General features: G+C 45.4%; 7 protein-coding genes across 8 annotated transcripts; 3 read left to right on the top strand and 4 right to left on the bottom strand.

Moving 5' to 3' along the window:
• Positions 1–4,956: 4,956 nt before the first annotated feature.
• Positions 4,957–6,658, top strand: LOC100842124 (uncharacterized protein DDB_G0271670). The gene is made up of 3 exons (XM_003566404.4): positions 4,957–5,236; positions 5,372–6,151; positions 6,251–6,658. Exons 2-3 carry the CDS (start codon positions 5,493–5,495, stop codon positions 6,387–6,389), a joined length of 798 nt encoding a protein of 265 aa, XP_003566452.1. The 5' UTR covers positions 4,957–5,236; positions 5,372–5,492; the 3' UTR covers positions 6,390–6,658.
• A 3,279-nt stretch (positions 6,659–9,937) lies between these two features.
• LOC100827885 (diacylglycerol O-acyltransferase 1-1) lies at positions 9,938–15,908 on the top strand. The gene is made up of 16 exons (XM_003568721.4): positions 9,938–10,497; positions 11,049–11,129; positions 11,236–11,309; positions 11,407–11,482; positions 11,905–11,972; positions 12,228–12,351; positions 12,770–12,868; positions 13,553–13,654; positions 13,739–13,875; positions 13,994–14,075; positions 14,202–14,222; positions 14,568–14,630; positions 14,714–14,761; positions 15,153–15,215; positions 15,431–15,484; positions 15,565–15,908. Exons 1-16 carry the CDS (start codon positions 10,132–10,134, stop codon positions 15,667–15,669), a joined length of 1,563 nt encoding a protein of 520 aa, XP_003568769.1. The 5' UTR covers positions 9,938–10,131; the 3' UTR covers positions 15,670–15,908.
• A 1,444-nt stretch (positions 15,909–17,352) lies between these two features.
• LOC100827577 (11 kDa late embryogenesis abundant protein) lies at positions 17,353–18,109 on the bottom strand. Its single transcript, XM_003568720.4, has one exon. It carries the CDS (start codon positions 18,013–18,015, stop codon positions 17,572–17,574), a length of 444 nt encoding a protein of 147 aa, XP_003568768.1. The 5' UTR covers positions 18,016–18,109; the 3' UTR covers positions 17,353–17,571.
• A 5,933-nt stretch (positions 18,110–24,042) lies between these two features.
• Positions 24,043–26,963, top strand: LOC100841828 (probable glycerol-3-phosphate acyltransferase 3). Its single transcript, XM_010235007.3, has 2 exons — positions 24,043–24,783; positions 25,828–26,963. Exons 1-2 carry the CDS (start codon positions 24,100–24,102, stop codon positions 26,740–26,742), a joined length of 1,599 nt encoding a protein of 532 aa, XP_010233309.1. The 5' UTR covers positions 24,043–24,099; the 3' UTR covers positions 26,743–26,963.
• A 2,966-nt stretch (positions 26,964–29,929) lies between these two features.
• LOC100841521 (germin-like protein 5-1) lies at positions 29,930–30,950 on the bottom strand. The gene is made up of 2 exons (XM_010233316.3): positions 30,715–30,950; positions 29,930–30,615 (listed from the first exon to the last, which is right to left on the bottom strand). The coding sequence occupies exons 1-2, from the start codon at positions 30,836–30,838 to the stop codon at positions 30,083–30,085; spliced, it is 657 nt and encodes a 218-aa protein (XP_010231618.1). The 5' UTR covers positions 30,839–30,950; the 3' UTR covers positions 29,930–30,082.
• A 1,979-nt stretch (positions 30,951–32,929) lies between these two features.
• Positions 32,930–36,804, bottom strand: LOC100841215 (IQ domain-containing protein IQM1). The gene is made up of 10 exons (XM_010233315.3): positions 36,503–36,804; positions 35,393–35,834; positions 35,182–35,296; positions 35,018–35,083; positions 34,819–34,907; positions 34,624–34,711; positions 34,377–34,514; positions 34,126–34,218; positions 33,899–34,000; positions 32,930–33,772 (listed from the first exon to the last, which is right to left on the bottom strand). The coding sequence occupies exons 2-10, from the start codon at positions 35,818–35,820 to the stop codon at positions 33,206–33,208; spliced, it is 1,686 nt and encodes a 561-aa protein (XP_010231617.1). The 5' UTR covers positions 35,821–35,834; positions 36,503–36,804; the 3' UTR covers positions 32,930–33,205.
• A 7,260-nt stretch (positions 36,805–44,064) lies between these two features.
• LOC106866059 lies at positions 44,065–45,683 on the bottom strand. Of its 2 annotated transcripts, XM_024459957.1 has the most exons (3): positions 45,248–45,683; positions 44,779–45,167; positions 44,065–44,633 (listed from the first exon to the last, which is right to left on the bottom strand). In XM_024459957.1, the coding sequence occupies exons 1-3, from the start codon at positions 45,613–45,615 to the stop codon at positions 44,629–44,631; spliced, it is 762 nt and encodes a 253-aa protein (XP_024315725.1). In that variant the 5' UTR covers positions 45,616–45,683; the 3' UTR covers positions 44,065–44,628. The 2 variants fall into 2 exon arrangements, with proteins under 2 accessions (XP_024315725.1, XP_024315726.1); XM_024459958.1 differs by having other exon boundaries at positions 44,065–45,167.
• Between the last annotated feature and the right edge of the window lie 7,928 nt (positions 45,684–53,611).

Here is a 53,611-nt window from a genome sequence, read left to right as displayed (position 1 = left end):
TGCAGTGGCAGGTCAACAGCTATAAGCTTTAGGTCGACTATTCTAAACCCGACTTGAATCTCGGGGAATAAATGTTTGAAGTTTTTAAGCTTCAGGCCGACTATTCAAAACCCGGCCTGAATCTCGGGGAATGGTGTTTGAAGTTTTTAAGTCTTGCAGAGTGTTTGGAATTTTCTGAGATAAGCTTCAGACCGACTAATTCTTACTCGCCCTAAACCTCGGGGACTAGGAGTATGCATACTGGAGATAGAGTAAAAAACTTCAAAGGAATTTTTCGTACCTCGGCAGCACGGCTGGACTCAAACAAAGCGACCCTCGCGTGGAACATCCGGGCCAACACCGACTCCGGAGTCGCCGCCACAGGTGCTGGCCCCACCAGAGCGTTCTGCCACGTCGACTCGATGGTGCCGGAGTTCACCTCGTAGCTGTCGGCGCTATTCCAGTCCATCACATACTGGCCAAGCAACCCCCAGGTTGCCCGCTTGCTTTCCTAAGGGGAACTCCCTGAGTACTCCGGACATACGGTGAGCTGGAAGAACTCGGAGGCTCTTGTCCCGTCGGGATGGCAGAGCTCCTAGTCTTCTTGGCTCGTGCAGCCGCTAATTGAGTCGCTTGTGGCTGCTGCGGCGGCGATGGTGGCGTCGTTGTTTCTTGGGGTCCTTGGGGTCCTTGGGACTGTGAGGCCGGCTGTTGAGGAGTTTCAGTGGCCAGCGGCTTGGATTGCGTGTCAGGCACTGCCGACGAAGGAGCAGCCCTGGCCGCCGAAGTTCCGGCCTCAGATGTCCCGGCTTGTGCGACGCTCGAGGCGTCGATGCCAAGGCCGACATCCCGGACGGGGGGTCCGGGATGTCGGATCTGCGGCGGTCTCGGTTTCACCCGTGGCCTGAGCTGAAGGCTCTGCACGCGGAGATGAGGCTGCGTAGCCGTCAAAGCCTCCCTGCAGAAAATGAGAGCTTGTTACCTTCATGACGATTAAGAAAAATACCGACATTGGAAGACCGAGATGCTATAAATCTTACCCGGTGACCATGGGCTTCGGTTTTGGTTGCCGCCCGGCGGTTTTCTTTCACTTTATGGTCCTGCGAAGGTCGGTCTCGGCGATGCGCATCTCGCCGGCCGACACCGTAGCAGCAGCTGGACTCGGCGCCACAACAGGGGCAGGATCGTCCGAGTCAGTTGTTCCCGGATCAATGCACGCATGAATAGTTTTGGTGATAAGTATTTTGATATCTATGAGAAGATGTCGGAAATCATTACCTACGGCGCAACGGTGGCCGGCATGAGCGATTGGCATATGATCCTCCGAGTCCGGGTCCTCCTGGTCAGCTGCCAAGCGCTCACTTCCGAAGCGCTTATCCCAAGAATGCCCATCCTCATTACGCTGAAGAGTAAACCTCTGCACAAAAGTATAAGGTTGCGCCGGAATAAGTTATTGTCAGATGGAAGTCGGCATAATGATCATGTCGGATGAAAACGGAAGGCATACACAAATAAAGACTTACCAGAGGCGCACGGTTCTTCCGACTGAACGGGATCATGCCCAAGACCCAGTGCTCGGACAGGTTCGTGTTGGCAATCGCTTTAACTCGGCGCCGGACTTCGAGTTTGTCCAGCCGGACGGTTGAAACCCGGTTCGGGTCGAACTGGCCGCTATAAAAACACATCTTATGTGTCCGGCGTTGGAGCAGGCATACCCGCCGGAACACGAATGTCGCCGGCAAGTCGTCGGCCGTCATCCCGTTCTCCTTGAGTTCGATGATGCCGGCATGAACCTCGTTGATCTCTGGAAGAGAGTCTTGGGGTCATGCTTCCAGTTCTTTTTTTTCCACCGGTGGGCCGACTACGAATCTCGGAAGATTGATCTTGTCGGTGTCGGAGGAGTTCTTGACGTAGAAGAAGGTCTTGAGCCATTTCTTGCAGGACTCAAGACCTTGGATGCGAGGGAAGATGGAACCCCGGCGGGGTATGACGGTGGTGGCGCCGCATTGGGTCATAGGCTTAGCGGCGCCGGGATTGTCTTTGTCGGGAAAGACTCTGGGCCGGAACATAAAATATTTGGCCCACAAGTCAATAGAGGGCCAGAGGCCGAGATAACTCTCACAGCAGGTAACAAATGCCGAGAGAGTTAGAATGGTGTTAGCCGGAAGGTGGTGTGGCTAGAGGCCAAAAAAGTCTAGGTACTGCCTAGTGAAGTCGCTAGCCGGAAGTGCGAATCCGCGTTCGAAATGAGCAACGAAGACGACACACTCACCAGGTTCGGGTGTCGGCACACAACCTCATCGCCGGGGATCCGGCACTCCACCTCCTCCGGGATCAGCCGGGTGCGGCGGAGCCAGTCGATGTCCGCCGGCGACACATCGGAACGTTCCCATCCGGCGCGCTTCGAGCCAGTGTCCTCCTCGACGTGCTGAACGGCGGGGTCAACGGCGGCAGCATCGCAGGAAGAAGACGCCATTGCTCGAAAACAGATCTAGGTTTGGAGGTCCGGCGAGGAGATGGCGGCGCAAGAGGCAAGCGAGCAACGAAACGGCAGCGGAGAACTAGGCAAGCGCACGCAAGGGTGTGACAGCGAGCTTGGCTACTGGAGGCTAGGAAGCACGGCGGGAGAGGAGCTCCGAGCTCGCAGCAATGGCGGGGCGCGCAAGAGCAGAGGAGAGCAAGGGCTTGGGGTAAAGTGAAGGGTTTTCACCCCGCCCCCCTTATTTATAACCGCGGCACACTAATGGGGCGCGGATCTTCCGCGCCCACGATCTCCGTGGCCAACGGTAAGGCCACGCATGATAATGGGGGCGTTTAACCCCATAAACGGCGCACGCGCGCGGTTACTACGCGACGTGGCGCAATAAATCCCGCCGAATCCGGGGAGATAAGGATCCGCGTGGGAACCGAAATTCCCCCTCTTAATGGCCTGCCGGTTTTCTTGTCCGATGGGACGACACGCTCGCCTCAAAAGGCGCGCCGGCAGTACTTCGGGTCTTATCTTCCCGTTATTTAAGCAGAGCGCAAAGTGAGAGCGACAGGTGGCATTAGTGTCGGCAGAAACGGGCTTTCTACTGCCGGCCGTGAGGGAGAAAGGAATCTCGGCTCAGGGCTGAATAAGCACGCTGACTAGATATGTCAAAATTGCCGGATCTCGGCTAAGAAAGCTCGGGATTGTCTCGGCATCTTCCTTGGCTCAGCCCTACTAGGCTTTGGTGGCTTGAGTTGAGGGAAACTGTCGTGGCCTGACATCTTTTCCTGCCGGACTGCAACAACTTCGGGGACTAGTGTCAGGGGAATGACCCCGGGTAGGGTCATGACGACACACATTAGTCGAGATAACGGAGGTAAAGCCGGCACAGGCACGTACGCCGGCATCCTTAAGCCACATTGCTAACAGGCCGGCATACCAAGGATATGCCGGCATATCTATCTTATCTTATGTGGTTGTAGGATAAACACAAGCCGTCTGATCTCGGCCAGCGCCGAGATGCGTCAACGGTCTTATCTTGAGCATATGGCGCAAAGTAAAGCAGCGCCCCCTTAACAAAGAAAAGCAGTCGTTGCTCACGTCACGGTGCCAGACGGCTGCACAGTAAAGCACCGAAGAAGGACTGATGACGGAAGCCGGCGCGTGGCTACAGTGCGCGTCGCTTGACGACAGGAAAAGTAAAGTTGTTTTCTCCTCTGCCGTGCCACCTGGAGGGAACCGAGGGGCGTGCCCGTAGAAGATAAGGTTAGCCTTTGGACGACATGTCAGTGTGACATTGGCGGCCAATAAATAGGAGCACCACCCCTCCCAGGAGAGGGATCCTTCACTTAGACATTTAGGGTTTTCGCCTTCTTCTTCTTCTTCTTCTTCCTCAAGAAACAGCTCAAGGAGCTTCGTTGTAATCACCGGTATCTCGGGAAATACCACAAAGTAGGAGTAGGAGTTTTACCTGAACAATAGGGCTCCGAACCTGGGTAAACCGTGTGTGTGTTCTTGTGTTGTGCGTGGTTCTAATCACGTCCTCCCTCCTTCGATTCCTCCTTCGTCCATCGGCCCCAACATAAGCCATCCTATGACATCTGCCGTGACACCATCATGACACGCACAAAAAAGATCAAGAGAGAGACTAGCATGTGGCTTTATTAGTGGACCTGATGTTGCCACATCGGCCTCCGGCCATGTGGCCTTTTTATGTGCAGTCAGCCTAACAAGTGGATATGGCTAGTTTTTAGAAACGACATCGGCAAAATCCCGAGATGTGGAATTAAGCTTGTTGTTCAAAAACTCAGAAATTAATGCTAAATGTAATAAGGTACTTCCTCCCTTTCAGATTGTAAGACACATCTCCTAATTCACATTAATCAATGAATGATAGTTAGGCATTAGAATAATCATTAAAAAAGCATATAAGCACACATGCGTTCTTCAAATATTGGTTGATTTCATATTGGAACTAGAGTTATTACCAAGACAAATGGGCCTTACAAAGTGAAAAGAAGGAAATACTCGAAGGCTTTGTTTGGCATCGTGTATTTTTTACTCACTAGTGTTTTTTGGTTTTTCAGGGGTTTGAGTGTTGACCCAAAACTCCCCAAAACCCAAAACACTAGTAGTGTTTTGTAAAAAACACTAGTATGAGCAGTGTTTTAATTGGCACTTCTACAAAAGTGGGGTGTTTTGTGGAGGAGAAACTAGGGATAATCCACTTTAATCCCTTCCCACCAAACAATCAATTGGGTTTTCTAATGTTTATCAATTTGGAGTGAATAATCCCTAGAAAATATTTAAAAAACCCTAGTGCCAAACAAAACCTAACGTGAATTGAGTAATTATCTTTTCAAGCATTCAATCCGCCGCGGAGTTATGTACAGTTATACACACTCGTAATGATTACACGCGAGACCAGCATGATATCACCACTGCCGGTGAATCCCTCCTTATTTAGGCCGTACGCATATGTCACTCTAGGATGGCTCGAACGCGCTGTGGATCTGGTTGCTTGTTTGCGTCTCTTTTTCATGCTAAAAGTAGGTTCGGTTCAAATCGGCAGCACCTACTTTGCCCTGCAATTAACGGCCCCGTGTGTCCTGTTCCCCGTTCATCCATCCATCCATGATCCATCCCAGGAGTATATAAAAGCGAGCCCGGCCATTCATGTTTCCTGTCGGAGCTCCATTTCTTGAATTCCCCTTGCCGGCTTCTCGCCGCCGAGCTCCGATCGACCGCTGCGCCATATGTTGCCCGCCACCTCGTTCTTTGCATCAGGTAGGAATTAACCGTAGGATCGGAGCAATGTATGGTTTACTTTACGTTTCCCCAATTTGATTCGATCTCTCTCTTCAATTTCCCCTTCCCCTTGCAATTTTTCTTTACAACATTGCTGATCCCTCTTGTGTGCAGATCCGCGGCGTTGTGGCTCCGCGTTCTGCATTGTGAACCAGAAACGGAGGGGGGGGCGACGAACCGATCGAGTAATCGCGGTTCACGAGACATCTTCACGACGTCCTCGTGAGACGCACCCATGGCGGCCGCCGATCAGGACAGCAGTTCTGCGGTTCCGCCATCGATGAGGAGGCAGATGTCGGACTCCGGCGGCCACAAACTCTCCGAATCGAACTCCTTCTCGACGGCCCCGGCCGCGTCGCCATCGACGGCATCGTCGTCCGGACAGGCGGGCGAGCTCGACGACAGGCGGTCGTCCTCGTCCTCCACGTCCTCCTACGGGAGCTTCTACCAGATCGACTCCTCTTCCACGTCCTCTTCTTCCTTCCACGACTTCGGCGACCCGTCGACAGAGGCGCCGCCCGTCCAGGCCATGACGGCGCAGCCTGCCGGATACGACCCGAAGCGGCTCCCTTCGTCCATGTTCCGCACGCAGTGGAGCGCCACGTCCAACGAGTCGCTCTTCAGCATCCAGCTCGACCGGTTGCCCTCCGGCGCGGCAGAGGCTGGCGCGGTCTACGGCGACCTCTACTACGATACCGCGGGGGTCTTCCACCGGCTCTCCTCCGCGGGGCGCGACCCCGCGTGGAAGCTGTCTGCCGCGGCAGAGGCCGAGGCTCCGCCTGGCGTCCCCAGCGGGGGTTTGTGCGTGAAGGATGACTGCGCGAGGTGCGGCAGCATGACCAGGAAGCCCGTCCGGTTCGCCAACGCCGCCGGCTCGGCCAAGCACGTACCGACGTGCGTCATCTGATCTCATCGTTTGCACAAAATTTTATCGCATAAGCTCGATCTGCGAGTTGACAATGCGAATGAATATGTACTGGTTTGATTTTGCAGCCTTCCGGCTGCGATGGAAGAGGAGCCGGAGGAGCCGGCGCCGGCGGCGGAGGGTTGGAGCTTGTTCGGCGGCTGGTGCTGTCCGTCGATGCGGTGGCCAAGCTGCGCATGCTGGGGCTGCGACACCTGCCGCTGCTGACGTCGGTGTTCATGCATGGATTTGGATGCTAGGGAAATTTGGAATTCATTGAACTCGATCTTGTTGCTCTGTCGTGGGAGGGTGTGCATAGAGCGGGTAGCTTGTATTCCCTCCGTTCCTATATACTTGTTGCTCTTTTAGTTCAAGTATGTACTAAAACAACGATAAGTATTTAGGAACGGACAGAGATTATTTGGGAGTTGCTTCCGGCAAGGAGAATACGATTGCTGCCTCCTAATAATAATAACAACAGTTTTGCTACTAGCTCATCGTCATGAACCCATTTAGATATGAGGTGATCGTGCAATCAGGTCCATGCCGCACTTAGATTTTCTTTCCTATGAACACCCCGCAACCTCCTCTCATCTTCTTCCCCAGGAGTTTTGCCTCTGCATCGATCGTCCCAGGGCTGCGCCTCGCTGCTGATGCCGACCTGCCGGCCACGCTGAATTCTTCCGTATGCTCTAAATGATCCATCTACACTACACGGGAGGAACCCCATGAATTTGATTTGTTCTGCTAACGGGTCCATTTGGTGAATTATTCCGTACGCCACTGCTCTAAATGATCCATGTATCCTACAGGGGAGAAATAAACAATTATTTCTGCTTCTCTGACTAGTCTGGGATAGTTTAATTAGTGAGCTAGACCATGTCAATTCAGATCGCTGCAAGGTCTCCTTCAGTATTTCTCCTGTCCGAGACATGTTCAAGTCTGCACGCAGTTACTGTAAAAAATTTTTTATCACTGCTACTCGTAGTTATGTAAAAAGCGAGAGATAAGGGAAATGCAGGGACGGGGGCATGAAAAGGAAGAGCGCAGAGGTCGCCGTCGACCAGGAAGAGCTCGGGATAGACGGAACGTTTCAGAGCAGAGGCGCGCAGAGCGTAGCTGGCTGTCCAGCAGCAGCAGTAAGGCGTAGCCCTGGCAGGGACGGAACCAAGAATTTGATATGGGGGCGAGTTAGGATCGGGGGGTGCGAAATTAGAGTTTTTGCCTATTTTAAAGTGATTTTTAATGAGCAGATTAGTAAAATGAAATTTCTTAGGGACCCCCCCCCCCCCCCGCCCTCCTTGGATCTGTCCCTGAGCCCTGGGACGATCGGTGCAGACGCAAAACTGTCGGGGAAGAAGATCAGGGGAGGTTGCGGGGTGTTCACAAGGAAACCTGAGTGCGGGATGTTTCTTGTAAAGATTGAGAAAACTGTAGGCAGTGCTCCACGCGTGGTTCAGTGCCACCTGATGCAGATCGAAAGGTTCGCATGAACCTGATCGCACGATTGCATTATTTGCGTGTGTCTATTTGTTAGTTGATATAGAAATAGTTATTACTTGGTCGACAACCATAGCCATCTGATTTAGATTTTCTAATTTTTTTTTTTGCATTATCTGTGTGATTGCAATTAGATGCAATTCATTAAACAAGTGGTGGATGCGGCCGCGGAGGCGGAGAAAGGAGCAATTCAAATAACTTTATCCAAATTGATATATTTTAAATGACTAATTTAGATTGAATAATTCTGTTTTGTTCATTATATTATTTTCGTAATCAAAACATTGCTAAATGAAGAAGCCGGAAGAGCAACTCATAATAATAAGGGGCATAATTAGAATCATGATCAATTGTTACATCACCATTTTATTGTTCAATTGCTTAGAGTATACACACTAGCAATCAACTCTATAAGGTCCTCAAATAATTCCGATCGTTTCGCTGACTTGCATACACACTTGAACGTTTCAGACTGTCCAATGCATGTAAGTAGCAACAATGAGATATATTTTTTTCCTTTCTCGAGCCTTCCCTTCCACTCTCGATTTCGTTTGTTGAGATATCTTATAGAATATATCATTTTACTTCATTAGTTGCCACAAACTTTGTCTTTGCTAAAATTTAGCATCTTGGTTTTCTTCTTTGACAAAATCCTATGGTTTACCGTGGGCACGCCAACAGCAATGTTAGGCAAACATGTAGTGTTATCAAATTATTTGCAAACATATAACTTGAAAATATTTTACCTCTCAAACCGCCTGCCTAATTGACAAACCGTTTGGCTTTGTTTCGTGGAGAGGATCAAATCTAGAGTCTCATATGGATCTGATACACGTGTATCTCGTATCGTGTCATGCCAGTGCCATGGTTCAGAAAAGAGCCACGTCGCTGCACCCGCTAGCTCTTTACTGTGGCTTCAGGTTGCCGTCGAGGCCTCCAGGTGCTCCTCCGCAGCGACAAAGAGTGCGTACTAATAGTTGTGGTTTCAAACTTACAAGCTACATATAAATGGTAATTGTTGATCAAAACATCGCATTAACAAAACTTTATACTGAATATGATTTGTATTATGAAACGGAGTGAGGCGGATCCTGATCGCCCCTATTGTCGGGGTATTATGTACCGGCACCGCTTATTTATGTTTTATTCATACAAACTGATTACTCGTACATGTACCTACGCTCATTTCCTTCTTTCATTTGTCTCCTCTCTAGAGTTTCACTTCTTGCATTACCGCCGCACTAGAAATGAGTCAAATATTTTCTGTTGAAATAATACTCCCTCTAGAGGAAATTGCACATTCCACTCATCTTTAGGAGGATCGTTGCGGAAAACACCCACTTGATGACTTTTTTTCGGAAAACACCCACTCGACGTCTAATCCGTTGCGCAAAGATCCTAATCATCGTTTAGTCGTTAACTAGCTTTTTGACCGGTGGGGCACACAAATCAAAGCCAAGCTGGCCAGGCCAGGTTGCCATGCTGGAGCAGGTCGGGTTTGTAATAAGTCAGATAAGCCATCGAAGATTATCACATTGCTTAAACCAGGAATTTTCACATACTTGAAGAATAATCAAGAGAGACTGGTTGTTTGTCGCAGCTCAAATGTCTCCAGCATATATGTCAAAATACAAGATTAACTAGTTACAAACCCAACCCGTTTAAGCGTGGCTCTGATTGGTGGACCCCACTGGTTACAAAGCTACTCCCTCTGTACATAATTAATTGGTGCCGGCCTTTTTCAAAGAAACCCCTATAAATTTCTGAAATAAACCTGCAGTCCACATCTTCAATTTAACGTGGACTGTGCGTTAATTTCGAAAATTTACAGGTTTTTTTTGCAAAAAAGCCGGCACCAATTAATTTGGGACGGAGGGAGTAGTTAACAAGCCCAAACGAGGATTATAACCTTTGGACAAGGGATTAGACGTCGAGTGGGTGTTTTCCGCACCAACCCTCCCAAAGATGAGTGGAATGTGCAATTTCCTCGCTCCCTCCATTCCATATTAAACTTTCTATTACATGTATTAGACGTTTTTTAGACCTAAATACATTCATATTTATATAAATATAAATTTGAGTCAACTTGATACGGGACGGAAGCAGCAGTAAAATTCAACTTAAGAGAGACCGTTCGTCTGTTCCATTTCCCTTCTACAGCTGGCCAGGATGGACCGTTAAAAGAAAGAAGCTGGCCAGGACTGATGAAACGAGACCTCCGTTATAAAAAGAAGCCGGCCAGGACTGATGTATCGAGACCTTTTCCCGCCGCACATGGAGTCGCACCAACCAGCACGTGGGCCCTACGCCACCCCCTCCCGGTCCGACGTGTCATCGTAGCGGACCTTGCTGATTACGTCATCACCGCGGAGAGCTGTCTGTCCTTCTTTCTCGTCTCGCCTCGACGTCTCCTCTCCTCCAAATCGATCGACAGAGAGAGCTTGAACCGGAGGTACGAACCCTAGCCTGAATGGAGGACTCCACCGGCGGCGAGATCAACGCGCCGCCGCCGGTCCAACGGCGTCCGCCGCGCCCGCGAGGAGGCGGCGCCACCGCCACCGCCCAGGGCTTCGTGGCCGCGCTGCGCCGCCGGGTGAGCTCCGGCGCCGCGGTGGCCGCACGCGCCAGCTTCGCGGCGGACTCCGGAGACGAGTCCGGCCCAGCCGAGCCGTCCTCGTCGCACCGCCGCGAGTCAAGCGGGGACGTCCCGTCCAACGCCGGCGGCGGCGGCGGAGGCGGAGGCCCGGACTTCTCCGCGTTCAGTTTCCGCGCAGCTGCCCCGGTTCATCGGAAGGCGAAGGAAAGCCCACTGAGCTCCGACGCCATCTTCAAGCAGGTGAGCGCAGTCCTCGCCTCATTTCGTTCACACGCTGTTCGTTGAAATGCTTAGCGCACTATCGACAGTTCAATTTTTTGTGTATTATGTTTTGTACTTATGTAACGATAATTCAGCCGTTTCCATGTTTCTGTTGTGGTAAAATATTTTACCTTTTTCGGCGTGAATCTGAGAGGAGAAAGCACGTACCTTTCTTGTTGGTGATGTGTGTGAGGATCGCAAAATCAAGTACAGTGTGCTAGGATTGTCGGACACTAGCTCGTAGGTCACGTGATTACTTTGGTTAAGTTGTGTTGCATGATTAGTGTGGAAATGGGCTTGCGGGTCGGTGGTGTAAAAGTTTATTGAGATGGACACGGGTGGTTGCTGGTTTGGATCACGTGGCTTCTTTTGAAGAGCCATATGTAGCGACAAAACCTTGCAAATGCACGATGCATATTTGTATATTTCTTGCACTGTTTTTATCAGAGCATCATTTTGTGGATGGCATAGCTTCCTGCTGCTGGATCTTTGTCCCTCCCTTGTTCCTTGATACTTTCTCTTTGTAACAGAGTCACGCAGGCCTTTTCAACCTATGCATTGTTGTTCTGGTGTCAGTGAACGGCAGGCTTATTATTGAAAACTTAATGAAGGTTCTTATCTTTCTTTTTCTCATCTACGAAATATATACTGTTTCTTAACTTCTTGATTGACATAAGATATTTGTTTTGATTCTTTTGCTCCTGATGTTGTTTGCAGTATGGCTTATTAATAAGAACTGGCTTTTGGTTTAACTCTAGATCATTCCGAGACTGGCCACTTCTAATGTGCTGGTAATGTTCAATGCGGCTATCCATAATGTGTGCTACTGTGCTTCTCTAATGTCTTGTTATTCTGAAACTGATCGTGTTTATGCCTTTTATGTTCCAGCCTTAGTCTGCCTGCTTTCCCCCTCGCCGCATATTCGGTTGAAAAATTGGCATTCCGTAATCTTATTACTGATGCTGTAAGCCAAGACCTTCTTCACTATGTATTATGTATCGAACAGTACTGATACTGTATTCTGATTAACAGTTTATGGAGTTGTCCATATTATGTACTCCCTCCGTTCCAAAACACAACTCATATAGATTTGTGCACTTGGACCAAGGCAACTCTCGTTTCTAATGCCTGACCACTCATATTGGATTAATAGTAAATGGATGTGAGTAGTTATTGGCCGGGTGCGGGTACCAAGAGAAAAATGAGGTGTGTTGTGGAACAAATGAAAAAAATCTATATGAGTTGTGTTTTGGAATGGAGGGAGTATGGAACTTCATATTTGACTTTGATAATTTGGTTGCAACTGTCGTGTGTTCCATTGTTCTATCTTTCAAAAGTTTCTACTCTTGCATCAACTGATACCGATATTATTTTCATGTTGTGCAGGTCGCTACCTGTCTTCATGTCATTCTTACAACAGCTGAAATCGTATATCCAGTGCTTGTCATTCTTATGTGAGGACATGTAACTTTCCAATATGTGGTGGATTATGCATGTTGTGGTAAAAGAGAGCTTCATCTAACTTGTCAAGAATGACACATAAACGCAGAAGAAATTGCATGTGCAGATATACCATATACAATTTTGAATGCTATTCCAAGCTTCATTGTAGAATTCATTTGCATTGTTAATTCTCAAACTTAAAGCTTTTGCAGTAATATTATATACTCCCACATTTTACTAATAGCAAATCCTGTCACTTGGTTCAGGTGTGATTCTGCAGTTGTTTCTGGTTTTTTGTTGATGTTTATTGCTTGCATTGTTTGGCTGAAACTTGTATCATTTGCGCATACAAACCATGACATAAGACAGTTAACTATGGGTGGCAAGAAGGTACGTTTCCATCAATTTCTCTCCTTTTGGTTTATGTGCTTTAACAGCCTGTTTGGACAAAGGGAGATTGGGCGCGACAAGGATAGCAGATAGTGTCATTTCTCCTTTAATTCATATGATTACACTCTTATTGACTTAATGAACTTTTGTTTTAGTTGTGTCACAACAAATTCATGACCTACTTCAGTAATGCTTCTGCAGTAGTCTGAAAAGGCTTTAGGATATAAGTTTTGCCACAGGTTTCTAGCATAAATGATTACTTTAATCAGTTTGGTTGATCTGTTCCCTGATTGTTTATGACATGCTGCTTCTGCCCCCTTGTTTTATTTCTTTGTTTCCCTCTGCAGCCATTTCACCTTGTTACTGTTTCTATCTTGTTTATCTTTGTTCAGCTTGGAACTAACATGTCCTCTATTAGGTTGATAATGCACCCAGCACAGCTGACATGGAGGATTTACAAGCTCCAACTTTAGGTACTCTAATATACTTCATGATGGCTCCAACACTGTGTTATCAGGTATTTATCTGATCATCTGCATTTTGGTAATTCCAAATGAATCATTGAAACCCGAAATCCTGAAGGGCGCTTATCATGATTTGGATATTTTTATGATTCCACCCCCATACCATACCATATTTGGTGGAGGAACCACCAAGAATCGCTTGTTATGCATTTTACGGCCTAATATACCATATTTGTTTCCTATTGTTAAAACGAATTTATAGGGAACTGTTTCTGTATATAGATTATGCTGTAAAATTTGAAGTTCATATGCTGCAACACCCCTTTTGGCCGGTTCTGATTTGAACTTTCTGTATTTACATGTTTGTGATTTATACATTTTACTTAGTCATCAGAAACAGGTCTTGCTGGTATTCTTCCTATACAACATGGACCTAGAAGGCTTAGAATGAAGTATCCTAAGTGATTCCTTTTGGATACGTTTGCCGAATATATGTCAGTCAATGTCATTGCCATTGTCTTTGTCCTCTCTTCACTGGTTACACCGTTAGTGTACAGTGTACTGTACACTGTAGTAGTCACTGACTTATATTGAGAATTTTTTTATTTGAGACTTTAGATTTTCATGTATCATTTGTGCCTATCTGCGAGACGAAACATAGCAGGTTATTCACTGTTAAAATGAATTAATTTTTACTAGCAGGTTAAATGAATTAATATTTACTATTTCTCCTGCAGCCAAGCTATCCCCGAACTTCACATGTTAGAAAAGGGTGGCTGATTCGTCAAATTATCCTGTACTTGATATTTACCGGTATTCAAGGGTTCATTATTGAGCAAGTAAGCCATTAAGTTTTCTTTGTATCGTATGTTTGCAAAATGCTCACCAGTTCTTAATCATTTATCGATTTTATGAATTTGCAGTATATAAATCCAATTGTTGTGAACTCTGAACATCCATTAAAGGGAGGACTCCTGAATGCTGTGGAGACTGTTCTTAGGCTTTCACTACCAAATGTTTACCTGTGGCTTTGCATGTTCTATTGCTTTTTCCATCTCTGGTAAATACCTATTTAATCTCAGAACAACACAGGATGGAAGTCTTTTTATTTTTTGATTTTTTCTAAAAACTATCCATTGTAAGGAAATAATTTCTCTTAACACCTGTTGAATGCATAGGTTAAATATACTTGCTGAGATTCTTCGTTTTGGTGACCGTGAATTTTACAAAGATTGGTGGAATGCAAAAACAATTGATGAGGTGAAACACAATAGTTCTTAAATTAGTACTTGTTTTTTCATCTCTTGCTTAAACTGGCCTAATATTGTGTATGATCTTTGCTACTTTGCTTGTGCTGCATGTGCTTCTGTACTCGGATTGGATTAGTATTGGAGAAAATGGAACATGGTATACTTTTCTTTTCTCTGCGTTGCTACTTTTTGCAAACTACTTGCAATCAGCATGTAAATAAGCTTGCATTTCTTTTCCAATGGAGTTAGAACCTATTTCTTGCTCAAAGAAATAACATGAAAAATATGACAAGCTCATAAGAAATTGTTTTGAGAAGAGTGAAATCTGAACATCACTTTGTTTGCACTAAACCAAGTTTTAAAGAGGTAAAGTAAAGGAATGAACAGTAATATGAATTTGATGGATTTATTCTATTATATTGCTCAGTTGGTCTGTTCAATTTTTGTTTCAAATTTTCCAGTATAGTTATTTACGATATTGTTGATGTCTACATTTTCACAGCCTGTGCATAAATGGATTGTTCGCCATATATACTTCCCTTGCATGCGAAGTGGTATATCAAAGGTAAAGTGCTAAAAGTTGACTTGTAAATTTTTAGATACCTTGGAATTAGTTAAGTTCGGTCATTTGTGCTGTTTTTCATGCAGGAAGTTGCTGTTTTTGTATCGTTTTTCGTATCTGCTGTACTCCATGAGGTAAATTGGCATGAAACATAGTTATATAATCTTTTCACATTTTTTTAACGCTTTGGTTCCGAGGTTATAAGAATGGTATTCTCTTTTGCGTTTTTCTGGTGGACCTGCTGCGCAATTTGGTCTCTCCCTGGAACCGATGAAAGCTCAAAATGATTCTTCTGTATCTATAGTTCATGGTTTATTAGAAGTAGGTGTTCTTCTGCAATCCTTACGGACAGAAAAAGATTGCTGGTTGATAATAATCGAGTGCCATTACTTCGTCAGTCCAAACCAAGGAATTCATTTGAAATGTTGCAAGTGTGGCGTTTGTCGTCTTTTTCTGCTTAATAAATTAGCAAGTCGGCCTGTTTTGAATAAATCATGATTCCTTTTCTCAATTATTTTACACCAGCTATGTGTTGCTGTTCCCTGCCGCATTGTCAAGTTCTGGGCATTCCTGGGAATCATGCTGCAGGTACGTCAGAATTCAACGATGCATCTAGAATACTCTCCAAGTTATCAGCATCTCACCGTTTTGACAGATTAATTCGTTATTTGAAAAACCACTATGTGCTCACTTTTTGAGCATCATCTTGAATTTTGTAGAAATTTTATTGCAAGTAGGATTACTTGGTCTATCCTGTTTGTCTCATGTAAGACACACCATCTCATTTCCCCCTTTGTTCCCAGATTCCACTTATCACATTGACATCGTACCTGAAGAGTAAATTCAGTGACACAATGGTTAGCCAACTCACCCTTAGTTTCTACCAAAAGATTCTAAGTCGATGTATATCATTTCTAATTTGTGGCACCTTCAACAGGCTGGCAACATGATATTCTGGTTCTTCTTCTGCATCTACGGGCAGCCTATGTGTGTTCTCTTGTACTACCATGATGTGATGAACAGGATTGGAAAGACAGCATAGACGAACGTTCTGTGTTGTGTTTATTCCATTTTTAACCGAGTCAGAGAGGCAATGCCATGTACACCATGAAACCGTGCAACTTCCATCACTACGGCATATACAGCCTTCCAGTTTTTTCTCGGAGAACCCAGTAGATAATACACTGTCCACAAGCTTTCTTTTTTTATTTTCTACTTGTAAATGTATAAAAATCCTACATGACTAATGGATTGGATATTTTCCGGTATGTGTATTGTGCAGATTTGTTGAAACTTGCATAACAAAATATCTAGTGGTAACAACACAAGCTGTTTGTACGGTATCTGCAGATCTGCTTTCGGATTTTAGCAGACGCGAGCTCGGATTGCAGCGGCAATGGCATAGACTAAGAGAGCATACAATGGGATGTAAAATGTCGGTATCGGTATGTTCAGTGTTGACTCGCCTCAGCGTGAAATTTTGAGGGTATCGGTATGTACAATGGGACGATGTTAGGTTTCTTTTAACAATGTCATGTTGTCACTCTTCTCTTGCGAACGCCACGTAGAATAATTTCTGATATAAGCGATAGAGCAGTAAAAATAAAAAATACTTTTTGACTAAGAGATGATCATTTGCAAGAAAAATAAGAGAATTGTTTTCATTTACTCCTTCCGATCCATATTAATTGGCTCGAATTTGCTAAATATGGATGTATCTATGTCTAAAAAAACGTACATGTAATATTTCGACAATTAATATGAATCGGAGAGAGTATTAGATTTCATCTTCTCTTTCATATTTTCTTTATTTGAGATATGTCATGATAATTTATAACATGTTTTTTGTTTTCTCTAAACAACATGAAATACTCCTATCATGTTAACCTTGTGTAACTCTCTCTTTAAACATGAGATATATTTTATTGTGTGTAGGCTAGATTTATTGTCCGATTGTGAAAAAAAGAAGAAACGGAGTACTGGCCGTGCATGTAGGTGGAGAACAAACCAAGCAAAACGCAATGGCCCGTTGCAGAGTAATTATCCGAGTAAATTTCACAAAACCATAAGTCTTGGGACTAGCGTTTCAACGGGCCGTAATTATGACTAATAGTTTTACAAAACCACATTTTTTCGGGCAGATCTTCTCACAAAACCCAAATCAGGTAATTAAGACGTTTGATGGTGTTTCTGACAAGTGGGACCCACATGTCGGATGCCATGATTGAATCAGGATGTGGGATGCCATGATTGAATCAGGATTTTCTAAGTAGATAGAGAAGCTTAACAGGGTGTCGGACAAAAGCTGAAGTGGAAATAAAAAAAATGGTTCGACCCATCCGTCCGACATATGGATCCCACTCGTCAGAAACACCATCAAATGCTCTTCTGAGCAACACCATCAAATGCTCAATGCTCAGAACGAGAAACACCATCAAATGCTCAATGCTCAGAACGAGTATTTTTTTTCTACCGCCGCCATCGATGGGCTCTTTAATAAGAGCGAAGAAACATCAAACGTCTAATATAGACGCACCTTAAGTTTTAAAAATAAATTCATCCGAGAGTTTTTCATCTCCAACACTTACGAAAATCAAAACGCTATAAAATTTAACATCGGTCTTTTCAAGCTACATCTAAGTTGTCTTGTCTGATTTAAATTTAAGTTAAACGAATCGCGGTTGAATTAGTATTCAGTATTTACTCCCTCTGATCATAACTCAAATTTATAACTTAAAATTTTCAAATATGAATGTATCTATTCTTAAAATAAAGACAGATACATGTAATATTTCGCAACAATTTAGAACCGGAGTAGATCTCATTTTCCTCGTCCGTTTCGAACTTAAAAACATGTAATTATTCCACAAACGTAAACTTATTCGTAACACGCCTGGTCCCGTCAGTTACGTACTCCTACGCACACAGTTTGGATCTCTCAGTCTCACTGGTACTGCCCGCCGGTGCCGCGCGCCTGCGGGAAGTCGCTGCCGACGCGCGGGTTATGGGCCGCGCTGGGCCTCCCGGTGCCGGTGGCCCTGCCTATGGGCCCGCTCTCGGCGACGCCGTCCTCGACGAGGCCCCCCGCGGGGCGGCCGCCCTGGGCGATCCCCGGCGCGCCCTGCGACGGGTGGTACATCCCGGCGCTGGCCCGCTCCTTGGCGGCGGCGTTGGCGAGCATCGCGTTCTGCTTCTCCTCCTCGGCGCCGCGCACGCGCTCCTGCCGCCTCGCCTCGGCCGCGGCCTTGCCGGCCGCGTCGTGGGCCGTGGCCTTCTCCACCTGGCCCTGCACTGTGGCCTTGGTCTTCTCCATGCCGGAGTACGCCGACGCGCCCACGTTCGCCGCCGCCTCCTTCGTCGCCTCCATCGCGCTCCTCCCGGCTTGCATCTTGTGCTCGGCCTTTTTTTCTCAGCACTTGCTCTCGCTAGCTTGTTTGGGATGTTTGGGTAACTGATTTACTGTCAACTTGGTTGAGTTGAGATGAGAAGATTGGGACGACGCGGCGTGCGATTTATAGTTCGGCAGCGATGGCGTAGGAGTCCTTCGGGTCATCGACACGACGACGCGTGGACGCTATACGTGGGATCCGTTTAGAAACGGTGATGAGGTGTCATGACACGAAGCATTTTCGCAGATGAGTTCTCGAGGTAGGCACGACAGAACGAGGAGCCGTCCACCAGCTATCTGCCGCGTGCAGATGCTTTGTTTTTTTTAAAGGAAGCAGATGCGCTCTGTTTATATCGAAGGAAAAAATGACGTCCGAAATAGGTCCATCAGGACCACTAAACAGGTCGCCTAAATTTAGGCCCCAAGTTTCTATGCATGTCAATTTGGTGATTTTTTAGCTTTTCGGTTTAAAGTGGATATAGAAATGGTGAAATTGCATGATGCGTGATGAAATAGAATGGATATAACTTATATCATATAAGTTGAAATAGGATAAGGGATTGTGAAATTGGATGGAAAATGTGCATATGTGTAAAGTTGAATTTTGTTTTCTAAAATACACCCAAGCAGGACATATCATCGATTTAAAGGAGAAGATTTGCTGCAGCGCAGCTACAAGCCCGAAGGCTGAGTTTCAAAAGAGATTACATTACCCATTATCTCTCCACTCTACACCACTCACACCAAGCTGACTAAAAATTGAGCAACTGAAAAGCTTGGCTTGCTGCCAGCAAACACTCTCCGATCGTATGTAATCCAAGATTGTTCTCACGCTCGCCGAGTCCCCTCGAAGACGATTCTATTCCTGTGCCGCTAGATGCACCAGTAGAAGAGCGTCACCGTGGCAAGATCCTGACGAGCGTTGCCGGAGCACGAAAGACGGGATAACCAATCTGAGAGCAGGCTATCCCGATCCCGCGTGGGCATCCACTGAAGCCTATGCCAAGGCCTCAACAAGGCAAACCAAACCTCCCTCACAACCACACAGCCGAGGAGAAGATGCGAAATCGTTTCTTGCTCTTGGTCGCAAAGAGGACATCGGGGCGGATGATCCAGACCACGCCGACGCAACCGGTCAGCGGTCCAACAACGATTCCGAAACACAAGCCATATGAAGATCCTGCACTTATTTGGCGCCTTCGAATCCCAAACAAGATCAAAGCCCTCAAACTTGAGCCGACCCTCAAAGAACGCCTCATATGCGGAGAGAGCAGTGAACTGCCCCGACGGTGACCAATTCCACCTGAAAACGTCCTCCACCCCGCTGTCGAGATGGACACGGCTGAGACGATCCCACAACGAAAGAAACTCCCGGATCGCTTCCTCTGACAAATTAGGGCTCACCACACGTGTCCAAGCATGGTTTAAGAGACCTTCATGCATAGTCATGAGAGTAGCGCCACGGGAAACAGAAGCGAAAACCACCGGCGCCACATCTATAATCCGGCTCCCATCCATCCAAGGATCAGACCAGCACAGAGAGTCGCGCCCGTCGCCAACAATGGACGAAGAACCGGCTGCAAACAGATCACAAGAGGCCTGAGGAACCTCAATTTGGAGATCGTGCCAGGGACGTTGATCATCCACACGTTGAAGCCAGCACCACCGAGCCCTCAACGCCGTATTCAAAAGCCGCGGGTTAGGAATTCCCAAACCACCAATTCTCTTGGGGGAACAAACTATCGACCACTTAACCAAACAGTGGCCACCCTTCACCTCCTTTCGACCCTTCCACAAGAAAGCCCTGCACACTTTCTCAATGTCCTCGATGATCCGGATGGGAAGGTCCAGAGACATCATCCAATAGGTAAAGTTGAAATGTGTTACGTGAAAAACATTGTATTAGCACATGATCCACTGTAAATGTGCAACGTTCATATGGTTCAATTATTTTCCTGTGTTTTCCTTAAAATTGTTTTGACAGGTATTTGCGTATGAAAAGTTTTTTCCTATGCTGCCCTGTAAATGTTCATATGTGTCAAAAATTTGTTGATGCATGTAAAGCAATTATCCATGTACGAATAAAATTTTGAAATAACCTTCTACGAAATGTGGCCTCACTATATTTTAAGGAAAACATCGATGTAAGTTGCCAAAAATGTTTTTTCTAGAATACACCCAAGTAGGGTGTAAGATGGCCGCGACGCGGTTACAAGCCCGTAGGCGAACGTACGCAACTACTCTATTACAATCCAGAAAGGATCCACAAGACCAAGACACGAAAAATCAACAAAATGGAAAAAACCAGCACACGACTGTGCCCTTACCTCATTATCGATGGTCCGCTGAATGCGAGTGGTGCTCGGAGTGACCACACATCAAACACCACGGCGTTCGTATGCTTCCAAAGACTCCAGGTGATGAGAGTGATACCGGTATTTAGCTAGGTTCCTTCTCTCCTTGAACCTCAAGTCTCGCCAACCAGATCACCAGAGAGTCTCGGGCCATAGGCACCCATTGTAACCTTTCCCAGCATGTACACGATATGCCACACTTGCCGAGCCAGAACGTAAGCAAAAAGCAAGTGATCGATGGTCTCTCATGTTGATCACAGAAGGGACAGTGAGACGGATGTGGGTATAGACCATGCCAGCTTAATCTATCCTCTGTCCAGGATTGGTTTCGCAGGGTCAGCCGCATGAAGATCTTGCACTTGCCTGGAGCCAACGAAAATCAGACCTCAGTGGCTCCTGGCATGTCCTCACATCCGAGAAGAAAGCCACGTAGACCGAAGATGCCGTATACATCCAGGTGCCGATCCACTAAAAAAAAATACAACTTTTATGATGGTTGGCAAATTTAGAGACCGTCCAACCTAGTTGATCCAATGATGGAGCAATAGTAAGTACTTGAAAGAACTGAAATAAAAGTACTGAAAAGTACTTGAAAGTACCAAAATTAGCGATTTATTTTATAACTAAAAGAAATTAAAAAATCGCCTAATTTATTTTGTGCGCGAGCACTCCGTGCCGTTCGCGGTGCACACATCGAACTACCTCCGGTCCCCTTCCTCTCCCAGTCTCTCACACCAGTCTCCACCCTCATCTCTCTTGATGCCAGTCTCCACCCTCGTCTCCCATGGTCGATGCAGCTCCGCCCCCCCCCCCCCAGCCCCCCCCCCTTCCCGTCGGCATGTCCCAACTCCGCCCCAACCCCTGGCCCGTCCCGCCACCGCCAGCTTGCCCCACCTGCGCGCCCCACCCTAGGCCTCCCCCGTATCGGCGGCGCGCCCTGCCTCCGGGCCCAACCCCGGCCTCCCCCGTCCCGCGCCGCGCCCCAGCTCCTCCGTCCGCCGCGCCCGCCGCGCGTCCTTCTGGCGGCGCCCCAAGATTGCCAGCCGCGCGCCCTAGTTCGTCCGCGTCGGCAAGCTGGCGTCCGCCCGCAAGCCAACAGCTCCTCTTCTCCTCCCTCTCCCCGCGCGCCGCCGCCACTGACCGGGCCGGTTGACCAGATCCGCGCCGTCGCAGCAACGGGCGGCCGTGCTCGCCAATCGATAGATGGGACGAAGGGCACACGCACGGACATGGATTATCGCCACGGATAGAGCAAGTACCTGCATCGAACTCTCATAACAAGGCATTGACTTTTAGCAGTGGCGACGACGACTTTTAGCAGTGACTTTTAACAAGGCATTGACAGAGAACTAGATGATGTTTGAATGGTCTTATAGTACGATCTGTGTTTTGGACTACTGCAATACCTCGGGCCTCTATCCTTAGTGACATTTACTTCAGCTTTTGTTTTCCCAAAATATGTAGCGTTATCACAGTAAGATCGGAAGTAATTGCTTCACTTCATGAGCTTGCTTTTATGGGCTATTTTCAGAGTGAACTCTAGAGAAACAGATAATAAAGCTTATTTAGCAATTTGAGTAGTACATGATTCCTCTGCTGTTATATATATCAGTAAAAAAATGGAAACATTCACAGCAAAAGTTGCCATCCATATTACAGGAAGCTTTATCTACCACTGATACAAAATACAACAGACATCTGTTTAATGAAGCACCTGAAGGGGCATTGCTCCATTGATGATATCTATAGCCAGGTAACGCAGACATGAAATGCATACAAGAGAACTCAGAAGAATACACTGGTTTACATGGATAAAAGGAAGGAACAAACAGCAAAATTTATTCTGCATATCAGCAGTGCGACGGATGCAGCAAATTTACAAAATTCTTACCACACGCCATGTGCTAAAGACAATTCAGAAATATCTTAAGGGGGTACAAAACTGCATACAACTATTAGTAGCAGTAACTGTTACATCACCATCTCCATCCAAATGAGCTCCACACAAATTGAAAATAGGAATGAAGCTAGTTTTCTATGTAGGATCTTTTCACCACCACAGGCCTCACGAAGTACCACTTGAAATATTTTCTTTCCTAGTTAGAGCTGAAAATATTGGCACACATGTATCAGTTGACGAACATCAATATACAAATTAACTACAAAACAATCTATTTCCATATGCAAGATGGTCTGCAGCATAGACATGTATTGATCTATATGCCACGTTTATACACTAATATCCTTACCATGTTTATACAAATTAACTACAAATCAGCTAGTTTTCTTTCAACTCTCAAGTCTTGCGGACTTTCATATGCCACGTTTATAAAGCCATATAGGAGTATAAATGATTGAAGATATCAACCATGTCCACCCGCAACCAAAAAAAAAACAAGATATCAACCATGTCTTGTATATACACTGACATTATCTAATGTTCTTCCTTAGGAAAACAGGTTGGTTCTATTTATTTTTTTGGAATTTAAATTTTGCAAGAAAAAAAGAAAAAGGAAAAAAATTACCTCGGGCGCCGGCGGCGGCCAGTGCCGCGCAAGGCGAGGCTCAACGATGTCCGGACGGGGTGGTCGGCGACGGACCGGATCCGGCCGAGGGAGGCAGGCGGCGGCACGGATCCGGCCGGGGGGAAGGCACGCGACGACGCGGGCGGCGGCGGCTCGAGGGGAGCACGCGGCGGTGGCTGCGCGGGCGGAGCACGTAGCGGCGGCGCGAGGGGATCACGCGGAGGCGGCTGCAAGGGCGGAGGCGGCGCGAGGGGAGCCGTAGGCGGCGGCGGCGCGAGGAGAGCAAGGGGGTGGCGGCGCGCCGGGCAGACGGGAGGAGGCGGCGGCGACAGGAGGTGGGAGGCCGCGCACGGGCGACACAGAGAGGGAGGGGGTCGAGCGGGTTGGGTCGGGGAAGGAGACAGGTTGAGATTTTGGAATCGATCGCATAGGTAACCGGTAACCCGAATAATCAACTGCTAAATTAATTCCAACGGGAGTACGGAGAAGTACCGAAAAGTACTCACCAATCACCGTAAAAGAGCTCAAAAAAAATGTTCCTAAAAATGTTCAATATTTTAAGAACAAAGAGAATCACTACATATAATTGAGTAAAAGTTATTGTTTGGCCCTTCCTCAATTGATTTGCTCGACGCAAAACTGAAGCAAGAGAAAGGAACACAGCATGCCGCAGTCACACTCCTTTAAAAGGAGAAACGTGCTCGATGCTTGGAACTTCGAAGGTGCCACACATACGAACAAGAGCTGAAGAGCAAAGAATGCAGCCGCCGGTGACATCTGCATGCACTTAGAAAAGGGAACGACCTATGGCTTGAGATAGGCCACCGTACAACCTACCGCATTACGAGTTACATCTGCATGTATCCCTCGGCAGTTCGCGGTACGCTACAACCTAAAGCAAAAAAAAAGAAAATTAGAGCGTGTAACGGTGTGCAAAGAAGTCGTCGTTTAAGCTTAAAAATCGGACGTTCTCCCGGTTAGATTTCTCACTTAGTTATATGAACATTGACACACGGCTCAAGCATTTTCCTACCTATGCTCTCCTAACCCCCACCCAACAAAATACTGGTCAAACTTCAAATGTTTCTTGCCAAGTACTTCTTGTTGCTTTATTTGCAACTCTATAAGTACTCCCGGCCCATAGTCGAGGCATCACAAACAAAAGAGCTAGCCAGCAAACATAGCGTGTCGACTAGATCGAAGCCATGGTGAAGAAACCGTCGCCCATTCGCCGCCTCCTCCGGCGAACCCTCTCAAGCAGGCACCTCCGCCGCTCAGGCTCAGCTGCGTCAACCGTAAAGACTCCAACCGTACCCTCAACAGAGAAGCTGCAAGGGCAAACGGTCGTGGTGGACGTGGAGGCATGGCTCCTAAGATCACAGCTATCTGCCTTCCCATACTTCATGCTTCTCGCCGTCGAGGCCGGCAGCTTCCTCCGCGGCCTCTTTCTCCTGCTCGCCTACCCTCTCCTGTCGTTATTCGCCAGCCGTGACATGCGACTCAGGGCCATGGTCATGGTGTCCTTCTTTGGGTTGCGTGAGAAGGAGGTCCTTAGGATTTGCAAGGCAGTTCTGCCTAAGCTCTTCTTGGAAGAGGTCGCAATGGAAGGCCTCCAAGCGGTGAAGAAGGCGGAGACGGTGGTCGCGGTGAGCGCCTTGTTCCCGAGGGTGATGATCGAGCCGTTCCTGAAGGAGTACCTTGGTGTCGACACCGTCGTCGGAAGGGAGGTCATGGTAGTTGCCGGGCGTTATGTTGGGGTTATTGAAGATGAGGTGGTGGCCCTAGAGGAGGAAATGCACGAGATTATGAACAAGGGGAAGCTTGAGGAAGCGATCGGGCTTGCCGGCATAGGCAGCAGCATGAACCATCTGTTTTCTCATTACTGCAAGGTGAGTTCTATTGTCGTTCATTGCAGACAAGTAGCAAAATCCCTGTTATTGCAGTAAGAAAGTTGGAATTAAAAAAAGGAAAAATAGTTTTATTTTGCACGGAAAGGAATAATCAGTTGTATATATGTTTCAAAGTATGTAAATATACTCTTTGGCTAGTGCCAGTATTAATTTTTAATTTGTGCATATATGCAAATGCAAGGCTTGCCGTACTATTTTGCTTATAAGCTAGTTTAATTTCTAATATTGAGGTAGTAAACTTCATCTCTACACGCAGACCCAGTAATATTACCCAGTCAGAAATATTATAAGGTCAATTAGGTGTACATTGGTAACGGTAGGCAGGAATTCAATTCTCACATGAACACTCATAATATTTCTGACTGGGTAAGCTAGCTAGCTAGGTTAGACCAACCATATTGTACAAGATCAAGTTTGAGGTTTAAAGCTAACAATATACATCTATACAAATTTTTGAAATAGCAATGGCAGTCATAGATCGAGCCAACGCTTTCATGCATGCCTCGTGTCCATGGTTTTTATACGTACGGTGCGTAGAATAGGCCGGGCATATGAGTATATGACACATATATGATCGAACGTAGTACGGAGAATATGTTCTTTTAATTTCCTCGCAAAAGAAAAGAACGTAGTATCGCGTAGAAGAGAAAATAATTAACTAGACATATTAAACTGCATGTCGCCATTATATTTTTTGGACTACGATCGAGATGGATTGTAGAAAGGAATGAGTAGGCCGCGTTGGGTGTGAAATTTGTGGCATGGGAGAATTAATCTTTCAAGCTCCAACGATGGGGCATGCATGCATGCACTCCCTGTTAATTAGTTGGAGTTGGTAAGCGGCGAATACCAACCTAGGTGTCGTGTGGGGTAAATGTTAGCTAGATTCTTAAGTAAGGATATACTAGCGCGCGGGCACATGTACCTCATAATAATAGGCATACTAAAACTTTGGATAGTCAAATACTTTACCGTGTACTCCACATTACTCCTAATTAACAGTGCCTTTAATTCCTACTGCAGGAAACCTATGCCGTGAGTAAGGCGGACAAGGCGGCATGGCAGAAATTACCCAAGGACAAGTACCCGAAGCCCCTGGTGTTCCACGACGGCCGGCTCGCCTTCACGCCGACATTCTCCGCCTCAATCGCCATGTACACCTACTTCCCCTTCGGCATCTTCCTCGCCTTCTTCCGCAGCATCGCCTACAGCCTCCTCCCCTACCGCGTCTCCGTCCCCTTCGGCGCCTTCACCGGCCTGCGCTCCCGCATCATCGCCGGCCCCCCGCCCACCGACGCCACCCAGGAATCCTCCGCCGGCGCAGCGGGCCGCCTCTACGTGTGCAACCACCGGACGCTCCTGGACCCGATCACGGTGGCGGCGGGGCTGAACAAGCCCGTGACGGCGGTGACGTACAGCGTGAGCCCCGTGTCGGAGCTGCTCGCGCCCATCCGCACGGCGCGGCTCACCCGGGACCGGGACGAGGACCGGCGCCGCATGGCGGCTCTCCTGGCACGAGGAAACCTCGTGGTTTGCCCCGAGGGGACGACGTGCAGGGAGCCCTTCTTGCTCCGCTTCAGCCCCCTCTTCGCGGAGCTCACGGCCGAGGTGACCCCCGTGGCGCTGGAGACCCGGGTCGACATGTTCTACGGCACCTCCACGATGCCGGCGTCCAAGGTGCTCGACCCGCTCTACTTCATGATGAACCCGCGGCCCGAGTACCGCGTCGAGTTCCTGGAGCCCGTCAGCACTGCCAGGATGCCCGAGGAGGGCGAGGGGCAGGGAAAGAGCCAGAGCATCCAAGCGGCCAACCGCGTGCAGCGCGTGCTCGGGGAGGCGCTCGCGTTCGAGCTCACCGGGCTGACCAGGAAAGACAAGTACATGATGCTGGCGGGGAACGAAGGGGTCGTGGATGGTGACAGGAAGAAAACGAAGTAGGTGTGGGCAAGTGCTGAGATCGATCCGTGTGCACAGTTAGTTTTTTTATGCGTGTGATTTAATTCTTTATGGTTTTAATAATTTCTTGCTGATGTTATTTGCAAATGGATTAATTATTGTTTGTGTGCCATTGCCTGTATATGTTCTTGTTCGTTTATGTGTGTGGAAAATCATGTAAATATGTAGTGCGGAAATAATGGAAGGGAATTCAGAAAATCGAACTAGAGGAAGTGTGTCCAAGATCTTTTAAGGATCGCTCGTGCGGTGTTTCATCAGGGAAATGCTCATTGTCGTCCCAGACGGTATGTGTGTGAACAATTTGTTACTAGCATACTAAAATCAATGATCGATGTACAAAGTTAACGATGCCAACTCTTAGCAGGCAAATAGGTCTATACGTTGATAGAGATTTGAGTAAATTTAACAAAACCACACATATTGGGACAGTCTTCTCACGAAGGCACCATTTTGCTGTTTGCCCAGAAAATCACACATTTTCAGTCACATAATATAACAACAAGCCCGTAATGATGCGATTAAACGAGTTGACAGTTTTCCTTACAGGTCGGCCTCACATGTCAGATGACATGTCGGACAAATTCGAGCCGGCCCGGTAGCACAGAGGAGGAAATTGGGAATCTGTCTGGCTTACCGAGGTAATCCTAATCGCCTTAGGGGTGTTTAGCTTGGGTCTGTTGTCTTTTTCTATTTGCTTGTGACCATTTTAAGGTCTTTCTGAATTCTGAGGGAATGCCGGATTGTATAATGTCCTTTTCTAAAGGGCACCCTTCACTCGGAGGTTGACCGTCTGAAGGCCGAGTTGCATGTATGTGTTGTCGAGTTGCAAGCTTTGAGGGCGCAACTTAGGCAGAGGGAAGATGATCTCCAAGGACTCGTGCGAGGTGACTCCGTCTTGAAGAAAATGATTGGTCGAGTGGCCAGACAATTTTTTGGTATTTTTCTTGGCTTACGCTTCTACTCTTCTGACGTGATTGATGTTTTGGCCGGTTCAAGTGAAGCCGAGGGCTCATCAACAATGCAAGTGGTGAACATAAAAAGTTTGGATTCACGAGTTGTGATGCACCTGACGACCCCGATCAGGTCTGACGGGCGTTTGGGTGAATATTTCTATCCGAGCGGCATGAGAGTTGTCACATGAGGCGAACACGAGCAGCTGACCGGCGGGGCGTGTGGTTCAGCAAAATTTGACGATCGAAGCGGATCAATTTTCACGGGAATATTATGACATAATAGCCAGCTCTGCTCAAGTCTGCCGCCCGACCCGAAGACAGAAAAAGGGACTGGCCAATCCAGTCTCATCGATCGATCACCCCATCCCGTCAGTCTGAGAGCGCTTCTTTTGTGTGGGCTGATCTGTTTATGGGCCTTACGAGAGTATTCGTAACTACTATTTGGGTTTTGGTCTATAAAAGACAAATTTGCACACGAACAAACATGTAAAATTTTAGTCGTCTGAAGGTGCAATAACCAATTGCACATTTCAAAATCAAAATTTGCACACTATAACAATGTGCAATTTTAGCCGTCTGAAGGTATTTAAAAGTCCAAATTTGCACACCAAATTTCACGTGCAATTTTAGCCGTCCGAAGGTGCAATATCCAATTGCACATTTCAAAGTTCAAAGTTGCACACAAAATTTCGCGTCCAATTTTTGCCATCTGAAGGTGCAATATCCAAATGTACGTTTTAAAATCCAAATATGCACACAAAATTTCACTTGCAATTTTAGCGGTCCGAAGGTACAAAATCCAGTTCTACATTTCAAAATCAAAATTTGGACACAAAAAAACATGTGCGATTTTAGCCATCCGAAGATGGGATATCCAATTGCACATTTCAAAACCAAAATTTGCACACAAAAACATGTGCAATTTTAGCCGTCCGAAAGTGCAATATCCAATTGCACATTTCAAAATCCAAATTTGCACACAAATTTTCAGTTGCACTCTTAATCTTTTCCATTGCATGGGGTTGAATTCCCCGTGATTTTCCTCATAAAAAATAGACATTAGGGTCCAATTTTAATTGGATGGCTACAGTAGACCCTCTAAATCGACTGAGAATTAAATTAGACATACCCAAAAGGAAACCTAGCCTTGCCCATAATGTATATATATAAAAAAAATCTACATAGAACAAAAATATTCAACTTCTAGGTAGAAATAAAAAGAGAAGACAAATGTAACCAAGCAAAAAAAAAAAGACACACTTCCACAACATATTGGATTACACACTCCAAACAGATAAAAGAAGTCCATAAACACACAGCAGAAACGGGCCAAAAATCAGCCCAGAAAAACTTTACAAGACTCAGAAGCCAAACCAGGCCCATCCCACGTCACATGGCCTGCTCAAATTGGCGACCATCGTCCTAGGCTAGCGATCCAACAGAAGAGGTATAGATCGGAAAGCAATTGTACGTCCAAAATCTACGGCAAAAACAGAAATGAGAAATAATGATTCTACGACTGACCACTAGCAAAAACGGCAGAAAAAAGCTAAGACCCAAGTACCCAACCCACCTTATGCCTGCACCAAACGCATCCTTATTTGATACAATGTACTCGAACATGGTATCGCCCAATTTCCAAAAAAAAAAGTACGGTAATCATGGGCGGGCCCAGCACTATTTTGAATACCCACTAAGATTTGCAAAACATCAATTATATGTATGTAACAAAGATTTTGGTTAGAAACTCAAGCGTATTCAAGCATTGGCTAAAAAAATTGCACCGTCCATCTCTCTCCCACCTCCTCCGATTTGGCACAATGGCACCAGCGTAAGTAGGAATTTCAATTCCTGAACCAAATCATCTACTCGATACTCGTAGTCTCATATGACCTCGATTGATGTCTGCACCTAATGCTTCCTCGCTTTCTTCTAAATCTCTAGACGGACATGTCCCTAAATTCAAAAACTTAGCGACTGTTCCTCATCTGCTCTACTCCTCACACGCACTATGCTGTGCACAATAGTTTAATGACTAGGCGATCACTCAATCAAATACACAAGTTGCAACTTTGTCTGGCGAATTTTCAAAACAATTTTGAATACCCAATGTCAAAATCCTGGGCCCGCCCCCGTCGGTAATTCATTGCAGATGTTTATTGGAAAATTAATAAACGTTCACAAAGTATTGTCACAAGCAGGAAAAGATTAAATGATTTTCAGAAGCAAGCATTAATTCCCAAATGTTTCCTGTACAGTAATTCATTGCGGGGTTTTATTGCAAATTAAGAAACGATCACAAATTATTTTCACAAGCAGGAAAAAATAATTTGTTCCACAAAAACAAGCATTAAACGTCGGCAACCAAATCAAGAAGGGCGGAACTTTGCCCGGATCTTCTCGATGGTGGCATCATCCGTCAGCAAAGTCTTGGCCAGCAGATCGTCGGGGAGCGCGCCGGCGAAGAGCGCGTCGGCGAGGAGCACGAGCCCTGGGTTCTGGCTGCTGAGCGTGGCGTAGAGCGCGGCGGGGGCGGTGCCGTTGTTGTAGAGGAAGTGCACGAGGCCCTGGGGCACGGCGAAGACGTCGCCCTTGCGGAGCACCTTGGCGAAGAGCTTGTTGTCCGGGTAGGAGGAGACGAAGCCGAAGTAGACGGAGCCTTCCAGCACCACGGCCGTCTCCGACGCCCTCGGGTGGATGTGCGGCGGGAACACGGCGCCCCGGGGCACGTCCACGCGCGCGTGCGACGCGCCCAGCGTGTTCAGGCCCGGGATCGGGACGGCCTTCGCCGTGAACCCGTAGCGCTTGCTCTCCGTGCCGCCCGGCTTGTCCACGCCCGCGAAGAAGAAGTCCTCCGGCACCACCGCCGCTGGGCCCTTGCACGCCACCCCGTTCACCCGCACTGCGTGCAAGGACGTGCAAGGACGAGTGTACGCGTCTGTACTGTGTTTCCTAAAAAAAGAGACTTATGTTTGCAGGAACGGGGTCTTTGCTTGCTTACCTTTGGACGTGGGGTCGGCGACGCAGAAGTCTTGGAGAGGGCTGGGGTCGAAAGCGTGGACATGGCTGAGGCTGGCGACGAGAGCGATGAGAGTGGCCACGACGAGCAGCATCTTGGCAGCCATGGCCAGTCTACTCTACTCTTCTCAGCAATGTGCTAGGACTTATAATGGACTCGGATATGGGTAGTGCAGTGCCGTGGTGGCGCTGTGTGAATGTACAATGGAGACTTCTTGTGGAACTGTCTGACTAGTACACCCAGGCCTTCTATTTATAATCGCGAGCGCACAGACTCTTGGTTTGGAAGCGTGTTTGATTATCACATTAATCGCGGCGTCATTTTCGTTAAGGATATCATATCTAGTCTTCAATTTAATTATAGGAAGGAATTGATTTATTTTTTCAGTGTATAGGAAGGAATTGATTTTTCCTTTTTTGAGAATCAATAGGAAGGAATTGAAATGCAGTAATGCAGACATCCAGAAGGATGCGAAGTCATTTATTAGTTTTCACGTGTGGAAATCTTCACGTCTTGCTCAACTCTAATGGGCCATGCTGCCCATGTGTGTTCGCGAAAAGAGAACATAGTGGCCCATGGCTGGAGTGGCATCATCTGTTTGGCGGAGCAGTTTTTTGTAGTAGGTGTTACTTTTCCTCAGAAGAAAAAAACGTAGCAGGTTGCTTTGCTGGGAATGAAAAGTATGTTACATATTGTAGATTTGTACTCCCCTCAGTGTGTTAGTTGTTCTCTTCTACTCTAATCTTTCGTTCACTTATTCATTAATCCAGGCGATATTTTGAAAAGGTGTTGATGAGTTTCGCTAGTAGTTTTTTTTTTGACAATGGGAGCACAACCGCACAGTTGCAAGTCAGAAGCAATCGAAAGGTCACAAGTAGCTGAGCAGCATCAGCTGTTACCAGTTACAGAAGTTCAAACCTTAACGTCGGCGCATACGGTTTCAAGAAATGCTTTGTTTTCTTACACAGGAAGGATCGTCTATCTGGCTGCCAATTTTGTTTTTTAGCAGATGGAGGAGGGCCAAACAGAAAGAACAGAGCAGCTGAACGATGTGGGCTGGGGATAGCTAGAAAATGAACATGGGCCATAATAAGTCCTACCCCACGCCTAAGGCCTACAACCCGGTGAACGAGAGGCCGCACAAACAGGTTTGCCGAGCGGCAGCCCGTTACGAGCTCATTTGCTCAGCCTCGGCCCGTGCCCCGTCCACCGGACAAAAGAAAAAGACCAGTGGCCGCACTGAGGAAGAAGCGCACGAATGGGGCGGATGACTGGGGGCACTCCTCAGTAAACCAAACCTCATAAACATCCGCGATGAATTACAGTACACAAGAATTGACTGGGGCCTGGGACCCCACTCACTGATCCGCCCCACGATGCTCATCTTGTTCAAAAAAAGAGTGATTGCTCATCTGGTCATGCCCATCAAATCAGGAACATTAATTAGCAATGCTCAAATTTTGTTTACCAAATCCAAAAGACTACGTTATCAAAGTGGGGTGGGAGGCCATCCCATTTTAGTACTTCCTCCGATTCATAATAAGTGTCTCAGACTTAGCATAACTTTGTATAGTTAGTTCTAAAAAAAAACTTTGTATAGTTCGTACAAATGTTGAGACACCCATTATGGATCCGAGTATTTCTCATTATAATAGCAATCCATGGGACGTTCGTACTGTACAAGAAGGCAATAGACACCACGCAACGGGATATTCAAGGACATTACGATCACGGAGGGTAGGTATGAAAAAAGATTTTTTTTTTTCTCCATGAGTTCTCGTCGACGGGTAAGCACGAAGTCGTTGAGCCGACATGGACGGTTAACACTATGAATTATTTAATTAAATGAAAAATATGGGTCTTCATGAATATCCGGCTATCTTTGGTTTGGACATAGACATAATTTACGTTTCATGGATACCTTCGCATAGGAACGTAGCCACGATTTAAGTATGGAGGTGGCAAGTAGAAGAAGCTCAAAATTGGAGGAGGCAAATTGAGTACAACCGTTGATGTTTTTTTTTTCATTTTTCATCATAGAGGGCCCAAGGCCTCCTTATTCGTGACGGCCAAGACCCACTCAATTGACATCTTGAATGCCGACCGTCTGTCCCGAAACATCTGCAACATCGAAGGCACATGTTTTTTTAGAGCGAAATACAGTAGGTTTTCTTTTTGAGCTTTTCTTTTCCTTCTCTTCTCAAACAAACTATGTGTACATTTTCTCATTTTGTACACCTGAAATGAAAGGAAACATAATACAAGTAAAAATTTATAAAAGAATACATGAAAATGTCTACACAAGTGCCAAAATGTTACATCGGGTGCACAACACACCGGATAAAAAAATCAAATAATCAGCCATAACCTAGCTGGATAAAACTCACTGGCCTATCAGAAAAAATCGACCAGTTGTGGTGCTGAATTCCCCTGACCTTCTAAAACAAACAAACAAACAAATCAACAAAATTGTTCACTGCAATCTGCTCCTCTTGAAGTCCGGGAGCGTGAGGGACACCGTCCGAGGCTGGAATCCCACGGAGGCAAGGCTCGGCGACAGAATCATCTCTGGGCTGGGCCGCGGCGACGGCACCGGGTCCCTCTTCCTCGACGGCGATCCGGCGAGCCTCGGCGAGAGGTTGACGTGCTCGAGCGCCCTGGACTGGAGGTCCTGCGGGTAATCGCGCACGCACCGGATCCGGGGGCCCGTGCCCGTCGACCATCGGCAAGTCTCGTGGTTCTTGCTGTGGCCGGAGCCTGCAGCCACGGGTGGTCTCTGCTCTGAATATTTCTTGTTCGTTTCTTCTTCTTCGGTGTCAGTGATGCGGGAGTTAACTGAAGTGCTTTCGTCTTCCTCGCCCTCGCTCATGTCACCGTAGTCGGTCATTCCGTGATCCGTGTCGCCGGCGAGAACGTCGTCGTGCTCGGTCTCAGTTTGATCTTCAGTAGCCGCGGCTGCATTTTTGTTCTCGGCTTGTTCAGGCTGGGTGACAGGTTTGCTCAGCAAGGGGTACTCGTCATCTCTGTCTACCGGAGATGTCTGAAACAAAAATTACAGAATTAATTCGCATGTCATTAATTACTGTTCTGATGATCTTTTGTAGTGGTAGTGATAGTAGTACTCTCTTGCTACTGACATGCAAATGTGAAAAGTTCTCTCATTTACCTTGACATCGGTGAGGTCGACGCCGTTCTCCTGAAGGTAGCGAATGAACTCTCTGAAGTTCTCTTCCGTTGGAAGGTAGTGACCACTGTACGGCCATATTGCCTGAAGAAACAGGACACCATCAGTTATACTGGAGTAGTACTATTTGATAACTTTTGCTAATCTGAAATTGGCATTGTCTATTGAGTTGTTGTAAATCAAGATTTTTGTTCTTCATATGAACATACCTTCAGAATTCCGTCTTTGACCACCAATCTTCCTGCAGACGTTATTGCTCCACCAGACAGGAAACTAGAGTGTTGAAACGATCCTTTCTTCTTCTGCAGAGGGTCAAAGCCGGAGCAAGAAAACTTCAGAACCAATGCAGAGAATTGTATCTTTGAGACTTTGACCATGCATCGCGTTCATCCGCGTATTTATGGTTGTAGGTGACACGTACTATACATTAAAAACTGGTAAATATAAGAAATGAATTTACCTGGCCAACATAGAACGCCTTGGTGGTGCTGAGGACAAAAATCCACTTTGAATCATCCGAACTGTGCACAAGAACCCCAGTTTGTTTGAATGCAAGTTTGCCACTCTCCACAACCACTTCATACTGCTGCCTCTCTTGCTATAATTCAGAAAAAGATAAGCAGAACGGATGGTCAGATGTATGTTTTCAATTATTTAGCTTAGTTCTTAGTATTTCTTTTGTCATGTGTTAAGATTGAGGCACATACTGGTCCAAGGTACTTGATGCACTGGCTTTGGAGTTTACTCCTGGGGCACTTCTCGAGATTTATTTCTTTGCCCTCCCCAATATCTAACCTGTTCATTATGTTAAAAATTTACCACATTGTTAGTCCTAAGATCTTAAACTGGCACAAATCAAAAGCCTATATAATAGTTATGATAAGCTAATTTTCAGTACTTACCAGTAAAAGAATGGTTCTGTACTCTCACTCCTGGACCAGACATCATAATAAATGTGTAAATTGTGTCCATATCGATGCCTCGGATCAATCTGTCCAAACACATGAAACGGCAACATTAGTAAACAACTTGTAACAATCTCACTAGGAGACTACTATAGGAGCTTAGTTTAGTGCTAGAATTATGTAGCATGTGACTTACAGCTTCGAGCCAGTGCTGCAATGCCAGCTTCTGAGCCTTCCCGCTCTTCAATAACCCTTTGCCAACCTAAACCATCAAAGGAAATCTCGTCATACAGCTGCAATTTCGATGAAAAAACAAAGCATCACAAGGGGAACTTTGACGACTTGACAACTGTTAATCACCTTGGCCGCTCTTGTCCTTGCCCTCGCCCACCGTGATGCCGCGGTTTCAGGCTTTTCGCCGTTGAAGAAGGATATTGAGCTGTGCTTCAGTGATGCAAAGTCTAGTGCTTTCCACCTGCAAATGCAATAAGAATCAAAAATTTAATTCTGAAATTTCGAACACCAAGGTTAACTGTTCCAATGCCCCCAAATTTAAGAAACTGACACGTACCATAGTTCCTCAACAACGACTGCACAATCGGCGAGGTTCCGTCTCGTTCTGTAGCTCTTGTAAACCTTCTGAAGCTTAACGGCTGCAGCATCAAGCTCACATTTGGGGCTGGAGGAAACTTTGGGGCTCGATGCCAAGAAGAGATCAGATTTTCTCCGGTCATCTACGACGTTTATCCGACTGGGTTTGCTCTTATGGTGCACTGGACTTGTGGCTTCCTCTCCTCCTTGCCATTGTTTGAAGCTCAGTGAATGCATAAGTTTGCCCTTGGAGAAATCATGTTCATGGCCTTGTGTTTTTAGTGTCATCTTCTTCTCCTGTTCATACCGAGGGGAAGGGACTTTGTTCACCATGCTGATTTCTTGTGACCTCGGACTGGAGATCTCCGTGCCAAGAACTTCAGACCATGCACGGCGATACAATCCCATAAACTGAACCTTCTCTGCACAATTTAGAGAGGCAAAATTAAATTTCAGGTGAAACAGTGATTTTAGTCAACTTGCAAGAGGAAGGAAAAGAACAATTCTGTTCTCCTGACATGGTCAAAAGTCAGTGAGAAGAGAAGAACAGCAAGCAAGCAGCCGGCAGAAATGACTCCGGACTTTCTGGAATTCTACAAATGGCACCACAGCATCCAAGAAATTGAAAATGTGACCTACTAAAACTGAGCACGATATATCTTGCGCTCTTGAACCCATCTTGAGAGAGAGAGAAAGAGAGAGAGAAACCCGAAGAACTTGAAACAGAGGATAGATGGAGATTAAGCAACAGGCAGGCGGGCAACCATGTAGCAGCTGAAATTATGATTTTCCTTTTTTGTTTTGAGAACGGGATGAAATTATGAATTCTGATATAAACGCCTAGCAGAAAAAATACAAGCCTAGTGGCTTTCAAATGTCATAACAGCTTCAAGGATCACATTCTGAGAAAATTACTCTGCATATAGCACCTCATGGACCTACTCCAATCCCCAGCAAGAAACATAGCCCAAGAACAAGACTCGATCAAATTCCAATCAATTCAACCAAGAACTCTACTCCCTCCGGCCGGAATTACTCCTCTCAGATTTAGTACAAAGTTGTCACCTGGTGGAGGGAGTATGATTCTCACCTGGTGGTCTTTGGAGCAGCAACGGCAGAAAGAATGGAGTCTTCTCCCGAGCAGGGCAGGAACCGCAGAAGGACGTCTGGAGAGCAGTGAGAAATCTTTGGAATCTGGTTAGAAACTTAGAATAGAACTGGATACGGCTGTGGCCAGTTGATGTACACCTCGTGGGAGGTCACTGCTCCCTCTTATATATGTACCAAAACCTTGGAGCGGACCCAGGGATGTGGAAATTTTGGAGGGGAATATGGCTGGGGAATTTTGTTGCCCAAGAAAAGAGACTTGGGTCATTGCTGAAGTTTGCAGAGGCAGCTGCAGCTTTCAATTCAACATATTGAACGTTCTTTCAGTTTACGCCTTGTCAAAGGTCTCTTTTCAGAACAGGTCCTGCCTGGTCCACATTCTTCTGGGTGGGAAGGCTGCTGGGTCTATAGGATTAAATAATCGTTAAATAATTTGACTATCTCAATTTTTTTTTTTGAAAGGGGGACTATCTCAATCAATGTATACAAAACCTCCCAAAGGCCATGCAGTGCCAAATAAATGTGATGATGTAGTTTGACTTATAGTTTTCTGCCATCTTTAGACAAAACTTGATAGTTTTCTAATCTTAACATAACCTTGATAAGCTTGGTCTCTGCAGGTTAGTAAAGTAAACCTTTATCGCAAGAAATTTGAAACTATGTCAAAGGTAAATATTTATGAACGTATTAAAAGAGCTTGTATTTTCTTATGGGAAAGCGCCTATTATGGAACAAAATTAGCATCTTGTACACACACACAGATGTCAAAGCAAATGAGAAGAAAGCAATTTATCTTTACTCTTATAACTGCACCACTTATTGGCGTGGTACAAATCATTGAAATGAGAATGAATATGAAATATGTAATCTAAGATAATTGATCACAACATTTTCCTTAGACATGCAACCTAATTTTTAGTCCGTAGCAACACATGATTATTGTGCTAGTAGCCATAAGAACATCGAGATAATTTGGTTACGTGCCGATTTGCAGTTGCGAAATTATATCGCGATGAACTTATTTCATAAATAGACGTTGAGAACTTGGATCGTATTTTATTCAGCATAGTATACTACTCCCTCCGATCCATAAATTTGTACTAACTTAGTACAAAATGGACGACACTTTTTATGGATCGAAGGGAGTATAACTTAACTAATCATGTACAAAGTACTCCCTAGTTTTTATAAAAAATGGCATGCATGCATTACGAAGTTTAACTTTGACCAACAATTAGATTAATAATATGTGGGTTACTTTTTTTTACTGAAATTATGACATTGGATTTGTGTTCGAGAAGAGTTTCCATGGTATAAAGTTTATAACACATAATCTTCATATTATTGGTCTAACTGAAGTTAAACCTCGAAATATGTGGGCATCATTTTTGTGAAAATGAGAAAGTATTATATAGGGAGTGTCTATTTCTCGGTCGGCAATCGTAGCCATCAATGAAGGTTTTCTTATCCATCAGAGCTGCATTAATCTTACACGAATTTCAATGATTGAATCAAAAGATTGTTATCATCAACTTAGAAATAGTTATTTCTCGGTCGCCTAAGAAATAGCAAAACCGTATTACTCCCTCTGTTCCTCAAATTAAGGCATATATTGTTTCCTTTGACCGAGCGTTTGACCAAAAATTACTCCATCAACGTGTGACTTATGCGATATAAATCATAATCATAAACAAGTAGTTTGAATACGAATCCAATGGTATCAAATTTATTTCACAAAAAATATGTATTACTAGACTAAATCTTGGTCAAAGACTCGGTCAAAGAAAACAATATACGCCCTAATTTAAGCAACGGAGGGAGTATATAATCCTTACTGCTTATAAAGTTTGGAGTTGGTGGTCGTGAATTCACTTCTTTCTAGCCATTCTCTTGTTACTCCTGACAAGTAGATTGTACAAACTCATGAGTTAAAATTTCAAGTTATAATCCTCACTTACATAATCTTTACTACCGCATTTCCTCTCTAATGTGCATGAGTTTGGGTTCAGAGTTCAAATTCAGCAAAACTATCATCAGACTGGCATTAGTTCATAAGCTGACTATCATGTTGTCTTCGGTTGTAAATTTTCTTTTCTTGATGATTCCGTAGCAAAGCACGGGCACAAAACTAGTAATAAAAAAATCTGCACTTACCACACATATAGATTCTTTTTTCCGCCTATTCTCATTCTTTCAGCGATTTATACGAAAAAAAATAGCCAAACATCAACATAAGTATGAGCTTCTTAGTGGAACACGATTAATGTAGTCCACCACAATACCAAACGCTGAAATGTACCGGCATATCTTGGTGACCACAAGACAATCGATATATGATTTAGAACTCCCTTCCGTGTGTAAACTCCATTAAAATCACAGGGAGAAGTTCAAAGTCTTGAAAAGGATTTTCTTTTGTTAGGATTGAAAGAAAAAAAATCAGCAAAGTAGTAGTCGCATTTGCTGGATTTTAAAACTGACGAAATCAGTACTAAGCGAGTTTAGTGTGTAGTCGACGGGGCTGGTAACAATAGCGCTCGTGCCATTGGTAGCCTTTGTCCCATTATATATTGATGTTAATCCACATAGTGCAACGTGTATGCAAAGAAAAGCCGCCTTTCCCTTTCGGCTTTGCAGGCAGCAGCGCGGTCCAGATGGGCCAAAGGGCAAAGCTGGAAGCGTTCAAAACCAAGAGATGAATGTGAAGGAGCACAGAGCTAGCGGCACGAGCGTGCAGAGTCGTCATACGTTCATGCACCGGCACCAACTGAGGCAGAGAAGGAAGCAAACACGGAGTAGTGACGCAGACGAGAGGGCCAACTGGTGGTTGGCAGCGCCAGCGCTGTCTGTCTGTATGAATGGAAAGCAGCCGAGGAAGAACGGGTCGCGGCGGTGGACTGGGGCAGTCAAGCCCTTTGATTCGCGACCTGCAAAAGGCCAAACGGCAAGCAAATGGGTTAATCACGTCACGTATATAGAAAAAGAAAGCAATGGTAAACTCTGTTTGTTTACTCGAGTTAAAAAAAAACTGAGGATTGCCGTATGGTCTGCACACGTGTATCCAAGGTTTTGTCTTGTCTGGTAGAGCACCGTACAAAGGCCAGATCGATGACGTACGCCCTGAGCTGTCCTCGCTTGGCACCTCACACCTATCAGGAGAGTTTGTACGCCCCTCGCAAATGGCGATCCACCACGCGGCTGGATTTAGTTTAATCCATGTACTAGGAAAGATCCAGCTCAATGCATTGATTTGTTTTGTTAATTATTAAGCTAGTGTGGTTAGGGCGAGCGTGTACGTCACGCTGGATTCCCTGCGGATTCGAGCTGCCACTGGTGCTTTTGTAAAACAGTTACTGTATGAGGATGCGCTCGTGGGTTGTTCGCGTTCAATATTTAGCAAAATATTCTTTGTGCTGGTACGAATTTAGAACTTACAATATCATTTTCTTTTGAGAGCAAATTACTCCATCCTTCTCAAAATATATGCCATGTATCACGTAACTTTTGTCATAGTTTAAGAAATATTTATCATGTACTAGCAAATTACTGTTATTGTTTCCGAAGGTATTGATATTTTCTTATATAAACTTGGTCAGAATGTGAAAAATTATTTTAGAAAACACTTAAAAATGTTTGACTAAGGGTCCGTTCGGCAACTCTCCACTCCACGAAATCTGTGGACTCCGCTCCCAGTTCTCAAATCCGCGCTCCACATATGAAAAGAGGATCCAGAAATTTTGTTCGGCACAGGGTTCCACTCCTGCTTGGAGATGAACTAAAAAAATATCTAAAAATTCTAAGGCAGAGGGCAGCTGCTGCAGAGGGGCCACGGCAGCGGAAGGGAAGATGGCTTCAGGAGCTAATATGCCATTCTGGTCAAAGACTTGTCTTAATGAAATCTAATATGTCATTTTTTAAGGAACGGAAGGAGTATCATGTATGTTTTGTCCTAGTTCAAGAAATTTTTCTCATGTACTATATATATTTTCTGAAACATTAATTGATTGCTCTTGCGATTTTAAGAATCTACTGTGGAGTATATTATTAAGTCGGTTGGAAAAAATTGTGGTGATTTATCGATCAAAGTTAAGATACATTGATATCCAAAATCCATGCGCATACACAAAACACATGTGCATGGGGCAACAAAAAACACTGCAAGTTTCCCTAAGAAACGTAACAGTGCTTTGATTCAACTTCAGCAAAGTACTGTGTATTCTAAAAATATATTACTCCTTCCGTCCAACAAAAGATGTCTCAAGTTTTTTAAAATTTGGATGTATCTAGACATGATTTAGTGTATAGAAGCATTCAAATTTAATCAAAGTTGAATCATCCTTTGTTGAACAGAGAGAGTATTGCACTTCGGTCCGAATTCAGCAAAAGTACAGTCAAAATACTATACTTTCCGTGTAAAATGCATCACCTTAACTTTAGCGAGTCAGAGGTGGACCCAGAACGAAATTGGGTGGGGACAAATTATTTAATCAGGACTTCCCGTGTAAATTTGAACAATTTAAGTCTTTCTAGTACTAAAAAATCTTGTTGAAATTTTACTACCAAGTACTGCACGTGGAATGCTTTTAACAACGGACGGCGTGGTTTTTGGCGGCAACCTTTTGGCTCGCGCCAGCCATGCGCCACGGTTAGCGGAGTAATCCTAAATTTTTGACTAAAATTTGTCAAATATAAATGTATTTATTTTTAAAAAACGTTCAAATACATGTAATATTAATTTAGGATAGGAGGGAGTAGAATTTAGAACACTTCTTGCGAAAGGGGGAAAGGAGATAGATTTGCTCCACTGTGGTCAACTTCACCACTCACGGACTCACCACTTCACTGGTGGTCGTCAGCCCAACACGCGTAACCGCATGCAGTGCACTTTGTAAGATAAACACCATCGTCCGCTGACACGTATAGAACGCAAAGGGGCTAGTAGTTCAACGAGTAAATGGAACGTACCGGATACACTACAACATCTGCGTCCTCCAAACCCCTCCGCCCTGATCTCCACCTGCGGCACGGCGTTGTCCTCGATCGAGCTATTTTTCCTTCCATGCAGGCTGGTCATATAAGCGCCACCTAAGGATTTAGATGATTTGATGTATCATAAAGAAAATAGAGATGGTAATAGCATTAAAATATGATACCGGTAACATAGCGTTTTTCAAAACATGATGTCTCTTGTAAAACAATAAATGAAGGCCCTATTATATCGTGCTTATGATACTATGCATTTTTGCATTATGAAGATAGTAACATATAATAGTATCATATGCATGATAATACTTCTACGTTACTTTCATTGTGACCAGCCTTAAGTGTCTTATATTTAATACGAAATCCAAGACACTTAGAGCATCTCCAATAGCATACCATATTTAAGGAGAATATACAAAAACCGTCAATATGTGTAATGCCTCAAAAATCAGTTCCAGTAGCATACCCATATTTACCGGATACCTAAAAATTTTTGGGTAGCTAAGAGCATCGGCAGGAGAGCCCCTACTTCACCCCTTATCCTCAAAAATAGGTATTCTAGCTAAAAAAAAACGCATCCAGCAGTCTCCCTGTCTTCCTCCCGAAACTGAGGGTGCCCCCAAATCGCCCTCCCGACGACCCAAACTGAGGTGTCGGCTAGGGGCTCTCGGAAGCGAGGATCTCAACGGCCAGCTCTGATTCGCGCCAAGGTTCGTCCTCCTTCCCTCCCTTCTCTCCCTCGATTCGCGTTTTTGGCCGATGGGGAGGCGGGCGTCGCCGGCCGAGGATGGGTCGGGGACGGGTCACGGCGGTGGCGAGCGAGATGGGGAGGCCGCCGGCGGTGCTGGGCGGGATGGGGAGGCGCGGCTGGGCGAGATGGGGAGGCCGGCGGCGGTGCTGGGCGGGTCGGGGGCGCGGGCGCAGAACGGAGAGCCAGAGAGGAGGGGAGGTGAGGTCGGGGGCGCTGGCAGAACAGAGAAGAGAGAAAGAGATAGCAGAGAGATGAGAAATAAGATAGAAGAGAGAAGAGAGAAGAGAGAAGAGGTTAATTTGGTAGATGCAAATTGGTAGATCAATTAGTAGTTCTTTCATGAGATTAGAACATACAATTGTGACTAAATTGCTTATAATTTCTTTCATGCTAGCAGTTCATACACTTGATGGATGATCACAGTTCTCATATGGGTTTGTACACAAATATGTTGAGTGAAGGATACAGCGAAGAAGCTTGGGGCCAAAATTTGAGTAGTCCTATGGGTCTGTACACAGCAGATCATACACCAATGCATGCTAAAGTTCCTACTCTTCCAGTAAAAGCAAATAACAAGAGGAAAGGAAATTTCACTGATAAAGAAGATGAAATTTTGGTGGCTGCATGGTTGCATGCTAGTATGGATCCAATAGTAGGTACTGAGCAAAAGAATGCCACTTGTTGGAATAGGATTCATGAGGAGTATGAATCCCACAAGCCAGAAGGAAGTGATCGCAATGTCAATTCCTTATCGCATCGTTGGTCTGCTGTGAAAGAACAAGTGGGTAGGTTTTGTGGATGTTACGAGCAAATTATGCATATGCGCGAAAGTGGGAAGACAGAGCAAGACAAGGTAGTTCACCTAGTTGTTTAATTTCATTGTATATATCATATGTTAGGTGCAAATATACTGAGGCATGTTCACTTGTGCAGATTGTTGATGCTCTCAAATTGTTCAAGTCACAAGATAAGACCAATAAAGGGTTTGTGCTAATGCATTGTTGGAACATGTTGCGTTTCGAACAAAAGTGGTTAGCTCAAGTTGATAGGTCATCTCAAAGTAATAAAAAGCAGAAGTCAAGCTCCAATGCAAGTCCAAGCATGTCTACTCAAAAAGCCAACACGATCCATCTTGATGACTTTGAAGCTACATCTCCTGTCAAAGCGGATCACATGAAGAGACCTATTGGGAAGAAGGCGGAGAAAGAACGGCAACGTCGAGGTAAAAATGTTACCTCTTTAGAAGATAATAATGTTGTGATGGCTTTGGATGTTGTGTTCTCAAAGAGGACAGAGATGGAGATGGCAAGAGAAACAGCAAGACAAGAAAGAGAGATGGCAAGAGAAACGGCAAGACAATCAAGAGAGGATGCAAAGGAAAAGCGTTATGTTGGAGCACTTGCCATGGAGCAAAGGAAGTATGAATTTGAGGAAAGGAAAATGGAAATGGAGATCATAAACAAGGATCTTAGTTCATTGAATGATGACCAAAAAGAATACTACAAGATGCTACGGCGTGATATCATTGACCGACGATCTAAAAGATCAATTTGAGTATGTTGTTGTATTAACTATTTGAATATGGACTATGTTGTTCTATGCACTATTTGAGTATGGACTATGTTGTTGTATTAAATATTTGAGTATGGACTATGTTGTTGTATTAAATATTTGAGTATGGACTATGTTGTTGTATTAAATATTTGAGTATGGCATAATTCGTTAAAGTAGTTGCATACAGTACCATACATAATATATATTACACCCCTCCATAATATAAAAATAGTACATGCTAAATAGATCAAGTCGGCAGGGTAACCTTCTTCGGGACAAAACCTTTTCGACTTAGATCCTAACTCTAACTACATACGACATTGCACACTACATTGCCCCATAAATTTGCCATAGGTGCTCAACCAGGTCATCCTTTAGTTGAGAGTGGACTTGTGCGTTGCGGATGTCAAGATGATTTTGAATGAAGTTCGAGAATTCGGCCGTCTATGCATGAGAGGGAATAACCTTTTCTCCCATGTTGTCGTAATTGTAGTCTTGCGGACCTTCATCTCGCTCGTCTTCAACTATCATGTTATGCATGATAACACAAATTGTGATGATATCATAGAGTACTTCTTGATCCCACAGTCTTGCTGGTCCACGAACAATTGCAAAACAAGCTTGAAGCACTCCAAATGCTCGTTCCACATCCTTCCTATGTGCTTCTTGACATTTTGCAAAATATTTATTCTTCTGCCCTAGTGGAGAGGGTATTGTCTTCACCAATGTTGCCCACTGCGGATATATGCCATCGGCAAGGTAGTACCCCATTGTATAATTGTTACCATTTACTGTAAAATTAACTTCTGGAGCTTGCCCTTCTGCTAGCCTTGCGAAGATCCGAGAACGGTGAAGAACATTGATGTCATTAAGAGAGCCAGGTAAACCAAAGAAGGCATGCCAAATCCATAAGTCTTGTGAAGTAACAGCTTCTAGAATGATTGTGGGCTCATGCACATGGCCAGTATACATACCTTGCCATGATGAAGGGCAATTTTTCCACCCCCAATGCATGCAGTCGATGCTCCCTAGCATTCCAGGGAACCCTCTGCCCTCTCCAATTGCAAGCAATCTAGCGGTATCGGCTTCATTTGGAGATCTAAGATACTCATCTCCGAAAACTTCAACAATAGCTCTAACAAATGCTTTCATACTTTTCAAAGCAGTACTTACTCCAATCCGAACGTACTCATCTGTAGCATCCGATGCTACACCATAAGTCAACATTCGGAACATTGCGGTAGCCTTCTGAAGAGATGATAACCCAAGTTTTCCAGCAGCATTTTTTTTCTGCACAAAATAGCTATCGCGTTCCCGCACAGCTTTCACTATGCGAAAAAACAAAGGCCGAGACATTCGAAACCTGTGAAAACAAAGGTAATTAGTTGAACACTAGAGGAACAATATAAATGCAAGTAAAAACCATATGTACGCATTGCTTACCTTCGGCGAAAATATGAGGGGCCATAGACAGGATGCTGCGCGAAGTAGTCTTCGAATAATCTAGCATGCCCACCTGCCGTATCACGGTTAATTACCTGACGACCCGGCACTGAACCGCGACGGCGTCGAGCATTGAACCGCGTGTTCGCGTCGAGAACTATTGCCGCTGTGGCAACCATTAGTTCATGGCCGTCATCTTCATGCTCCTCCTCCTCCTCCGACGACGATGACGATGACGACGAACTCACGTATTGCCAAAGTAAGCTACAACTCATTTTTGTGAGAGGAGGCTGAGAGATGTGGTAGAGAGTGAATGGACTGAGAGATGTGGTGGAGAGTGAATGGACAATGGCTTCAGAGCTCCACATATATGTAGACCAAGAAATATATCCGTTGGAAATATAGCCGTTGAGAATATAACCGTTTGAAAATATATCTGTTGAGAATATAGCCGTCGGAAATATAGCCGTTGAGAATATAGTCGTTTGATAATTAAATTATAATATTATAGTTTATGTACTTAAATGAATATAAGAATAAAACTATTCGATTTAAATTATAAGCGTTTCAAATATATAATTTCAAGTCAAGTAGTTTGAAATATAGATTTTTTACAAAAACGGTTGAAGCATATGAATAAAATATGGATGAATGAATTATAGAGGGTGAGATTTAGGTAGTCTGATGTGGAGATGACAAATTTGGAGAGAAAATTTATACTAAGGAGTTCCATTTAGATAGTCTGCTGTTGATGCTCTAACCATATTTTGTCCCTCAATACCCATATTCTGGGGCCAGGATACCCAAAAACCCAAAAACTTGGAGGCAAGCCAACTGCCCTGAAATTTCGGGATTCCCCTCCCTTGGTCACCGGAATTCGTCCCGCCGCCAGTGAGATGGACCTCTCCGCTCTCGCGACGATGGCCGCCCCGCCCCGCCCCCGCGCACCGCCCCGCCGCTGTCTACCACCCCCGCACGGCCTCCCCGTGCCCGTCGGTCACCGCCAAGCTCGAAGGAAGAGGCGGCCGCTGTCTCCGACGCGAATAGCCCCGCCGCTCCCTTCCGCTGCTCCCCGCGCATCCCGACTAGCCCGCCACGCCCTTGCGCTGCTCCCCGCGCCGCACCCCACACCGCCCTGTCCCAGCAGCTGACCTCGCTCTCCACGCCGTCCGGCGCCATCGCGTCCTCTGCCCAGCCCCTGTCCGGCGCCGCCCGATCTGCTGCCCGCGCCCGCCGCTGCCGCACGCCCATGGTCTTGGATGTGGATCGGGATGTTCAAGGAGAGAAGACCACGGCAGAGAAGAGATGCAAAGGGGGAAGAGGAGTGGGTGGACGGTGGGACCCTTACAAATTAAGGGATATGGGTATCTAAACTTTGACCAACCTTATCGTAAAAAATATTAACATGTAATATTTCAAATGAATACAATATAAATAATACATTTCATGATAGATCTAGTGATCTTAATTTAGGACTTAAAATGTTGTCGTCTTTATACACTTGGTCAAACACAAGTTTAACTGGCAACACCTGATATTCTGGAACGGTGGTAGTATATGAGTAGCTCAGGGATTATTACAGAAACTGAAGCCTAGGTCCACAGTATGTAGGAATTACGGACTTTCAACATTCAAATTCAGACAGCCTAAACAATTTTACACGTCAAGAATATACCATATAACTCTTCCTCCGGCGGCTATCCGCCCTTCATTTTCTTTTTCCCAACATTTGGATCGGATCACGACAGAGAGCCACATTCCTGATGGCTAACCTTACGCGGCGATTGACATCGGTGTCTCGTGTCTCAACATCATTCCTAATTCAATGTCAATTCAACGTACGTCCCCTGTTATTGGGATAAATCAAAGTCAAGGGCTGCTTCAACTGCTACCTAGCTAATATAAAAATATTTTTTTGACGAACAACAACACTAACTGTACTTAATTTAGTTCTATATGAAAGTCGTACTTTGTTAAAAAAATCTCTCGCAATTGGGAACTATGGAGTAGTATTATTTTGTGTTACTCCTGTGAAGATGATGTATATATGTCTTCTAGGAAAATACCAGGAATGGGTTCATGGTCCAGTATAAACTCATCCTTTCGAGTAAGACATACTAGCCATCAATAAGTTGTGAAGAGTCGCAGTTGTCCGGTCGACATAAAAGAAGAAGCATTCTAAGTACCCCTCAGATCCATAATAAATGTCTTAGATTTAATATAAAGTTAATATAATTTTGTACTAAATCCAAGACGCTTTTTATTTGGGGCGGAGGCAGAAAGAAAACACGGGAAGGGCCGAAAAAGAGAATACCAATATTAGGGAGGGCCACAACAGAAAAATGCATAGCTCTTGCTATAAATAGGCAGGGACCTAATCAATATATACAAATCTTAGCCCCCACCAAGCTCCGCCACTGCTTTTTATGTATTGGAGGGAGTATGTGCCTACTTTTTTTATAATGGCAAAAGACCCAAATTACTAAATTCTTTTCTCCGATAAATACCCAAATTACCGCATCTATTTTTTGATGGACACCTCTTCTCGATGTGACCGACGCATGCATGCACTCATACTTTTGTGGAATTTTTTCGTTGGGTGGGAGAAAACAAAAAACAATTACTTAAGAGAGTAAAATACATCCGCGGTTCTAATATTATTGACGAGGTGTCAAGTTAGTTCTAAATTTACTAAACTGCATATTTAGATTCTATTTTTTTGGGAAGTGTGTCATGACAGGTCCTAAGCTCGTCTAAGAACATTTGACCAGCCTATGTGGCGGGTTGACCGAATACACGTCAGCTAAAGGGCTCGTTGGACATGACTGAAGCTATAAAATTAGATTAAATGCACCATCGGTCCTAATATTATTGATAAGGTGCCAAGTTAGTCCTAAAATTACTAAAACTGCATATTTAAGTGCTATTTTTTGGGTAAGTGGGTCACGACTGGTCCTAACCTCGTTCTCCGTGACACCTATGACTAACCCTGCGCCCCCCACGGTCTCTAAGCTATGTTGTCTTGACCGTTTTTCTCCGAAGAAGCTAGAGCCACAAGCCAGTCCTACTCTAGTGCCCCGTACCGGGAACGTAATTGACATTTTTGCGATGTTGCATGCAGTCCTGGGCACATTGCGCGCCGTCGATGTACACCGCCTCCCTAGCCGCGACTCCAGTGACTCGCCGGCAAGAACCGCATCGATGGGTGAGACAACACACTATTTCGCCAATTATGCCAACAGGCCCCTTAGTCGACATGTATTCGGTCACGTAGGATGGTCAAACGCTTCTAAACAAGCTTAGGACCTCACTTAACAAAAAATTAGGACCTAAATATGCAGTTTAATAATTTCAGGACTAAGTTTACACCTCGTCAATAATATTAGGATTGCAGATGCATTTTTCCTCACGTCAGTTATCTCCAGCGGGCTCTTTGGCTGACGTGTACTCGGTCAGCGCGCCACATAGGCCGGTCAAACGCTCCTGGACGAACGTAGGACCTGCCGTGACACACTTAGCAAAAAAATGGGATCTAAATATGCAGTTTAGTAATTTTAGGACTAACTTGACACCTCGTCAATAATATTAGGACTAACTTGACACCTCGTCAATAATATTAAGACCGCGGGTGTATTTTATTCTATTTAAGAACTCGAGCAGAGCTCTCACTCAAAGTCAACGTTCACCTGCGATGCTTGCACAAAAGGTTCCAAACAAAATTTTAAGCTTCCTTGGCAATCAAGCTACTCTTCACATTAATCATGTTGCTTTGCGGCGAGGGTTCAGTGACATGCATGCTGACAGCTCCTAAGCTAGCAGCGACGACGGGTCGCTGAACGCCTCCTAGTCACATTCTCATTGTTTAATCACCAATTGGTCATCGGAAAGTTCGTATTGTACACTTGTACTGCTGCTTAGGATCATGTACACGTGGAGCCCCTGAATTAGGTCATGGGTGCATGCGACGCATGCTAGCTGCCATAACTTGCTTAAGTTTCAGGCAAACAACTGCATGGTAGAAAATTACTCCTGCCTTGTGGTAGATTTGGACTTCGGTGTCAAGGTGTATTAGCATGACATGTGTGCGGTACTGCTTTCTTAATTAGTTGTGGGGTGGAAATTGACTGGAACTTTTCTCGGATCTTAAGCTTGTCTGCGGCAACAAGAAGCAGCTTGGAACGATCCGAGCAATATGATTATTTCTACGGAGTATTATGCTTTTAACGTTTTGGGGCCGGGGTTCAATTAACTTGGGTACTCTTGATCTTGGGCCTTCAGCTGATCATCATGCCATCAAATTCTCGGTTAAAAAAACACGAGCCCGATAAGTGTCAAAAACGTGTTTTTACGGAATGACAAATGTCGGCAAAATAAGAACTAGCTTAAGGAAATTTCAGAACATAAAATAACGCAAGGTATTTTTTTTACCGCAAGTTTATTTAGTTTTTTTTTGTCGAGGGGTCAAGTTTATTTAGTGGAACACAACACAAGTACTGCTACCCGACTACTCGAGCTTGGCATACGGACCAAAAAGGCCGAAGCCCACCTGCTATAGCATACAGAAATCGGAGACCCACAACTTGTGGGGCCACAGGCTTGGCTTCGGTACATTTCCTCACAAATTCAGAATGTACCGAGATGGATTCCGACAGGCTAACAAAGCCTATAAACTGTAGGGATCTTCATCATGCCTTCACACAGACCTTCATTCCATTCAATTATAACATCGACACCGTCATATTGGGCCAGGATGGCCCTCTAACAGTAATGGCCTCAAAACAAAGTTATCCAGTTCGCAGAAGAGGCATAGTTTTTATGGCCTGTTTAGCTCGGCCGAATTTTTGCTCCCTGGTTGGGAATTTGAATGGTCATTGGTTCCCCTTGAGGCCTCGTTTGGCAGGCCGGTAGTTCGAAGAATACCAGTGTATTTTACCGGGCCAGAAGCTAGTTTACCCACAGATCCACTCCATATTTCATTTGGCAGCCCGGTATCGACTGGTGGTAAGCCCATAAAAAACCTTCAATACACGTCTTACGCCGTGACGCGGCGGCGCAACGAGCGCTGCCAAAGCCGAAGCTCGATCCTGGCGGTCGCTTCGTCCTGCCGACGACTCCACGACAGCCGACGAGTCTTAGGGCGACCCCGACGAGTCCGCGGCGGCGTGAAGCTCAATCCCGGCGAGCACTCCTTTCTGCAGACGACTCCGCGACGACCGACGAATCCTCGAGCGACGCCGACGATTCCACGGCAAGTCCAGGCGACTCCGACGAATCCAACCGCCGCCGCCGCCGGTACTGCCACCATCTCTCCTGACTCGCCGAGGTTTGTCTGTGGTTCTTGCTCTTCCAGGATTTTTGCTCTTCTTGGCCTAAGATCCATGGGATTGTTCGCTGGTTAGGAAGATGACTGGTCTTGTGACGTTTTTATGTTTCTTGAACGTTTTGATTTTTTAGGCCCTGATGGTACTGTCTGACCTATATACTTTTGAATTTGTGCATTTACAACGAAAAACTATGCGTGTATTGAATATTTATCCTCATGTTACAACCTACTAGCTTGTGTATGTGATTGTTAATTAAGAAATTACAGAAGCATAGACCTGCCCCATGACTATTGATTAGAGTAGTATTTAGTATCAGGGATTCAACTAATAAGAAAAGAATCAGAACTCAGGAGAGCAAACTCAGTTTATTCATATGCACCCAATAACGAAAACAGTGTCAGCTATTTACTATTAAGACATTATAGAACCTTGATAAACCACATAATTTGGATCTGGTTCATTATAGAGCCCAAGTAACATAATAAGCCAAGTATCCGTTAAATTAGTAGTCAATTATGCTTCAGATTTAGGTCATCTTGGTAGGTTAGTGCAAGAGTTGAGTTTTTTACGGTACAACAGCTGGAAGTTCTCATCATCATGTGCCTCAGCTCTGATCCTGGCAAATGACTTAGGTATGTTACTGCAAGTTGAGTTTATTTTGCCTCTGTACCTAATCCCTAGAAGAGCCATTACAGATCATACAAGCAGCAGCTTGACAAGTTTGCTTCCCCTTTTTCTCCCCTTGTCAATTTCGAAGATAAAGTATCGTTGTAGCTAAATGGAAGTAAAAACATTGTGCCTTTTATATTTTTGCTACAAAAGAACTGGCAATGAAGCTCAAAGCGGAGAGATTACAGGCTTTGCGCATGTTTAAACTACTTGGTATGATCAGTCTTTAGCCAGCGCTGCAGGCAGTTGCATTTCTGTCCGGGTGAGCAGCTTGAAGATTTATTTCTATTCGGTTGTAGCCGATGTGTCCACCATCTTAATCTGTTGGGTTGTGATATAGTCATATTTGCTATTGGTGGTGACGTAATTCAGCAAACACGTGTGCTAGTCAGCGAAATGAGTGTCGAGTTGTAATTGTAGCTCCATATGCTATATGTAGCTGTAGCCTCAACTCTACTTTGTTTCTTTTCCCCCTTCTACACTCTTATTTTTAAGCACACTAGGATTGTAATGCACTGCAGTGTAGCCTGATCAATGGCCACTACCTACAAGCAAAACACATCATTCAATTTACCATTCTTCTTTACAATCATTTGTGTGTCTGATTATATATACCAAAACTAGGGGAAAATACTTGGAACACCCTATAATACACTACAACCAAACGAGGCCTGAAAAAAAAAACGTTATTAGAACAGCACACTGACCATCACTTGCCCATTTTTTACCTTCGGTTACAAACATTTGTCTCTAGATATGTCACTGTCTGCAAAGGACGGCACAAGCTAGACTTGTCATGTGTCCGTACGTGCGTCTGTCTAGATAGTGCTTCCTTGGATTAGAAATTTAGAATGCCTTCACATGTTCGATTCACGGAATCAAAAACACAGGAATTTCATGAAGAGGTGTTTTGGATGTTAGATAGGAAAACACTGTAATTTCGAATAGCGGTACTTAATTGGAGAAAGAGAGGAGACAGACAGAGAGAAGATGCATTGGGAGTTCTAAAAGAATTCCTCTGAATTTATACTTAAACCTCATGTTTGAATTTCTTCAAAAGTTGGAGGAATTTTTTTATTCTATGAAACTCCATTGATCTAACCCTTTGATTTAAAGGGCATGCATAAGAATTTTTCCTTAAAATTAGAATTCTCTATTCTTCCTTCAAAATTCTTCTTATGATCTAGAGAGGGCCGTTACTAGAACGGAGATCCGAAATTATCTCTAGTATATACCGAACTACTCTGTAACGGAGATCCGAAAGTTATGCTCTCGCTCGGAGAGGCGGCTCGACCACTTTCGCCTCTCCTCACGGCAAAGCCCGCGTGGCAGACGGCTGCGGCGGGGCGTGTTCTGCAGCGAGAGATGGAGTGTGCAGCGGAGGGGCGGGCTGCAGCGTTCTGCAGCGAGCGGGTGGTGTGGGCATGGCGATGCAACAGCGGTGGCGCAGGTTGGGGCGTGTGCAGCGGCAGCGTGCGTTGAGACCAGAGCAGCCACGCCAGACGCAGTGTGCAGGGGCAGCGCGGCTGGATCTGGTGGCGGCGGCCCCGCGGAGGTGAGGCTTCAAGCGGTCGCCTTCGAGCCGTGAGGAAAGATGCAGAGGGCCTCTGCGCGATTGGTGCCGTCCTGGGCCGCGGCTAAGGGCCTGAGGGCGTCATCGAGCCGGGAGGGAAAATGACATTGCGCAATAGGAGTTTGTGTTTTTTTTCGTTTTCGGCTTGCAAGGTTAGTGGTTGTTTCGTGGAGTCACTATTTGTCCTTACCTGGCTTCTCTACCAATGCCCAAAGGATTCCGGTCTTGACAACTCTTTGACCAGGGAACAAAGCAGCCAAAACCGATAGAAAACGCGGGGGTGCACTCTCCTGAAATATTATCTTTCTACCTGACGGGGCCTCCAAACTGATAGTCTTTCAGAAACAAGATATAACTGCTCGATAGCGATATAGCCAATCCATTCCAAGAATAATATCAAAAGTTGGTAAAGGAATTACCATCAAATTTGTCACAAAATCCTCATCCTCTAAGGAGATAACACAACCGGGGCAAACCACTGAACTGGTGATCAACCCACCAGGAGAACTAACTCGAACGGATTGGGATATCTCTTGACTAGACAGGTGGGCTCTTTTAACAAAATCAAGCGATACAAAAGAAAAGGTAGCACCAGAATCAAAGAGAACGAAAGCATCAAAGGAATCCACTGGTAGTATACCTGTAACCACATCTGAACGGCCCAGACAAGAAGCTGTTGGCATGGTATAAATCCTTGCCTGTGCCGAAGAAGAATCTCCAGATATCTGTTGTGCTGCTGGAGCCATAGGTGGTGCTGGTAGCTGAAGTGGTGCGTGTGGAGCAGGCAGAGGAGCTGCA

This window comes from Brachypodium distachyon, chromosome 2 (assembly GCF_000005505.3).
Source record: "Brachypodium distachyon strain Bd21 chromosome 2, Brachypodium_distachyon_v3.0, whole genome shotgun sequence".
Lineage (NCBI taxonomy): Eukaryota > Viridiplantae > Streptophyta > Magnoliopsida > Poales > Poaceae > Brachypodium > Brachypodium distachyon.
Note: the sequence above shows the minus strand (reverse complement) of the source record. Positions and strands in the feature narration are given on the sequence as shown.

Bases quoted from the DNA above. Each gene is read 5' to 3' on its own strand.
- LOC100841521 (XM_010233316.3), bottom strand. From the start codon at position 30,838: ATGGCTGCCAAGATGCTGCTCGTCGTGGCCACTCTCATCGCTCTCGTC. The intron at 30,616-30,714 runs GTAAGCAAGCAA...CCTTGCACGCAG, and splicing joins CGCCGACCCCACGTCCAAAG to TGCGGGTGAACGGGGTGGCG.
- LOC106866059 (XM_024459958.1), bottom strand. From the start codon at position 45,615: ATGTGGAGCTCTGAAGCCATTGTCCATTCACTCTCCACCACATCTCTC. The intron at 45,168-45,247 runs GTAAGCAATGCG...TTGTTTTCACAG, and splicing joins CCCTCATATTTTCGCCGAAG to GTTTCGAATGTCTCGGCCTT.
- LOC100842124 (XM_003566404.4), top strand. From the start codon at position 5,493: ATGGCGGCCGCCGATCAGGACAGCAGTTCTGCGGTTCCGCCATCGATG. The intron at 6,152-6,250 runs GTGCGTCATCTG...TTGATTTTGCAG, and splicing joins TCGGCCAAGCACGTACCGAC to CCTTCCGGCTGCGATGGAAG.
- LOC100827577 (XM_003568720.4), bottom strand. From the start codon at position 18,015: ATGCAAGCCGGGAGGAGCGCGATGGAGGCGACGAAGGAGGCGGCGGCG.
- LOC100827885 (XM_003568721.4), top strand. From the start codon at position 10,132: ATGGAGGACTCCACCGGCGGCGAGATCAACGCGCCGCCGCCGGTCCAA. The intron at 11,483-11,904 runs GTAAGCCAAGAC...CATGTTGTGCAG, and splicing joins GTAATCTTATTACTGATGCT to GTCGCTACCTGTCTTCATGT. The intron at 15,216-15,430 runs GTACGTCAGAAT...CTTTGTTCCCAG, and splicing joins TCCTGGGAATCATGCTGCAG to ATTCCACTTATCACATTGAC.
- LOC100841828 (XM_010235007.3), top strand. From the start codon at position 24,100: ATGGTGAAGAAACCGTCGCCCATTCGCCGCCTCCTCCGGCGAACCCTC. The intron at 24,784-25,827 runs GTGAGTTCTATT...TTCCTACTGCAG, and splicing joins TGTTTTCTCATTACTGCAAG to GAAACCTATGCCGTGAGTAA.
- LOC100841215 (XM_010233315.3), bottom strand. From the start codon at position 35,820: ATGGGATTGTATCGCCGTGCATGGTCTGAAGTTCTTGGCACGGAGATC. The intron at 34,908-35,017 runs GTAAGTCACATG...GTGTTTGGACAG, and splicing joins TGCAGCACTGGCTCGAAGCT to ATTGATCCGAGGCATCGATA. The intron at 34,219-34,376 runs GTAAATTCATTT...GACCCTCTGCAG, and splicing joins AGGCGTTCTATGTTGGCCAG to AAGAAGAAAGGATCGTTTCA.